This window comes from Chenopodium album, chromosome 24 (assembly GCF_948465745.1).
Source record: "Chenopodium album chromosome 24, dcCheAlbu1.1, whole genome shotgun sequence".
NCBI lineage: Eukaryota > Viridiplantae > Streptophyta > Magnoliopsida > Caryophyllales > Amaranthaceae > Chenopodium > Chenopodium album.
Window position 1 is genome coordinate 8,836,982 of NC_137857.1, and position 71,720 is coordinate 8,908,701.

At 35.8% G+C, this 71,720-nt stretch overlaps 5 protein-coding genes across 5 annotated transcripts in view; 3 read left to right on the forward strand and 2 right to left on the reverse strand.

The window, feature by feature from the left end:
* The first annotated feature begins 2,462 nt into the window (after positions 1-2,462).
* Positions 2,463-16,992, forward strand: LOC145612743 (diacylglycerol O-acyltransferase 1-like). Its single transcript, XM_081668041.1, has 16 exons — positions 2,463-3,183; positions 6,812-6,892; positions 7,002-7,075; positions 7,188-7,263; positions 7,511-7,578; positions 8,217-8,340; positions 8,693-8,779; positions 9,958-10,059; positions 10,168-10,304; positions 12,073-12,154; positions 12,279-12,299; positions 14,463-14,525; positions 14,799-14,846; positions 15,849-15,911; positions 16,060-16,113; positions 16,476-16,992. The coding sequence occupies exons 1-16, from the start codon at positions 2,791-2,793 to the stop codon at positions 16,578-16,580; spliced, it is 1,578 nt and encodes a 525-aa protein (XP_081524167.1). The 5' UTR covers positions 2,463-2,790; the 3' UTR covers positions 16,581-16,992.
* Positions 16,993-20,607: 3,615 nt separating this feature from the next.
* Positions 20,608-21,015, forward strand: LOC145610518 (uncharacterized). The gene has a single exon (XM_081665840.1). The coding sequence runs from the start codon at positions 20,608-20,610 to the stop codon at positions 21,013-21,015; it is 408 nt and encodes a 135-aa protein (XP_081521966.1).
* A 4,894-nt stretch (positions 21,016-25,909) lies between these two features.
* On the reverse strand, positions 25,910-35,738 carry LOC145612087 (casein kinase 1-like protein 2). Its single transcript, XM_081667455.1, has 14 exons — positions 35,386-35,738; positions 35,255-35,295; positions 31,540-31,609; positions 31,278-31,426; positions 31,098-31,193; positions 30,578-30,648; positions 28,602-28,663; positions 28,442-28,505; positions 28,281-28,365; positions 28,064-28,190; positions 27,828-27,910; positions 27,650-27,716; positions 27,323-27,468; positions 25,910-26,544 (listed from the first exon to the last, which is right to left on the reverse strand). The coding sequence occupies exons 1-14, from the start codon at positions 35,459-35,461 to the stop codon at positions 26,254-26,256; spliced, it is 1,428 nt and encodes a 475-aa protein (XP_081523581.1). The 5' UTR covers positions 35,462-35,738; the 3' UTR covers positions 25,910-26,253.
* Positions 35,739-38,949: 3,211 nt separating this feature from the next.
* Positions 38,950-43,364, reverse strand: LOC145611425 (IQ domain-containing protein IQM1-like). The gene is made up of 9 exons (XM_081666757.1): positions 42,897-43,364; positions 41,399-41,943; positions 41,184-41,298; positions 41,019-41,084; positions 40,614-40,702; positions 40,405-40,492; positions 40,060-40,290; positions 39,871-39,972; positions 38,950-39,661 (listed from the first exon to the last, which is right to left on the reverse strand). Exons 2-9 carry the CDS (start codon positions 41,899-41,901, stop codon positions 39,266-39,268), a joined length of 1,590 nt encoding a protein of 529 aa, XP_081522883.1. The 5' UTR covers positions 41,902-41,943; positions 42,897-43,364; the 3' UTR covers positions 38,950-39,265.
* Positions 43,365-69,663: 26,299 nt separating this feature from the next.
* The window catches only part of LOC145610519 (uncharacterized), a 2,194-nt gene continuing 137 nt past the window's right edge, over positions 69,664-71,720 (forward strand). Inside the window, exons 1-4 of the mRNA XM_081665842.1 lie at positions 69,664-69,700; positions 70,067-70,259; positions 70,577-70,620; positions 71,184-71,720. The exon at positions 71,184-71,720 is cut by the window's right edge and continues 137 nt beyond it. Coding sequence (XP_081521968.1) covers positions 69,664-69,700; positions 70,067-70,259; positions 70,577-70,620; positions 71,184-71,653 — 744 coding nt within the window. The 3' untranslated portion in view covers positions 71,654-71,720. The remainder of the gene's footprint in view (positions 69,701-70,066; positions 70,260-70,576; positions 70,621-71,183) is intronic.

The window sequence follows — 71,720 nt, forward strand, 5'->3', positions numbered from 1 at the left end:
CATTTGGTCAAATCAAATGTTTTTGTCACACTCTTTATATGGTTTGACTGATATTTTAAAGTATTGATTAGAACTTTATAATAAATTCTAAAATTTTGGTAAAGCTATTAAATAAGTTTGAAAAGACTTGTCAATTGTCACTATACCTATTTTATAATGTCAAATCTATCATTTTTTGTTTTACTATACCTACAGAGTGTTTTGTCACTTGTTAAGAAACACACGCAATGTGTGCATGTAAATTGTAAGAAATCTATTAGGCTCTATTCTCTTCTTAATTCCAACAAAATAAAAAAAATAAAAAAAAAAGAATTAAAAAATAATTGATAAGTACTATTTATATTATGTTAAAAAATAAAATAGAATAAAAAAAGTTTAAGAAGTAATTTGAAATTTTGAAATTTATCACTCAAAATCCTTCTCTTTATTTATTATTGCATTGGTCTTGTAAAAACAAATGTAGGTGTAATGTCATTCCCTCTATTTTATTTAATTATTATGCCATTGTCAACTTGTTAGGCCATATGAATATTTGGCGTATAAAAGTTTTAAAAATTAAAAAAAAAAAAAAAAAAGTGTAGAATGAATTTAATATTTTCTCCGTCTTAATAATAATTACAATTTACTTTTGATTTATGTATTTGAGTTTGTTATTTACTTTCTCTGTCTCAAATTAGTCTAACCAGTTAAATCATTAAAAGATTTTATGCAAAATAATCAACTTTTTTATTTTATTGTGCATTTAAGGCCTGTTCACATTTACTGAACTGAGCTGAACAGTTGAACTGATTGGAGCTGAATTGAACTGAACTGAACATTTTATAAGAGAAGAAATTAGAAGCTGAACTGAACTGAAATTAAGCTAAAGTGAACAGGCCCCGAGTAAGAAGATCGTTTACATTATAGTTAGTGGAAAGTCGAACATTGTTTTTCAAGGGATGTGAGTAAAATCATTTTACTCTAATGCTTTTAGTGTAAGTAAATTTCAAATCCCAAAATAAGAGAGATAAATACATTTATAAAATATTGATTATTTCACTTTTATAGACTTAGTTGCAACTAATTTAGTATCAATTTACTATAAAGTGATGCAACTAATATAGAATGTTTTTATTAAAAAAAATGGTGCAACTAAACTTAGACATATGGTGACGAAAAAATTAAAGCATATGGATCAATCTAAAAAATACTCGCATATAGAAAACTTTATTCAGGGCCTGTTCTCTTACGTTGAAATTCAGTTCAGTTCAGTTCAGTTCAGCTGAGTTCAGTTCAGTTCAGTTCAGCTCCTAATTTCCTTCTCTTATAAAATATTTATTTCAGTTCAGTTCAGTTCAGTTCAGTTCAGTTCAGTTCAGCTGAGTTCAGTTCAGTTCAGTTCAGCTCCTAATTTCCTTCTCTTATAAAATATTCATTTCAGTTCAGTTCAGTTCAGTTCAGCTGAGTTCAGTTCAGTTCAGTTCAGCTGAGTTCAGTCAATGAGAACATGCCCTCAATAGGAGTATAAATTACAATATTTGAAAAATCACCAATTAAACTACTCCCATATTTTTTTAAGTGTTACACTTGTTTGACATATAGTTTTAGCTAATTTAATTGACTTAAATAATATACTCCCTCCGTCCTTGAAAGAACGACCCATTTGGGTTGATTACGTGGGTATTAAGAAAGTTAAATGAAAAGAAATAAAAGTATATTGAAAATATATATTTACATTTGGTTTGTAAAAAAATAGAGAGAGAAAGTAATAAAATTACATGGAAAATCAAATTTTTATATGGGAAGCTAATTTTGCACAAATATTGTTGCAAATTGGTGGGTAATACAAATGGGTCATTATTTTTGGGACAAAAATTAGGCCAAATGGGTCGTTCTTTCGAGGACGAAGGTAGTAATAGTTTATTGACAAGTTATGAATGTGAGAGGGAATTAAAAAAAAAATAGTAGTGAGTTTGAGTGGGACCAAGTAATAAAAGAAATATAATACGGAGTATTAAAATGTATTTTGTAGCTTTTTGCCCAAAAAAAAAAGTGTAACACTTAAAAAACACGACCACATTAAATAAGTGTAAGCCCCTAATTATTTCACTTTAAAAAATTAAGTATTTAGTTAAAACAATATTAAATTAAAATTTTTATTTTAGTAAAAATAAGTTTAGTAAAGATATATATTACCTCCATTTTATATTATTTGCAACGATTTGACATAAAGTTGAGAGAAAAAATGTCTAATCATTGCAAATAATATGTAACGTAGGTAGTATAACACGCAAAAAACAATTTCAGTTTAATAAAAAAAAACTTGGAGGAACGGACAGAATCCTCATTCTCCGGCACTAGAAAACAACCGGAAAAAAAAAAAAAAAAAAAAAGCAAAGCCTTATATGTCCACGGTGCACCGACCCATACGTGGGAAGAGCTTATGTTATTTAAATTCATATAATTTTGCAATTTCTGTCAGACTCAAACTCGTGTTTCAATTTCAAGACCCCCTTTTCATTTCACCATTTTCTCTCTCCTACCATTTGCAAACAAAACAATAAGTATCCAAAGACGATCAATATTCGAAAACTGCCCAATCTAGAAGAATCTCGATTCAATTTCCACTACAAATTCCACTTTAATTACAATCATTATTAACGAATTTTCATACTATAAATAAATTATCACAACTTTCCTCTTCAATTTCATCTCATTTTTTTTAGCTTTATCTCAAGAATTTGATTCTATTTTTGCATGATAATAATCTGAAGAAATTTCTGGAAATCGAGTTTTTTTTTTTTTTTTGTTATGGCGATTTCAGAATCGCCGGAGATTATTGGTGCGACGGCGATGACGACGGCGATGGCGGCGGATTATGGAGATTCTGTTCGCCGGCGAGCTAGTGCAGCTGGTGGTGCGAGTGTTAAAGCTTCTAGTTCTTCTTCAATGGCGGAAGAATCGGAGGATTTGAAGAAAGTCGCTAATGGCGAAGCTGGTGACAGAATTGTTGATGGCGCTGAGAATAATGATAGTGAAAGGAATAATTCTGAGAATGTTAATGGTGAAGGTGAAGCTAAGGTTGTTAATGGCGGTGGAGCTCAGGATTTTGAAACTGCGATTCGATATTCGTATCGGCCGTCTTCTCCTGCTCATCGGAAGGTTAAGGAGAGTCCTCTTAGCTCCGACGCCATTTTTAGACAGGTTTGCTTTTTTATTTTATTTTATTTATTTTTTATTTTTATTTTAATTCATGAATGTTGCTATATTTGTTAAAATTTTATTTGTTGCTATAGCTTATAATGAAGTACGGAGTACATTTTTTGCATACATTTATTGTGAAATTTTATTTGTTTATAATTTTATATTGTGAAATGATTATTGTGAACAAATTTAGTTGAGTTGGATTGAAATTATTATGAAGTGAAGGTAAATATCTTCGATGTTAGATGATTTGAAGTTTTTATTATGGACCTTGACTTGAGTTGTAATGTTATATTCACCGTTTGGTTAATTTAATGTTAAATTCGCGATGAGGAGGTACAGAAGCATACATTTCGATTTCTGCTGCTTGCTTTCGGTAATGGTTGGTGTCAATGTCATCTACTTGGTTGACAAAGCTTAAAGTTTCAGATAACTAATTATTTTAGACGGTTGCTGTTGTTGAAGAGTAGTGAAATTGGTGTAAAGTATAAATGTACTTTGTACCTTGTTTAAGAAGCTAACCAATTTGAATTGGCAATATTAAATACTGGAATAGATATTGCGAGATGGAAAAAATAGTAGGAAAAAGGTATTGGGGGGAGGGGGGAGATTGTGCCGGGACGACTAAGCTGTGAAGGATAAGGGGAATTTTCATGAGAACATGTTGATGGGTTTTTAAGAAGTTTTAAACTAATTAAGAGTGTTTTTTACGTATACAAACATTTAGTCTTTCACATTTGGTTCCTTATGCAAGGTAGTAGAAACTTAGCTGTTAAGGTTGCGTCCAAAAAAAAAACTTAGGTGTTAAGGTTGTGTAGTTTGACTGATTTCTAGGGGTTATACATGAGATAATGAGATAATTAACTATCGGATTTTTGTAAAGATTGTTTGAGGCATATTATCCTCTATTAACTTTGATGTTGACCCGCATGAGAGGTGTTGTGATGTATTCAATTTGATGTATTCAATTTATATGAGAAAGGCTTGCCTTTTCCTCGGTCTGATAGCACAAAGATAATTTCATAACACGTTTAGAAGATATGAATGATAAATAGGCCACTGTAACTTGATTTTTTAAATTATACAAAGTACCTCTTTTTATATCTTAGTGCTGGAAAGAAAACCTTGGTTAGACCCCTACTCTCCTAGGCTCATAGGCCTATTGTTACTCATCCTCATGATAATAGAATGTAACTTCAGACAATTAGAATCAAATTATAGAGATAAGAAGGGTGATTGTATTCATGATTGTCCATAAAGTCAGCTGCCCAATTATCTTTCGCTTGCAGTGAGAAACAGAGAAACCCATTGAAGGTCCATTCTATAATCATCCATGACTTTTCTGATATTCCAGACATGCCAATTGTGAAGAATACTTACAATTACATACAGTTTATCACCCTCAATTACTAATTTTTAGAAATTGGCTGCAGTTAACTCCCCATGAGGCCATGACCAGTTTCTTATTCTGCCAGTGTCTCTGGAATGTAAATTTATCTAATTGTTTCTGATTTTCAGCTTGCGCACTTGTAAGGGTAAGCTGAGACCCCTTTATTTTGGAAAATCTAATCTGGTAGATTTTTTTTGAAGGTAGATACTATTCATGGGGATGTCAGTCTGACTGACTATGTTTCTCAATTATTTTAGAATTACAGTGATTTGAGTAATATGTACTCTTTTTCTTTTTCTCTGTAAACTGTAAAGTGCCTCGACCATTTTTTTTTTTTTTTTTGCTCTATGATGTTGAACACATTTTCTAAATCAAGTCAATGATATCATTCATATACTCTTTGTAAGAAAAAGAAACCTATGACTTTGACAGTGAAATATAGGCATACATGAAGATTGAGGTTTTATTAATACTGGCCAGTACAGAACACAGTCCAACACATTTTTGGTGGTCAATATTCTCAGCTAAATGATTCAGAAGGGAAATAATTGATTGTGAAGGTGATCTTAGTATTTTTGACCTCTTTCTTTCCCGTTTTATTAACAGATCCAGGTTTTGTTTGCCCAATACTTTTGTTTTTCTTTCTCCTTATTGGACCTAGATTCCTTTTATGTCCAATGGTATCTATACAGAGATTGGTCCCGCAACTCCAGTTTTGGTGAATAGATGGTGTATTAGATTGTCTATTAATCTTTGTCTGTATAACAGTATAAGGTTGCCTTTTCCAGAAAGCAGACATCTGTTCTGCATCTGCAGCTTCCCTAGAATACCAAGAACCTATACATATGGTTGGGCATAGGTGGTCTCATTTCATTCTGTGCAAATGCAATTTAAAGGTTGTTTTTTTTAAAAAAACCTTCCCAGTACGTCTTCCAATTTAATGTAGTAACATTTGATGTTGAAAATTGGAACAACTGGAATCATCTGGTATGGATATAGTTGAGGGGAAGAGGATCAATGTAGTCTAGTACCACCTGTAGTTGCCAGTCAATTGGTTTTCCCTTTGTTTACCATCATTAGTTCATATAAAATATGGATACTACTATGTCAATAATAGATGTTTTATGGATGAAGGTGTATATGTTGTTTTTTTGCAAATGGACAATGTGCTGAATATTTATCAAGTTGCTCATTTTAATTCATTTGCAAAGAACTCTATTTGATTTGTTTGTTTTGATCTGAAAGATGATCCATGAAAATAAGGAAAATAAAAGGAGCCCTTTTTCAGTCTTTTCCTCCAATTGGACTGCGTGGTCAGCTCTCCTGCTCATTTACCCTTGTTGCTGACAGTCTTCTGTAGCCTTGCCTTATTCTATGATCTTGGCAGTTACATATTACATTATTATTCTTGGAAAAATGTTATGCACATGATGAGAGTGTTAAATGTTGTTAGATGAAGTTCCTTGCTCAGTTGTTGAGAATTAGTGGGTTAATCAGGTTGTATTGGGTTAAAGGATAAACATTTATTTGTCAATTTCCTCCCTACACTATGTCCTGACCCCAAACCTCACTGTCAACATTGAATTACCTGTGTAGTAACTGCCTGACTGGTATTGGTTTCTTTTAGTAAAAGATCAATTCCATAGCTAGAGCCACACTTTTTCCGTGTTGGTTGTCTGTACCCTGAGTTTGTTTCCCCAAGTAAAATGTAGGTGTTAGATTTTAATAAAGATGTCAATTTGCTCATGAACAACTATCACTGGATTGATTAATCTAGTAGATGCTAGAGATTGAGGGCCCTTGGATTAGGTCATATTGGGCAACATTTTCTTGCAACTATCTGTGCTAAGCAACATCTTGTAATGAACTGATATTACTCGGTGTAATAACAGTACAACGAAGGAGAAAAACTCAGAAATTTGATTAACAAATTAATAGTTTTACAAACGATAGTAGTAGGTTTAGCCTACAAAGCTCCAATAGTGACTTTAGGTCACAACTCTCCTAAGAAACTACTCCAAAATTCTGCCTCCCTTTCTTCTACTCCTCTCTACCTATTTATACTAAAGGCAATTAACCTAGCAAACTAACATTACTAAAATACCCATACTACATTTGATGACTACTAACATACTTAAACTACCCATAATACCCTCCCCTAAGTTAGTTCATTACACATCTTCTTGCTATTGTCTATTTTTGTTGTGTTATCTTGACCAATCAAATCATTTGCTGCAGAGTCACGCTGGTCTCTTCAATCTTTGTGTAGTAGTACTTGTTGCTGTGAACAGCCGTCTTATTATAGAAAATCTCATGAAGGTTAGTACCATCTAATTTCATTTGTTTTTGTTTATCCCTTTTGTTGAATAGCCAGGCTTCATTTCAGTTCTGCAGGTTTCATTGTTGTCTAACATGAAAATGTTTGCAGTATGGATTGCTGATACGAGCTGGTTTCTGGTTCAGCTCAAAGTCCTTTAGGGATTGGCCTATATTTATGTGCTGGTAATTATTGTTTAGTATGGATACCTTTTACTGACAAGTCATCTATTGTAACTGATCCTGAATTTGCTTATGTGCTTACTTTTGCTGTTTTTTTTATTTTTTTATTTTGCAGTCTTTCACTCCCAATTTTTCCATTCACTGCTTTCTTGGTAGAGAAGTTGGCACAAAGAAGGCGTATTTCTGATCCGGTAAGCTATCAAAATGCAATATAATGTTGTCCTCAGTTGCTAATATGTGATTTGGGTCTCCTTTTGAAGTATTCCTCCGTATTTCTTACCTTGTTGCTGGAAGCCGTTCCATTGGATCTCGTCATTATAATTTGCAAGATATTTTAGCTAAAACATAAATGCTCTCTGTGTACTATCTTTCTATTAGCTGATCTTGTCTCAAACTTTGCATATTTTTTGTGTATTAATCATCTGATTGATTGTGTAGGTTGTTGTCCTGCTTCATATACTGATTTCCACAATTACCATCTTATATCCAGTTTTTGTAATACTCAGGTTGGTTTCCTGAAACCTCTATGTATTATCCGATCTGCCCCAATTAAATGTGTTCACTTATCATGACACATAGTTTCAGGGAAAAAGTTGGTGTTTGGTATTAAATATTTTTGTTATAAAATGGTAGAATGTGATGAGACAGTGGGGTCTTTATTTTAGTAAAGAAAGAGATGGTGTGAACCCCTAGCTTTTAGTAGTGGTAGGCTGGTAGCTGACTAGAGAGAGCCTAAAATGTGCCATTGCTAATTTTAGGAAAGTGAGCAAACTAAATTCAGATGGATAGAGTATATTATTGTTTCGCATCATATCAATGTTGTCAGACTTTTTTGTTAGTAAAAAAAAGAACCCGCAAAAACATATGCTCACTGGACTCACTGGCAAAGCGCAAAATGTTTTTTTTTTGTTTTTTCTTTTCCCATCTCTGTAGTCATTGTCATTAGTAGTCAGTTTTGATAATTATGAGTGGCATGCAGGTTACATGCAATGATGTTCTCAACTATCATTTTACCTGTTGTCTCGTGTGTGGCTCATCTACTAGTTCACTATATCTAATACTGGCTCTTTGCATTCTTCAGATTCATTCCACAAAATGGTTCAAGTTAACTTATCAATAATCATAACACCTCCTATTTTTGCAGATGTGATTCTGCTGTTCTTTCTGGTGTCATATTGATGCTTTTTGCTTGCACCATGTGGTTAAAGTTGGTATCATATGCACATACAAACTATGATATGAGAGCAATTGCCAAAGCATCTATTAAGGTAACTGAAATGGTTTCATATTTTATCTTCTTTTATCGCTCAATTTTCTCATCCTTGTTGTGTAACTCCGAAATAGCATTCTGCTACAGCTCTACTCCTACCATTGCTGCTTTACAACCTTATATAAGAGTTCCTAGCTCAACTTCTACCATAGATTCATAGCTTACTTTTTAATTTGGACAAAAGATTATATATCCTTTGTATCATTAGCTGTTGGGGGACTTACAATTCTTATAGATAGCTTACTTAATTCCTGCTTTTCAAGACGATTTTTCTTCTAAAATAATTATATCCTGTTGTGACGTACTCTAGTATTTATGCTTTCCCTTATTGATTTTTAGTTTGGTTTCAGGAGGATGAACTACTAATGGAACTCCCGTATGATGTCAGTATCGAAAGTCTGGTGTACTTCATGGTTGCTCCAACACTATGTTACCAGGTACTTAGAAATTTAACCCACTTTGATATTAGATCATGCTTGTGGTTTTTAATGCTTTCCTGTTTCCACCTCTGCTGGAATTTCGGCACATCTATATCTTGAAGATTTCATCCATCTTTTGCTTCTTAACCTTTCCATGGTCATCACTTTGAGTGTTTTTGTAACTTCTGTGTGTACTGAAGCATTATTTGAGTGAAGTGGTCATGGTGAGCAGGAAAGCAGTTGACTATGGACTGTCATTTTGAAGTGAACAAGTGTGACTTGCTCATTAAAGTTATGAGTTATCATATGTGATTTTCTTCAGATTAGTCATTCAGTTAGAAAATGCTTTTTTCCACCTTCATTCTCTATGTGCATTATCAATGAAGTTAATTATTGGAAAATTAAAAGATCTTGCTGAATTTTGGGCTGCTTATATACAATGAAGCAGCATATTATGGGTTTTGCACTGTTGACTATGGTCATTCGGAAACAGCTCCTTTGTTATTGCAGGGTCATGTATACATGTAGCCTCCATTTCCCCGCTCGTGGTGGGATCAATTCTAAAAGCACTGGGAAAGTTTTGTTGCAGATGTTAAATTTTGGGGAATCAGTTTTCCAATTCTATTGAGTTCGGCTGGGAAAGGACTCATAAAATTTTGATATTATTACTATTAGCTTTGATTAAAATGCTTATCGACCCATATTTTGGATAGGTGATGTTTACGGGAGATACAATTGAGACATACTTTATCGCAATTTGAATGTTCCTAGTTCGATTTTAGCTATCAGATTTCCTCACATCTAAAAAGTTATCCAAGTGTTTCTGGGTGTTACTATGAAATTATGAATTATTATGGTATTCTGTGAACCATGAGTGCATACTTTTGAAACTGTGTCTTTAATTGTAGATAGTAGATTGTGTGTGATGATTTTTCATCAGCCTGTAAAAGTGCAACTTGACTGCTTATTAATGCCTAAAGTTTGTATGTTGTGCATATTCTGTACCGTTAACCTACTCCAATATTGCCCACTCCCATTCATTAGTTCTTTGTTGCTTTAAATTGTTTTTATGAATTAAGGGTACCAATAGGAGCTTGCATATCTCACAAAATTTTTTCAGTGCCTATAAGGATTGTGTTCACTTAACCATCAAAAAATGCGCTCATGCCTTTTGGACTCTATGTTCTATTTTGCAGACAAGCTATCCTAGGACCGCATCCATTCGCAAAGGATGGGTGGCTCGACAAGTATTAAAATTGGTGATATTTACTGGAGTTATGGGGTTCATCATTGAACAAGTGTGTTCCTTTTATCTATTAATTTCTTCTTTTTCCCCTGCTTTCCTATCTCAGACATTATCCTGACATAACTTTTTTTTTTGTTTTTTGTTGTTGCTATTTTTGTAGTATATCAATCCAATTGTACAAAATTCACAGCATCCTCTGAAAGCAAACTTATTGTATGCCATTGAAAGGATTTTGAAGCTCTCAGTGCCAAATTTGTACGTGTGGCTGTGCATGTTCTATTGCTTTTTCCACCTCTGGTGAGTTGATTGCTACATCTCAATCTGTTTACATGCTCTCCAAGTTATTTTCTATTTATCTGCTGTAATTTTCCTCCCCTCCACCCCCCCCCCCTCTCTCTCTCTCTCTCTCTCTCTCTCTCTCTCTCTCTCTCTGGCGTTGACTTGATTCCATACACCAGAATGTCATTCAATTCTGAAAAAATCCTGTTCCCTCTTTGATGTACATATGTACTCAGCCATTTTTCTCAAAAGAATCGTTTTCTTATTTAATCAATTTAATTTTCGCTGAACTCGTCCAAATACCTTGACTTCATGTCCTATTGGATTTGGCTTCTGTTGCAAAGTATGTTTTATAACTGAGGCTCTGGTCACCGCCACTGAGCCACAGAAAGGGCTGTGCTTCTTTGTTGTGGTGTTGTGTAAAGGATTGTATTTGAAACATCATGAGTTTATATCACCTGTATTAGCCACATCAATCTTTTACTGCCCCATATTGGTCTTTTATTAGCCTTATCATCTCTGCATCAGTTTGGTTGATTAGAAAACAGAAACCTAGGGCTTGTTCGTGACCGTTTTTTTGTTTTGAGTTTTCTATTTTTTTAAAACAAAAAACCAAAAACAGGAAATTAGAAGAAGTTGTTTCTACTTTTCTTTGTAAATTTTCAAAATTATTATGATTTTGATAAGTTCTACCAATTTTTGATTCTTTATATATTTATATGACATATGTCTTATGATTTGAAAAACAAAAAACTAAAAAACAGGGATAACGAACGGATCCTTAGTATCTGATACTGAAAATCATGTTTTTGTTGTAATTTTGCACCAGAGGAGCATGGAAGTGTGTTTCAATTATTAAATTATTTGACTTCATGTTCATTGTTGTAAATTAATTCGTTTGATAGATACATCAAGCATTCATGTGAAGTTAGCTTGAACTACATGATATCTATGTAATTTTCTCTTTATCGTTCTTTCCAGATCTGATGAAATAAGGTGTATTAAGACGGTATTTTGTACATACCCAGTACTTAATTATGTTGAATATATTAACCATTAACCATTTCTAAATTTTTTGATCGCCTAAAAGGGGCAAAAGAAACAACTAATTGTTATTTCAACAACTGCTGAAGCGATAGATGGAGTTGCCATGAAACAATTAATTTAGACTACTTTGGAATGGCATATACGTCCCACGTTCTGTATCAACTAAAGACTGAGTTTCCAGCAAGTCACAATTTTATAGGATCTTATAAATGATGGCTAGTCCAATTTGCAGATGGAAGAATTAGGAATAACTTCTTGTGGCTAATCAGAGCTTTTTCCTTGATGATAACCATTTACTATTTCTTGAAGCTCAATCTCTCCACCGGATGAACCATAAAACCAAGAGAACCCGTGAACCAGAATAGAAGAGCTTCCCCCACCCATGAGCTGTTTGAACTTGTTGATAATGGATTTGACTATGTATAACTGCTTTCCAATGGAATGAAGTTATTGTGTGCTAGAACTGCTTTCTTCAAGAAAAAGGAGGTCTATGTTAATTAGACCCTTCATTTCACCTCGTTGCCAATTTGGGTACTTGGTGCTTCAATATAAGTTTGAATACATAAGACTTGATGTTGACCCAACCAATTAATTACATGAAACACCGAATTCTGCCACTTTGACACATAGTATAAGTAATTTATTGTATACCTTGGCCACAATCAAAATTATCTAGATACTTGCCATTTTACCATATTACTATATGTTTTTTTAATACATGGATGTCTTTCACTTTCAGGTTAAACATATTGGCTGAGCTTCTTAAATTTGGTGACCGTGAGTTTTACAAGAATTGGTGGAATGCAAGAACATTTGAAGAGGTAGACTTCATTTATGAGATAAAACTTTGAGCTCTTACATTTCAATAGTGTATACATTGTTGCTGATGATTTTGTTCCCCTTGTTTCTGTACTATTTGCTCGTGAAATGGATGACTTCCATCAGTATTGGAGGATGTGGAATATGGTATGTTTCCTGTAAACTCATGCCTGTTTTATTCTCATTTATAGGGCATTAGTGGCTAAGTCATTTACCTTGATGTATATTAAAATTCAATTTAGTTTAGGTTATGATCATATATTAGGTTGTCTAGGAAGAGTCAATTTGGGAAGATTGAGTTCAGTAACGTATATTGTAGAAGAAACAACGCAGCGATAAATGTAGAGGAGAGTGACTATAAGTCCTATAACTTCAGATAAAAGAAGTAATCTTTATCCATTGACATTATCTCACCACCCATAGTATTTAGGTTTCAATATTTTCTCTACCTAACTACCTCTTCTAACTTTTTCCTAACTTCTGAGTGACAATTGCTGGGTTTATTTATTTATTTATTTTGGTGATGTTGGGGGGGGGGGGGGGGGGGGAGATAGATATTAAGGAGAGATCGTTTTGGATTTTGCATAATCTTATAACTTGATTTTGGCTAATACTTAATTTCAAGGAAGAGTGATACCCATTTGGCTACGAGAAATCCAAATATCTGAACCAAATATTTTAGTTGACACGTTATACCTTTTCTTCCTAGAAAAAGGAAGTTGTCATTGGTAGATTCGGCATCTCGCTCACCTCTAAATTTCATTTGACAAGTTTCTTTTATTGCATTTTCCACTACACAAATTCAACCTTTATATCATTAATTATCAACTAAAGTTGATGATTTGAAAATACACATTGAGACGTATCTATCAAGATCCCACATGGCTATGGTTTTTCTTATCTATAGACCACAAAAGTTAGTCACAGTAGAATTTGTGGTAGTGTCCAAACTTTTTAATATGAGTTAGAGAATTAGATGGTAGAGTTTGAATGGGAGCTAACTATAAGGTTTTAGTTGATAAAGTGGTTAGACCCTAACTCAAATTGGTTAAAGGGTGAAAACCTCCTAAGTACAAGATGATGGAATAAATTTGCAATTAAGAAAAAAGTTAATATTCTACTTGCCTTAGAAAAATTTAAAGATGAAACTATTGTGAAGATTATGAACACTAAAGGTAAAGAAAAAAAGGTGTTCAGGTTGCTAAATTTATGGTTTACAAGGATTGTTTATGATAAGCTAGATTCAAGGGTTGGTGAAAAATTGATCATTAGGATAGCTAGGAGACAAGTAATGACCAAGGATCTTTGCATTGTGAAATGCGTGAAGGGTAAAATACAAAGGACTCTTGTTAAGAAAAAAAATAGATGCGAGTAATATTTTGATAAGTTATTTCGGTGGAGGTTAAGTAGGTGTTACAAGAGACGTCTCATTTTAGGCTCAAGAATTCAATTGGGGGTGCATGAGAAGGATTTTACAAGTTGAGTTACATAAGGTATGACAAAAATGGTATTAAGGAAAGCAGTTGGGACAAGTATTATTTTTATTGAGGTTTGGATGCCAAGGGAAAGCCGCTAGGGTTTCAAGGGTAGGGGAGGGACGGCCTACGGTTTTAAGGGGAGGAGGATAGTTTTCTAGGGTTTTGCGTGGGCGGGAAGGTTTTCAGGGCAAGGGAAGGGAGATATTTTCGGGGGGGGGGGGGGAGGGGGGAGGGGAGGGTGCGACAGGTTCCGGAGAGAAGAGGGAGAGGTGCGACGGGTTTCGGCGAGGTGGTTGGGCGGTGGGGGTAACTGTGCACGGTAGTTCCTGTGTGGGTATGGTGGTGAAGTGTTGGCTTAGGAAAGAGAATGGAAAAGGCTAGGGGGGGTGATCAATGTAGAATGATTTTTGGGTGAACTTAAATATAGAAAATGGGTAAAGGGAATGAAAATAGTGACAAACAAACAACAACAAAGGGAATGAAGCATGTTCATTCCTTTACCCTTTGATTATTAACCCCAACCAAATGGCCCCTTAGTGAATAATAATAGGGAAGTTTGACTACTTTGACACAGTGTCAATCATATACTACTTATTGGTGTTTTTATCATTTGCAGTTCTCAAAATCTTTAAATAATTGAGTTTGGACTTTGGACTTTGTGTAATACTCTAAAGTCTATAATAATTAAGATCTAACCATTGCTGTTGTGTTAAATGTACTTTGTGACTATATTACGTCTTTCTGTTGTGTTAAAGTCTATAATAATCAAATTTTTTTTTTTTTTTTCCTCTTTCTGTTTCTCTTCTCACTATATTACGTCTTCCCTCCACAGCCTGTACATAAATGGATGGTTCGCCATGTTTATTTTCCATGCTTGCGTAATGGAATACCCAAGGTACTGTCACTTATCTTTATATAATTATTTTTCTAGTTAGTATTTGGCCTACTGCCTGCCCCTTTACTATATTTGGCATATTGCTAATACTTGATATATTGCAAGTCCTGCTACCATAAACCAGAATGGCTTTGAGATGGTCTCCTGGTCTCCCTTTATTCTGTCATCCACAGTTGATTAATTGGTAGACAATGAGTTCTTTGGAAGGCAAAGATTAACTTGTATTTTCTCTTTATCATTATGTTGATCTTAACAATTAATCTTTTTGTCCAGGGAGTTGCAGTATTGATTGCCTTCCTCATATCTGCCATATTTCATGAGGTATCTCAGCAATTTACTCTCTAGAGCTCTCTTGCATTAATTATTTTTTTAACACTTATGTCTAAAACCCTATGATTTTTTGTCATTATGAAAAATTTCATTATTGGCATGCTCTTTTTACAATAACTTCAGTTATTAGTTTCTTCTAGATCTTCATCTTTAGAAAATAATAGACTGAATCCTATATAAAGAAAACATTATTTGATTGATCAATAGAGGTATCTACCTCTGTAACTTCAAGTTGGACCTGGGCTTTCAGAACCTCTGTCCAGGAAGTTGTACCCCTGTTGAAGTACTCCTAATCTTAGAAACAGCTATAAAACTTGTATTTGATGAAGTTTCTGATTGTTATTCTGCTTATTGTGATTGGAAAGCAAGAATTGACTCTGAGCAAACTGTTGAAAGGTCAAGGTCAGTCGGAAAAGTTTCCATATGAATATCAGTTGTTGTATGGCCTGCAAGTCTGTCAGATCTACTGAATTTAATGTTTGTTTTCTAGTGCTGGAATCTGATTAAACGAAAGGCAATCGTATTAAATATCAGTATATGATTTTTGCTCATTATCTAGTAGGATACTGATATGTCATTGGCTTTCTGCATATTGAGGTGGTTTTCTGTATGTGTATAATTAGGTTGGTATTTGGAAATGTCATGATGGACATTGTTGAAACATTGAGTTGCAACAAACTAGTGCATCCAATATCAAATTCTAATGCTACAAATTCGGATCGTCCTTCCAAAACTTTTGCCTTCTTTGATGCAATTGAATAGACATATACCTGGTATCTAGGGTGCTGGCTGCTAGATTACATTTTATGTGAAGTTTTAACTTTGAAAACTTTTGTTCTTGATATTACAAAGTAATATTTTGTTTCTCTGTGTGATTTCTGAGCTGCTGTTATTTCAGTTTAAGTGATTGGCTGTTTAATGAATGTGTTTATATATTGGTGGTTTATGTTGATCTTATATTTGGGCGTGACTTAAATCTATTTTGTTTCACAGCTATGCATTGCCGTCCCTTGCCAAATGTTCAAACTTTGGGCTTTTCTTGGTATTATGTTTCAGGTAAATTGGGCTGCCAAGTTTGTATTGCACTTTCCTCTCTGACATTCCTTTTCTTTGAAGGATTACTTTATAGCTCCTTGCCTTAGATACTTTGTGTAGATATATGTACATTGTTTGCTGATAGTGCTAATGTTGTTTTCTAAATCAGGTTCCCTTGGTTTTACTTACAAATTATCTGCAGAGGAAATTCCAGAGTTCAATGGTATGTGAGTATCACTTCACTAGTTTTTGCTGGGAGTTAAACTTTAGAAATGCGTTTAATCCAAATCACAAACAAAAGATTGTTTTAAAAGAAACGAAAGGATAAATAAGATGAGTTCTCTCTTGATTTTTTTTTTCTTTTTCTTTTTAGTACAACTTCCTATAGTTGGTAGCTTCACTTGCCTATATCATCCTCATATTCGTTACCCCACTTTCTCAATTAAGTTTGCTATTCAATGCGCAGCAGCTAGAACCTTCTGTTACTTGTCTTTAAATTGATATTTTCTCGTCCATATGTACAGAATGATTTCTTCAGTGCGTCCTAATGTATATTAATTCTACCTTAATTTATGTCTATATCAGGTCGGAAACATGATCTTCTGGTTCATCTTCAGCATATTTGGCCAACCTATGTGCGTTCTCCTTTATTACCATGATCTAATGAATCGCATAGGCAAATCATCATGAAGTTTTTATAGCTTGAGAAAAGGCAAATTAACTGCGTAAAAGCGATAGAGCTAAAGCTACAATGCAGAGATCAGCTGTCGTTCCATTTCAAGATGCCATGTAAATGTTGGTCCTTGCTACTACCTCATGCCAAGGGAGTCATTACATGACTTCATTGTGTGAGCAATTTTGACTTGGAAATTACATGCACCCTTTCGAATATAGTAGTGTAGATGAATTATTGAGTTAGGAGCAGAAACTTTCTGGAAAAAGCTGTACATGTGTGTTTTTGTTTCTGTTTCCTTTTGAGTTTTTGAGCAACATGTTGCTCAAATTTAAAATCTCATCTGAAGATATCATGTATGATTCTGGGTAGCTTCCAGTTATCTTGGGTGCTCACAAGAAAATAAAGTTAAAATATATTCAAGCAAAATTATTTTGTCTGTAATGATTATGTGGTGTAGTCGAAGCTAGGAGCCGAGGAATGTGTTTGCTTCTCTACTTATTCTTAAGCTGATAGAGAAACTTCAGTAATAACTGTTCTCCGGCGGATCAATCTTGGTTTTAGTATATTTGATCTAAGTTTCTTCCTTCTGATGTGGAATGGTTTCATCTTGTTTAGTGGGTGGGATGGTTTCATCTTGTTTAGTGGATGAGTTGTTGCTTTATTCCGAAGGTAAAGTTAGTTTAGTTTGATGACTGATACAGAAGTTTCCGTCTTCTAGAACCTGCAGCAAGGTATTTAACACGAGTAACTCGCAACTCTAGATGTCGAGTTAAATTTTGGAGGTAACTAGCTTTGATATTGGCAGTTTCCCCTTCTTCAATTATGTTGAGGCCCCTTCATGTTTGGAAGTTGATTGAAGTACCGACATCGGTAGATCAAATCTACTACGAAGTTCTCTGTAGTAGTTATGTGGTTCTCCTTGCGTTGCATGTGGCTTTGAATTTCTGTAATTCCCATAAGAGTACAATTAAGTTGAATAGTTTGTGTCCAGATTGTTTCAGTCTTATGGTTGGTACTGGAGTGAGTGTGGCATAAGTAACAGTGACAAAGATATTTAGTATGAACAATGTCATATGCTAAGATTCTTAAAGGTGCAAGATCATGCACACACATAAAAAGAAATTTAGTAATTAGCAAAAAATTGTACTGTATTATCCTTGAGTTTGTTAGGAATAACCTTATGTAGGGATTTTTTAGCTTTTAAAAACCCCTAATTACTACTCATTTTCTCACAAGTGGCTATAACAATACTCGTATTTTCTACTACCTCCGTTTTTATTTAGTTGACACGTTTTGACTTTAGCACTATTCACACACCTCCCTTTGACCGTGTATTGTGCTTTATACGTAATGAAATATATAGTCATGTGGGATCTTGTTAGATTCGTCACGTTATATACTTTCAAAATATCAACTTTTCATAATTTTTGCTTATCGATAATTAAAGATATTAATGATTGAATAAGTACATTGGCAAACGTGACTAAAGAAACGTGTCAACTAAAAAGAAACGGAGGAAGTATTATACATTTGTGCTTGTTTGGTTGCAAGTATAGTAGAAGGAAGAGCAAGGCTCAAATACATGTTATGTTTGGTTGGCATTAAATTGATGACATTGAGGGAATAGCAAATAGCCTTTAATTCATAATTCAGGTGTGCTACTCCTCAAATTGTCAATTGGTTTTACGATGAAACATTGCTTTGGGTTATGGTAGTGGGCTTCTAGCTTCTCTCCCTGGTTTACCCCCATGACCTTTATTTTTTTTTGCCGATTTTTTTCATTTTAAACAGCTTCTCTTTTATGTTTTAATGTTGTATCCTCTTTATCATATATTCATCACTACCCAACCAATGTACCATTCACCACATATCTACCACTCTTGACTTTCTTTCACTATATCAGCTTTAATTTCCTATTACCACTTTAATTTGCAACTTATAAAGCTATAATGCTCTACTTTTCTACCACTTTTCTCCATCTTATTGCAATAAATTTCACCCAAATGCACCTAAATAAAAAGAGAAAAAACCTTTTTATCAAAGAGAAAGAACCTTTTATCAAAGTGTTGCATTAGCAACTTTCGCAAACCCCACAAATAGTACGGATTAACAATTAAAGAGATTGTACATTTGTAGTTTTGTACCCCAAAATAAATCTACTAGTAACAATTAAAGAGAAACAAGTGAGCTAACCAACTATGAAGAAAAAAAAATGCCACAAATATTATTATGGGAAATTTTTCATTCTAAAATCATGGGAAATCTGAGCCCAAAGAAATACTAATGGCGTTTATTTAAATGATTTGTTGATTGGTTAATGCTTTTTTTTTTTTTTTTTGGACAGAATGTTATTTTTCTTAATATTTGTCATCGTTGCTTGTTACGACTAGTTTATTGTTGGCCAAATTTGATTAATTCATATTACAAACATTGAGTTAAACGCCAAAGGGTATAGAGTCTTAGACGCTACAATAATTAACAATGATCAATGAAGACGGAAATAAGGGAATTAAGATATGATTCCAAATTGGTGATTATTGTATGGTCAATTTCTTTTCTTGTTTTCATACTTTGTATTTTGGGTTTAAAAGATAAAAAGCGGCAAATTGAGCTTTGACTTTCAATAAAACGAAGACTATTATCTTAATATGGGCTGCCCTATCCAACTCGTTTCCACCGTTAGATTAACCGTCTACCCCATCTCCTCCCCTCCTCCATTCATCTCTGCACCCCATTATTGAAAATTTAATTTACTTTTTTCCATTCTTTATTTTTAATTTGTTTATTTTTAAAATTAGGATAATGCTATTGTAGCCTTAAGGGTTATATATAAGCATTAAGGGCTTGTTCTCATTGACTGAACTCAGCTGAACTGAACTGAACAGAACTCAGCTGAACTGAACTGAACTGAACTCAGCTGAACTGAACTGAACTGAAATGAATATTTTATAAGAGGAGGAAATTAGGAGCTGAACTAAACTGAACTGAACTGAGCTGAGCTGAACTGAACTCAGTTGAACTGAACTGAACTGAATTTCAACGTAAGAGAACAGGCCCTAAATCTTTTGAATTGTAATTCGTATAAAATTAGAAAATCATGACAACAACACGCGTAAATCAGTGTAATTAGTGTTTATATTTTTTTTATTTCTCAATTTTATACCACAAAAATTGCAACAAAGGTAGTTCAATTTTCTAGTGTATATTTTATGTTTATGGGTATGTTCTGTTTACCTTATTTTTATTGATATAAGGTGTAATAAATTCAGATAAGTTCAGTTAAGTTCTGATGAAGTTTGATAAGTTCTGATAAAGACTACTCAATTACAAATTATAACTAAAATAAGTTTTAGTAAGGTGTTCAGATAAGTTCATACTTCCTCCGTTCTTTTTTACTTGACCCGCTTTGACTTTTACACTACTCGTCATCCCTCCTTTGACCGTCTTTTGTGAATAATGTGTAAGGAAAAACATATTGATGTGGGATCTTTTTGAATTTGTCTTGATAAGTACTATCACAATATATAACTTTCGTAATTTTTACTTATGGAGAATTAAAGTTATTTGTTGTTAAAGTTTTGCATTGACAAGCGTGATAAAAGAAACAGGTCAAGTAAAAAAGAAAAGATGAAGTATAAGTTAAGATTAGTGAAAATCAGGTGAATATAATACACCATGTATGTGGCTTAAAAAATTATTATCAATTCTAATTTTTTTTTTTTTTTTGTTTTATTATTACTTCGTATTATAAACCCATCAAAATTAAATTCCCACTACAAACTCCAATGCTCCGAAACCCCGCAACAAATTGCTGAAACACAAAGAAAAAGAAAAATTAAAACCTCCCAAATTAAAATTATCAAATTAAAAACACACTTTTCCACTTGATTTTCCAAGAAGAATCCAAGGTAAAAACATATCAAACTTCAAAACCCTCAATTTTCTCCCATTTTTCTTCCCTTTTTCTTTCATCCCAACTCAAAAAAATCTCAAAAAACAGTGGGAAAATTTCCAGAAACTTTGGAAAAGAAAAAAAAAAAGATGGGTGAATATTACAGATCCAAGTCATATGCAGATGGAAGAATGGAAATAGAGTTTTATTATGGTGAAAATACTGAAAAACCCACAAATAATACATCAACAATTTCATCAAATAATAATGGTGTTAATACTTATAATAATAATGGTGGATTACATGAAATGAGGTGTTACAGTGCATCTTATGTAACAACAACACAGCAGCAGCAGAATCCAAAGGAGTTGAAGAAGGGTAAAAGTGTAAATGCATCATCAAAAGCTGGTTGGTGTTTTAGTGACCCAGAAATGGCAAGGAAGAAAAGGGTTGCTAGTTATAAAGCTTATAGTGTTGAAGGTAAAATTAAGAAATCTTTTTCGAAGAGTTTTAGATGGATTAAAGATAGGTACTCTAATATGCTTCAGGGTTGGTAATTTCTTCCCTTTTTTTAATGATTAATTACTATTTTTAGTATATTTATAATTTATTCTCTGAAAAAGAAAGTTGGAAAAAAAAAAAAGTAAATTGTGTAATTTTGTAATTGTTTTTTTAGTGTTGAGCTTGTTTGTATCTTTTGGAAGTGTTGTAGATTACAGTATTTTGCTAATTTATCAGATGATCAACTTTAAGATTTATGGGTTTAAGCTCTAAATGATCATTGTTTTCTTGTTTAATATACTACTTGTAATTATTTTTAATTTATTGAGATGGGTTTTTGTTTTTTATGGATTATTAGTAGTAAGATCTGGTTACTGTGGTGGATCTTTGTTTTGTCTGCTGCTGAATTAGATTCAAGAGTTGTTTTTTACCTTTTGTTTTGCATGTTTAAAGCTTCAATTGCCAAATTAAGTGTGAATGAAATTCATTTTGTTTTCATTGTTTATGTTTATGTAACATGAATCTTTCACTTCTGTCAAAAAAAAAAAAAAAAAAAAAAAAAAAAAAAAAAAAAAAAAACACACACACACACACACACACACATGAATCTTTCACTAGTGTCAAACTGTCAAATTTGTGTGCCTATCATTTCCATTGATGTTGGTATGATCACTTTCCAAAAAAATTACTGTATGATTTGAGAATATTTGGCAGGTTTCAGACTGTGTTTGTTAGTATTTTGAAGGGATTCAGACTGTGTTTGTAATTGTGCACTTGTTTTATTGTACAATTATTTTACTTTAAGTACCCGTGTTTGATACTCAACATTCGACACTAGTTTGACATGTTAGGATGTTAATTCACTTACATTTAGAACGGAAACATCGACATCTTTGCTAAGTTAGCAGAGTTCTAAACTCGGTCAAGGACCGTGTTGTTGAATGCAGCCATGGTATGCAACAAAGAATAGACATTTTCATGGTGAATACCGCCATAATACTGGATAGGGTCTGCAACTATCAAATTACATTTTACTTATCCTCCAAAATTAGAATATGTTTCTGATTTTGTTTGAAAGGGAAAGCACAAGGTTGGCATAACTTAAACTCTTTATTCTTTTCAATGTGTCCAATTTTTCTTGTGGATGCTATTCTTAGGAACAATGAATCCAATCCTCAAAGCAATACCTTTTTGGTTCAATTTTGATGCTCAAGTAACCTAGAAACAAGAAAACTTCTCTATTATGATGCTGTTTTGAGATTGTAGTATAATTTTTTCGAGTTGACATATTGGGGAAATGGTCACATTCGTGTTTGGTCTCAAGTCAATTTTAGGCTATGGTCAAACTTCATCAAAGTATAACTCCGTAATTCGTAATTAATGTAATTAAGTACATGACCTATGAGTTGTATTCCGTTATTTGTGGTTAAGTTAGAGATTGCTGAACTCTAATTTAATTCTTATTTAATGACTTTCTAACTCTACTGCCTTGAATGGTCTTACAAATGGTGCATACTGCAAAGTTTACTTTCTCTACTTAAAAATATCATTATTGAAAGCCCGTTAATTAAGAAGACTAATGTGTTACTCACATGTACCAAAGAATCATAAGCTTCTTGTGCTTGCAAATTGCAAGGGAATTATATGCTAATAAAACATCTAGAGGATTGCTAAAATGGTGGCGTTGACAATTTGCTTGATTATTAGAGCACCTTAGTTTTGTTTAATACTTATACCATGTTTTATTTGTGTGGAATTCCTATTTGTGTAGACAAAGTCGCAAAAGAAAAATGATGTTTATGCGATTTGATTCTAAATTTTGAATATTATACCATTTTTAATAGTTTGTCATATTCAAAACTAGATATTTATTTTATTATATAGAGAGAGTCGCAAAAGAACAATGATGTACGGTATAAGAGATTTGATTAAAAATCTTGGTACTATTTTTAAAAGTTTGCCATATTCAATATAATTCGCCATATTTAAAATTAAAACTTTATTTTCCCACCAAAACAAGTTCTTAAAAATAATCTAAAAGGAAAGTTTTATAGTCCAACTTGACAAATTGTGATAGATTCGCTATATTTTTTTGGTGTTTAGAGAGCCATAAGGGCAAATGATGAGAATCGATTTCAAGATCTCTTGGAATCGGGAGGGGAGCTCTAACCACTTGAGATATCCTTCACTCTCTTATAGATTCGCTATATAATTGCTTTTTTCAGAAATTTGCGGTATGATCTAGGAATATTTTAACTTTCAGTGGGAAAGCTTGATTAAAATATATGCACATTGAAAAAGACTAGACAATCACAATTCAAAGCCCACGACTTGAGTGCATAAATCTCGTTGATCTCATCATCATCTTTAGACACCACGATGACTATGGGTCAAACTACACCAACCATCTTACTACGAGTAGTATTTTTGTAAATATAATTTGACTTCGGATTTTATGCGTTAATCAAGTATCGCAACATTTTCAATTTATGAAAGGGTCATGTTGTCAACATTTTCTTGTATTAACATGATCTCTTTTAGTTTCTCTCATCAAATTAAATTGTCTTTTTATCTCTTTGAATTTCTCTTATCATCACATGAACTCTTAAAATATCATGCATCTCCTACATGTAACATGTTAAATTAATAAATTAACCGAGAAATAGTAGTCATACACTAGTACTCCGTATGAATAGGCATACAACAAAAGAAAGAAGATGGTACAATCTAGTGACAACAAGATTATGGGAGTGAGTTGTAAGTTAGTAGTAATAGATATTATTTGCAGATCGAGTGCTAAAAAATCTTCCGACATGGATGTCCCTTATACAGCGAAAACTTACAAATGGAGATAAACAAATAATGTAGCATTATAATCTACACACTTCATACTCCGTATTATACGAAGTATTATTTATATATACGAGTAATATACTAAAATATACAAAGGGTTGATAATTCTCAAAATGATCAAACAAGTGTATTCGGTGTTAATATATGAAGTATTTCAATACTATGTTAGTGGACGGATCCATCTAAAGTTAATACTAATGTAACACACAGTACATATAATTCGTCCATTTTGTAAAAATAGCAATGATTTGACTTATACAGTACAGACGTACAGTATTAACATATTAAGATTATTAACTATGATCGCATCTTTTAACTTATACAGATAATAATTAAGTATTGTTATGTACTCCGTAAAATGTAGGGGTGTCCATTCGGTTTTTGGTTTGGATTTAGCCTAAATCCAATCCGATCCGAAATAAATTTCGGTTTTTAATTTTCAAATCTAATACGATCCGAATTACTTACCGAATCCAATCCGATCCAATCTGAATTATAATTCGGTTATTTAGATCCAATCCGAAAATCAAAATTAAAATACGTTGCTAATTTTTTTGGGTCTAATGCGATTATAAAAATAAAATTGCAATAATAAAATTTCAATTCTTGAAATTATAGTAGTATGATTTATACAAGTATTGAAAACATATGTTTACATGATTAATCTAATATATATATATAAAGGGGAGTTTTTTCCCGAGTTTTTAGAGAGCCACGTAGGATTTTTATTTTTAAAAAATTATTAGAGCGCCACATAGGATTAATATTTTTAAAATGCTACAATAGGATTATGCCACCTAAGATTAGTTAACGTGCCACGTACGATTATAATTTATAGTTATATCCAATAAATAATTCAAGTGCCACATAAGCATAATTGACCAATGAGATTTTAATGGTTACATTAATTAAATACGAAATATTATCTTTTGAGATTAGAAATTTTATCTAATATTTTAAAACAAATACGGAGAAAATGATATATTACGTACAACTAATAAAATAACAAATGTAATCACATAAATATGAAAAAAAAAAATTTAAAAAATAGATCGACCCGTGCATCGCACGGGCTTCATCTAGTATTATTATAATCATAAACATAGTTTAACATGATTAATATTAACAATATTTTTTTTTTTTTTGTAAAATAACACTTTCATAATTCGGTTATTTCGATTTTTTGGATCCGAACAAGGTCGATCGATCCGATCCGAAAATTCGAATTTTCAAAAATTTCAATCTGATCCAATCCGATTTAAAGTTTGGATCCAATCCGAATTGATAATTCGGTTTGGATTGGATTGGATTTCGGTTTTTATCCGAATAATGGACACCCCTAGTAAAATGTTATAGAAATTAGAATTGATCTCAATGCATATATACAAAATATAACTAATTGATAATTAAAACTACTAATGCTTAAATTGAACATTAAAAATTATGAATCTATCACGGACTTTTATATATGGTTATCCCTCACCATTTTAGAAAAATAAAAATAAAACACTTGATTAGCAAATGGTTAAGCAGTACTTGCAAATATCTGTAAGAGTTGTCTACAAAAATTTTACTACATTGACTTACTTCTTAATACATAGTTTGATCATTAATATCACTATTAATCTATTGATAAAAGTTATGAAAAGTTGTTAAGTTAATGCTATCACGCAATGTAAGGGCGTTATACTAGTACTTCATATATGCCATTGTTCGAGTAACCTCTTAAAAGGAGCAGAAAATATTAGTAATCAATCTCTCTCCCATTCGCAAGTTGTTTCCTTCCCAGACCCATTTTTTCTTTTAAAAATACACATCCAAACTAATCAAAAGCTTCACATGTTTGAGCATACTTCCATTTAACAGAGCACACCACATAAATGCAAAGATTGCGAAAGCTTAGCTGCAGCAACCAAATTAAAGTTTCGAAACCTTGCGATATTCAACATTCATGTGATGTTCCCAGAATTACCCAGCAACCAAATTAAAGTTTCAAAACCTTGCGATATTCAAGAGAAACCTTGGCAAAGAAAAGTAGTCTAACATATACACAGCTTAACCTAGTAAAGATGAAAAAATGCCTAGGCTCATTAGATGTAAACCAATATAACCTGCAATATGAAACAATAATACAATGTAGTAGTTTTACAATCATGTCCAGTGTACCACCGGCAAATCCCATAAAGGGTACGAGTAAATCTGTCAGCAAATAGACACAGATGTACACACAAATAGAGAAGAGCCTGTATAGAAGCATTACCTCCCTTCACAGCATGAGTTCTCTTGGCTTCCATTCTGGACATAAATGGCTCCAACTCCGAGTCTTCCTTCAGCGATGCCCAGTCACTTAAAACTACAGGGATCCATCACTAGTGTAATCACACAATTATATCATTTTTTATTATTATCGTTACATGAATGTGGTGTGAGCAAGAGTGTATTTAATGGACCCTTTCGTCATCAAAATTCAGACTCTCAATGCCTTTGAGTGTTGACTCGTAGTTTTTAATGCTGGTAATCCTACCAGAGGCTTGCTGCTTTGCATCTGAGGATCCAACGGGTGAACTTCTTTGGCCACTTGAAAACCTCTGCACTGGGCCTGGGCTTGCCTCTGCTGTACGAGAACGGGAAGGATCAGAGTCATTCCCTCCTGTAATTGCTTCACGACTACTGGGAACAACAGCTCGCTTTAACAAACCACTAGACCTCCCAGTTGGGTTTGAGCTTGACAGCTGAAAATACAAGTTAAAATTATTTTCAAAGGATCAATAATTAAATCTCAAATGCTTATAAACCACAGGAAGTCTCAACATAATACAAAATAAAAATTTTCACTTATGGACAGCTTGGTAGATAAGGAGGTATGGACAATGAATTAAAGCATGACATAAAATGATTATTTCCAAAATGTCAAAGGTATGCATCTCCACAGCCAAGTACATGTTTTCAATGTATTGACCTGCATCATCACTAATTTTCATTCGCCAGATGGTAAATAGAGGTAATAAAATTCAATAAAGAAAACCATCTTTCAAGGAGTGCACTACCACATAGGGCATGTCACAAAGAAAACACACAAGCTCATTAACAATTCCTTCAATCATATTCTTGTAATAACAAGCTTTGGATACATAGGTTACAGGTAGACTGATAAAAGGTACATCAATAGTTTAGCTAACAAATCATCAAACTAAGGAAGGAAAGCTAAACACCTTCTATCTCAAGTTACGCTGGGCACTACAAAGAAAATCTATCATTTATCAACATAGGTTAAAAGAAGAATTTAAGAGATGTTGAGATAAAGCTTTCAACAAAGGTTGGTTTAGATCTGTTCCACCACCCTGGGCATTAGAAGATTTTAAAATAGAGCGTAAATAATTAGATATCAAAAGCCAACTGTACTATTGCAAACTGTAAACTCCAGACACATTAAGATTAAGAATCTGTTGTATCCACTCGTGTTATCTATTGCCCTTATATATACCACCCAAATTAGCCCTTGGAACATACCATAGGATCTTTGCTTACAGCTGGATCATTTGCAAGTGGACTCTTCTGCTTCAATAAACTTCCAGAATTCGTAAGTACCCCGGACATTATTCTCCGTCGAGAACTATCTCCAGTAGATAGGCCACCTGCTCGGCCTTCTTCTTCACCTGAAAAGGTCATATATAAATTATTTCCTGATAGTTCATCCGAAATGATACGTCATAGAGTAATGGGATACACGCAATCTTTTGCTAAACTACTTATATACCCCCAACCCCCGTTCGTATATATCTAACCCAAAACTTATTGGAAGTATTGATTATAAAAATTAAAAAATAAAAAACCAACCTAAATTTCTTTCGGCGTTAGCTATTGGAGGAACAGGCACACCTGCACTAGGTCCAGCACCAGCACCCTAGCATGCATAGCAACAAAATCAGGGAAATACATAAATGAGAAAAATAGAGGAGCAGAGTGGTGGCCAGCCACGAGAAGAGCCTCGTACGCACAGCTCACTAACACTTACCGGGATGCGAGCAGGAGGAGTGGCTAATTGCGATTGCTGATATTTCAGAATAGTCCAGTCAAACACGTAATCGAATTGAAATCCTACATTGATATCACATATTTTAAAGAATGGAAAATAGGTAAATAGACAATGGCAAATTAGAAAATTAAATCAGAAAGAATGATGGACCAGAGAGGGTAAGGCAAATTAACAGGAGGTTCTATAATAATGAAACACAGAAATTAACTGCACACCTTCACGAATGAAGAGGTCTCGGAAAATTCTTTTCAGGTATGCATAGTCTGGTTTATCATCAAATCGCAATGAGCGACAGTAATGGAAGTATGATGCAAATTCGGTTGGATAACCACGACAAAGGGCCTAACAAACAAGTAATAGTTTCAGAAAGCAGTATGAGAAAAGAGGCACATAATAAAATAAGTGTCTGCCTTAAAAAACCAAAGGTCCTACCTCAATAGATGTGGAGACCTTTTTCTCACTAATTCTCTCGTACTTCTGTTTCTTAGTCCCAGCCTTTAGTCCTTGCCAAGGAAGACTGTATGACAGACCTTATAACATGAGCCCTCTGATCAATCTGAACATAACATGCAGTAAGGGGTTTCGACAATTACCTGCCTCTTAGGAAGTACATCAGCACATATCCAAGCGATTCTAAATCATCCCTCCTGCTTTGCTCTAAATAATACCAAATCAGGTTAAAAAAAATGATTTAGAACTGACAAGAAATCAAAATGCAGCGTGCTTCTTATATCACAACACAAAGAAACCTACCTATTCCGAGGTGTGTGTTCATACTTGCATACCTTGCAGTTCCTGTCAAGTTCTTATTGTCTCTACAATTTCCAAAGAAAGACATGAGAAACATTTGAGAATCTTGCCTTTTAAATACTCATAATTTTTTGAGTAGCCACTAGCAGAGTAGCAGTCTTTCCAAATGACCTATTTGACCTGCACTTAATCATTAAGATTTTATTGCATTTCATGATACATTGTCAATAGTGAATTTCACAGGTACTGTCTTTTCACACTCGCTCTCTCTTTGTCAAAGAATGTTCACCTTGAAACTTGTGTCATTAAAATGCAATACAAATTCACAAATAGACAACCTCTTTGGGATAAAGCAAAAAATTATTACTCCCTTTGTCCCACTCTAAAATGCCAAATTTGATTAAAAGTGATGTTTTAGGAGCTGGCTAGAAATTTCAAAATTATCCTTAATATGTACAATTGTTGAAAGCAAGCACACACATCATAAAGACCTATACATCAAATCCAAAACATAGTAAGAGTATTATAAAAGTCATAATTTAAGTTACTAGACATGAGTTTTGACATTGTTTTGGGATGATTTGAAATAAAATGTGGCCTACTAAAGTGGGAAGGAGGGAGTATTTAACGCCATGCAAATAAACACACTTCTAATACAGGTAGTGACCAAAACAGCTTCAACAAGTGCACTGATAAGTTTGAATAGTCCAGACTCTAAAGCTTTATCAGGAGCAAGAGTTGCAGAGTCTTTACTACTATCTCTCTTTGCTTTCTTTATCTCTCCCTCTTCCTCTCTATTTTTGCATCTTCTTTTCTTGTCCAGGGGTGATTTATGGACACCATGTGTGGTTTATCCCACAACTAGAAAGTTAGTGTCTAAGGATAAGGTCGCAGCAGAAGACAGACCAGTAAGAACAAGTAACATTTAGTAGCTCCGTCGAAGTACAAATAAAGCAACCGAAGGGGGGGGGGGGGGAGGGGGGATCAAAGCCGATCCAGACATGAAGTAGATACAAAGATCAGCAAATTCCCAATAAAAGAGAAATGCCCATATAGATCAACATATCCATGTTTTTATGCTGAACTGCATAGCTTAGGAGAGAATTAATAGTGATACTCATAAGGCTAATGGTAATTCTGACGCCTTCCCAAAAAACTCAGGACTCGTCTAAGCAACGGAAAAATATTAGGGAATGAACCAAATTAACAATGCCCAAGATCCAGAACATAATTTTGGAAACCGAATGAGAAGTGATGTTTGAAAAGGCACTTCTAAAAAAGGATAACATAATTTCATAATAAACAAAAGCAATGATGTAGCCCTGCCTCGCATAGGTTCAAAGCCATTTCAACTTTGAACACAAAACCAACAAAATATATTACAACATCCAATTCTTTAATTCAAAATCCAATTATTTTGGTGCAAATTTCCTTCCAAATTTTGGAGCGCAACCAGCATCTAGGGGGTTTATACATTAAATATCCGAATTTTAAAAATGAATTATATATGCTCTTTATTATTTTAATAACTCTGAAAACGATTCATTTAAATAAAATGAGAATCTGACAGAGGTGAGAGGAATCATGAATAGGAAAAATTGTAACCATGATCTATGGAAGGGTAGTGCGTGATTTACGCAATTTATCCAACACTGAACCACGAGTTTCAATCAACTAATTCTATTCACAAGATTGTTTACATCGGTTGTATTTTATTCACCACCACCCCCCCCCCCCAAAAAAAAAAAAAAATCCCTTTTTTGTCTTACATACCAGTTTTTTGTGGATCAGGTGGTTTAATTAAACACACAATGGATCTGTCCCTGAACAAAAGCGTTAATCTCAACAAGCTAAAAATTGAAATAAAGATATCAATGGTTAAACACTGCTTTTGCAAAAATGATTCATTCAGGTTCCGTGTAATTAAGTACGTAAACACCAGCATCATTCAACTATCATGTCCAGAAGTATTATCTAACCTGTAAGGGATATGCTGATGAGTAGTTGTATCTCTGTACTTCTTTGCTAAGCCAAAGTCAATAACGTATACCTGGAAACAAAATTACAGCTATTTAAAATATAGAAATTTCAGGAAAGAGTTATCTCTTCCAGTTCTACAAGAGCCTTTCAACTGAATTTTTTTTGGTGGTGGTAGTGCAGATGGTCAGTTTTCAGCTTTCCTCCCCTCCCAGTCCTCAAAATAAATTCACGCCACAATTTTATGGATGTCAGGTGTCTCAAAACAAACTTCACTGTTCTTATTTTGGCTTTCTCATATGAAAATATCAATAAACCCCAGGTTCACTGCCACCCTGTACCCCACCCTGAAAAACTTGTCACATAGGAATCAAAGTTAAAAACAATCAATTAAACAAAAGGTCACCAATGATTTCCTTAAACACGAGTGACTCTTATTGATGGACAGTAATATAAGCTACCTGAAATCAATTTGCCAATTAAAAGCTCTAAATGAAGAAATATAGAATTCAGAACAGACACCTGATTTGCTCGCCTACCCAAGCCCATGAGGAAGTTGTCAGGCTTAATATCACGATGCAAGAAGGACTTTGAGTGAACAAACTCGATCCGGTTAATCTGAAAGATGAAGCTGACATTAATATGGAAACAATAAAATATAATGATTGCAAGTCTTATCAAAGTCGTGCCAGATAGAAATACCATTTGATCTGCAAGCATAAGAACTGTCTTCAACGAAAATTTCCTGCTGCAGAAATTAAATAGATCTTCAAGGCTAGGCCCAAGTAAATCCATAACAAGAACATTGTAATCACCCTCTACACCAGACCATCTCACATTCATAATCCCAGCTGCAAAAGAACCATTACCAGGATTAAGATATCATAAAAATAATAACACCCAGGCAAAAAAGGAACTAAATGAATTTCATTATATCACATATAAAATGCTGTAAATCCATTACTTCCTCCCTGCAGAATCCTGTATAGCTTTGACTCATAGAGCAATTGTGGATGTTTTGTCTTAACATTTTCCTAAAACAACAAAAATCCTGTTAGATGCATCAATAAGATGGATCATGGACCCTCTTAAAATATGAATACATAACTTCACAGCATGCCACGATCAAGCTAAGTTACAATAAAAGAAGATAAACTGATAAATGGAGGATAAAGTGATAAACATCGGACATGGCCACATGGGCATAAATAAATATGCTAACTCACTTTGGTTGGTTCAAAGTGGAAAATGATATCTTATATATGCCCACTGACTAACATATTTCTCTTCTTTCAGTTTGCAAAAGGTTCCAAGGCTCCATCCCTATAGAGACATAAGCCCCAACTCATCCCAGAAACTATCGCTGGGCCCCATCACAATCACTGGCACACTCTCCAAATAATATCTCCTTTTTCTCTCTTTTTTTTTTTTTTTAAGGGTGGCCGGGAACGGAGAGAAAGGATCATCTTGGGAGTTGAGGTTTGATGTGTAGTCCTAAACGAGAATTGGAGCCTGATGGGGTTGTCTAAAAAAATACTGCTTTGTGGAATGTTGCTGGAGGTTTACTCTTGAATATTAAGGGGGTACACTGTAATGTTATAAATGTTCAAAGTGTTGTCTGGTAGACTCACAATTTACCTTGGAAATTTATCTCACAAAAGGCCTATCTAATTACTCCATTGATGAGGTTTATATTGGGATTAGAAAACAATTGTCATGTTGTGGTCCCCTAAATATTATACCAATTGCAAATTTCATCTAAATAGTAAATGTACCGCTTAAAGTGAGAGCTTTTTTTGAAAGCTAGCTTAGGAAAGGATCAACACAATTGATATGCTTCAAAAGTGTGAATCAAAGTTGGCCACCTCACCAAATCTAAGATTGAAATATTATTATTATTTATGATTTTTGACATTATTGTTATTATATGCTGATAATTTCTGGTAGCTCTGTGGACTATATAATATACTGTAATACTGTATAATCGGTCATCGGTCCATTAATGAAAGTGATAGAGTTGTGACTTTTGTAGTTGTGTTGGCATGCATGAAACTAATACATTCCTACAGTTCAAATCAATTGTAACACACACGTAAATTAAAGCATTCTTTCCTCTTAACATATATCATCTTTTGCAATCCAAATCCAAAATGAACAAACACAAAACACAACTCTTACCAACTATCCTATTGTCTTCTAATCCTTTTTATATTATTATTATTATTATTAGTATTTAATAAGACACAAATCTTAACTAATCTTAAAATAAACCCGTGCGTCGGCTTCACACCTAGTGTATAGCTAACAGTGAGTTTTGTTCACATGTTTCCTTCACTGTGAACTGGAACTATCTTTGAAAAAGACTCTTTGACCATTCAGGTGCGGTTATATAAGTTGCTTTGGTTATGCAGTGATGGCACTCAAATGGCGTGTTTTGGTTAGGTATTAATCTTGCTTAATTATAATACAAAGTGACTTTGCTAGCTTCTTTATGAGCTAAGGCAGCTAGAGCTTTCCAAAAGTATTCTCTAAGGGAGAATGGGAGATACTATGGAATTAGGCTAATCTGTACTCCCTCCATTTCATAACAATTGCAACACTTTCCTTTTACATCCGTTTCATAAAAATTGCAACACATCTTTATTTGGTAATGACCCACTTGTATTTCACTATGTTTTCTTTCCTACCAACCTCACTTACACTACTTTTTTTTTATTATTATTTCTCTCTCCTACTAAGAACTAAATATAGTCCTACTAATTATACTTTATATCATTTAACTCTTTTTTTTTTGGTCTCCACCCTATAATTTTCCTAAAAATTTGTAACACCTAGTGTTGCGATTATAACAAAACAGAGGGAGTAGTTTTTTATTAGTTACTTTGTGAGGACACCTTGTCCTACTAAATAACCCTTTTGAAATCATATAATATATTTTATTTATTTATTTTTTAAAAAAAGATAATATCACACAAGAAAAAACCCACTTATTAGCATATGAAAAGCATTTTAATAATTAATTAGCCTAATGTACCCATAAGAGCTAAAATTCAAATAGCAAGAAAGTATGCTAGTAAATCTCCTGGTGAATCCATCAATAGTGTAGAGGCATCCAACCACACAAAACCCTATTCACAAGCTTAAACTCTTGGAAGATTGTTCCCTTCACACACAAAAAATATATCATAACCAAGCTTAACCTCAAGGCAAGTTGTTCCCTTTACGTGGAAAAATATTTTAAATCCAAGTAGCTCAACATTAAGTGCCTGTAAAACATAGAAAAGCCCAGCAATGGGTGTTTTGGCATTTTTTGAAAAGCCGGGGAATGGATATGAAACACCACAAAACACCAGGTAACTCTTGTAACATTCCATGTTCTTGAAAACTAGGAGACATTGTCTAGCACAATATTTCTTAATTTGCAGAAGACTCCAATATATGTTTTGTGCCCTGAAAAACCTCAAAAGAAAAGGAGACTCCAATACATGTTTTGTGATCCATTACCCCGCAAGAGATAAAGACAATTTTTTTAATGTTTTGTATGAGAAGATAAAATTCTAGATAGGCTCTTGATACTTTCATTCTTATTTACTTTATAATTCATCTTTGTGGTACTATGAGATTGGATCAGCAATCCCAAAACTGGAAATAGTATGTGTGACAGTGTGAGAAGCACCAGCACCAACTCTTTTAAAATTCAAACCCATTTCAGTGATAGCAAGGCATAAACTAAAAAGTGGATGTCCTTATTCATATCATCCCTTTTAGTTGTTATACTCTTCCTTCACAAATTTCTTCTACCAGATTCTGCCTCCAAATGCTTTCCGAGGAACCAAAGCCCAAAGACTAAGGTTTCAAATATTGATTTTTGCTGATTATATATCAAACTCTAAAATGTAAAGGAAAAGAATAACACCCTACACTTATACATTGAAATCCACACTGTATCCAGTCTATACCCTATGCAGGACAAGTAAAAAAAGTATGCATGACACATAACTCTACTTGCAAAGCAAATCAAGTTACAATCAGAAACTCCAAGTGCAACATGAGAAGTTTGGTATGTCGTAAGTGGTAACAATCCACTCTGGGGATGTATTCAAAATCATTCTTCGAAAAGCACAGAGGGTCATACCAAACATTTCCCACCAGAAAATGGGAGAATTTCAACAACTTTGAGAGGATCATGATTCTAAGGAAAGCAATGCTAATTAACATCATGCATAAATACCCAAAGTAGGACACACTCGATTACTTAAAATCGTCAATATTTAAACAACAGATTCATACATATGTAACTAAATTAAAAGCTATCAAACTTCAACCAAAATCCACCATACACAATTCTCTCAAATTACAAAACAATTCAAAGTTAAACATTTTAAATTAGCATCATTTCCATTAACACCAACGCAAACACAAGTTTACCAAATAAGCAACTTACAAATAATTCCATTTCCCAACTCCAAAATCAATCATAATCCCAAAACATTTACACAATCATGTAAAAAAAAAGTTTCTAAACCCAATTCAATTCTAAATACTTTTTCCCTGTAATCCCAAAATTACTTCCAATTAAATTAAGCATCAGCTTCAAAATAAGAATCATATACAAATTAATAAAGGCAGTAAAACAATCAAACAAAATTCAATAAAACAAAATATAATGAACAACTTACAAGCTTAATTGCCACTTCTTCATTAGTTTGAATATTAGTCCCTGAAATCAACAAACAAAACGTCAAAAAAAAAATCAAAATTGAAAATTAAATTGCAAAAAAAAAGAAGTGAAGATTAAGAAGAAGCAAACCGAGATAGATCTCTCCAAAAGAACCACTTCCGATCTTACGACCAAGACGAAACTTATTCCCAACACGAGGCTCCATTAAAATCAACAGAAAAGCAACGAACAAACCCTAATTCAACTCAAAACCAACAAAAAAAATGGGGGAAAATTGGGGGAAATTGAAGAATAAGAAAAGGAGGATAAAGAGGAAGAAATCAACGAAATTGGGAATAGAAATTGAGAAGATGAAAAACCCTAAGATTGAAGAGAGAAAAGAATAAGAACATAGTAGTAGAATGTATTGTATGTGAAGAACGAACAATCAATCAATCAACTACTTTGAGGAAGGAGAAAGGAAGAGAGAGAAAAAAATGTATTAGTATTTGTAATTAGTAATTGTATTAGTAGAATAAGAATAATAGTGATGTACTTAAAGTTGATAAATATTTGGATTAGGGTTAGATTAATGATAGTTTTGGGATTAGGAAAGGGTGGGGTGGGTGGTCAAGTGATATAGATTATTGAAAATTGTTTGTCTTTCTCTCTAGTCTTAAGCATTTAGTGTGGTGTGGTGTGGTGTGGTGTGGTGTGGTGTGGATAAAATGAAGCAAAATGAATAGTGTGTGCATTTGTGCAATATGTGGTTTTGTCGGAGCTAGTCGTTGTATCTTAATATGATGTATCTTAAAATGGCATATTTGTAAATTAGAGGAATTATAAGAATTTTTTTTTTTTTTGAATTTTTTTTTTTGTACTGCGTTTTCTTCTTCTTCCTGCCCCATCCTCATCTTCTTCATGCCTCCTCCATAGAAGTGGGTTGTGAATAACCACTATCACCGAGCCGTCGATTAAACGAAAACCCTAACTATAAAGGGAGAAAAGAAGAGCAAGGTTAACCCTTACGAGGAAAGTTTAGGTCGTCCTCCATTGAAGCCTCTTGAGGCTCTTCCATTTCTCCATTAAAGTTCTTTCATTTTCGGTTGAAGTTCTTCAATGTTCCGTTGAAGCCTTACTTCTGTTATGTTATAGCTTGAAAATACATATTTTTTTGATAATATTACAAAATTAACCCAAATTCTGCACTAAAAATGACAAATTTGCCCCTTTAAGATACATATCATGTATCTCATGCTGAGATACTTGTATTTTCTTGTATTCTCATCCACCGTGGTTGCGGTTTTTTGTTTGTATATCAGAATGAACCACAACGACTTTGTTAGGAAATCGGGATCCTACCTTGAATCGGTAAGTGGGGTAGAATCGAATCGGTAAAATCGAATCGTAGAATCGTACGATTCTACAAAATTGTAAAATTAGGCTTCAAAATGTAACAAATGACTACATACATAATTTATAGCAATGAGAATGATAATAATATATATTGTTGATAACATAATGTCAACAATAAAAACATAAAATAGTTTTAGAAGTGATTTCGTACGCGCATAACTCAAACAATAAACTATAAACTATAAAGTCGGATTATTGGTACACAATCTTAACCGTGAGAGTACACGACAATTGTTGTTAAATTATGAAAAAAATTACGTTGTTGACTCGTAAAGTTGTTTCCCCTAGACCCCTAATAAAAAAATCCAATGATAATAAAAAACTAAGTGTCAAGTTACTTCTTCTAACGAGATAGCTAAAGAATGACAATTACAACAAACTCATGTTATAAAAGTGTTTTTTATATGCTCAAAGTTGAGTGCATAAGACTCGTGAATACATTCTTATGCCCACAAAATATAAATGGTTAGATAGAATCTTAAATTTTTTTAAAATTGATGTTTCATATATAAGACTTATTATGATTTAGATTGAATAATATATAAGTCATTGACTAAAGTTAGACTCAGCTATGACACCCTTACACTCTTTACTCTATAACATAAAATATATAATAGATATGGGCACAAAACCAATTCCATTAGAAAGTAGACTTCAAGAGCTTTCCAATGATATATTATAAGCCTAATTCCGACTTCGTAATCAAAAGTTATGGGTTTCGGAAAATCAGGCTTTTTGCAGGAGTAGAATCGGTAAAATCGGTATAGAATCGTAGAATCGGTACCGATTCCACCGATTCTAACCGATTCTACCGATTCTATGAGCGATTCTACAGCATAACGATTCCATCGACGATTTAGATCGTTTAGGTGGATTGGGATCGTAGAATCGTATGATTCTACGATGCGAATCGCGATTTTAATAACATTGGGTAGGAGAATAGGATGGATTTGAATTTTTTACCGGCCCTAGTCTTAACCAATAGGTCATTATATAATGGTGGTGACATGGTGTTTTAGAAAGCTTAAGGAGAAACCTATTTTTGCATGCCGACAAATAACAATGCCTTTTTTTATAACATTAAACAAACACAGCAAGAAAAAAGTTTACGGTACAGAAATTGTAAAAAATAAATATAGTAAGACGGCATTGATTCTTTAACCGGTGCGAGCAATGAATCGGTTCTCTATCAAGCTTCAAAATATCGCAATGCTCGAAATTACCCCCAACCGACGTATTACTGGTGAGTCCATGTAACTCTATACTATCTGGATAGGTTTGATTAAGTAAAGAAACTAGTACCACATAATGCGGAGTAATAAATTGATGCTCCTCCGCTTGAAAGGAACTTATCTCGAAAAGGTTTTTCTCCTTCGAAACACAAAGTTTTTTCGATCTCCTTTGAGAGACAAGGTTTTTGATACTCCTTTATTTGGAAGACAAGGTGTTTTTTTGCGCTTGGAACAATCTAAGACTCCAAGATTATGTGGGGATACGATTGATGTTGATTGCTATTACGAAATTATCAAATTCTTTTACTCTGAAAATTACAAAGCGACGATGGATCCACTTAAAAAGTTAAGAGACAACGAATTGAGAATGTATTGAATTGTTGTATTTACTAAGGTGTCTAACATGCACGATGCGCGCGCCATAGCAAGCCATTTTGGAGCTTTTTGAGTTGTTGGCAACATGATGTAGAAAAATATGTAAAACAAATACTTTTAAGGGTACATATAAATGTCCGCAAACTATTCTTAAGAATTTTAGAGGGCAAACAAGTAATAAACATTTTAGAGAGTATAATTGTCCAAATATTATTCATAATGGATTAAGAGTTAAATCATTAAATCACACAATGAAAAGCTTAGAGGCAATAACATTATATCAATTGGGACAAATAGCTAAACAAACATTTTAAGGATATACTTGTCCTCACACTATTCATAAATTTTATTTCGTACTTTTAAAAAGGTAGTTCTTGTTTAACTTTGTTAAATTTATTTTATTTGTCGCTAGTTGTTAATGATAGATGTGGTATAGCTTTAATCAATGAAAATTAAAGTCTATTAGGACTTCTTTAATAAATAAATAATTACAAATTAAAGACAAAAGGAGTATCATCCATTGAACATAGGTCCCTTAACATAAAACGATTTGTCAAGTCAATGGTAAAAAATTCAATAATATAGGTTATGTCAACGTGCCATACATAAATATTGAATTCTGACTAGTTGATGACTCACATGTAATTTGTTCAACCCAATAAGCATTGCATGAACCGGCAAAAACAACCAATTGATGTTTCCAAGTACATTTTTAAAGATTAAAATGATCACTTTCATTAATTCTTTGATTTCATACATATACATATCAAGAGTAAGATCATGTTTACATTTTGTCATTTTGACCATCTTTACATCATGATTTAGGATCTAAAATTTGTTATTTAAACAAAAATTGAGGTTGGAAAAAAGGGGGAAAAAACCAATTGAAAAAATGAAGAAATAAGTTAGTTCTACAACAAAACACACTAAGTGGGCACCAGAAGTGCCTATCTTCAGGATTTACACCCCATTATAGTTATGCACAGGGCTGAACAATGTTCGGTAACTTAGGCCGTGGCCATCTGTGTTCTTGGACTTGGTAAGCCCATGTATGCAAGCCTTGGAGAGACGCGAACCTTTGGACTAGGCCTTGGAGAAGGAATTGGACCATATGATCTAGTTGTAACGCGTGGTGAGAGGTTGACTTGTTCGAGTGCCTGGGATTGTAAGTCCAAGGGGTAGTCCCTAACACAGCCAATTCTAGGTCCATTACCAGTGACCCATTTGCAGGACAAGCGTCTGGCAAAGGAGAATGGTTCTGATTCACGGTTATCTTTGGCTTTGGCCTTGACATCAGCTGGTATAGCTTCTTCATTAGTTGCTTCTGTGACATCTGTTGTCTTCTCAGGAGAACTTTCGTCTTCAGGAATTTTAAACGAACCTTCCTCGTTGTATGCATACTTCTGCAGAAGTTACAGTTGATACAGCACATTGTTAGCATGTTTTAATCAAAACAGAATTTGTAACATACAGTTTGATGCTACTGTTGTGATTTACAATTATTGATTTTACTGATTAAAACCGAGCCTAAGTCATTTGTCAATCCTAGGCATGCTTTGTTTTATGTCATTTATATCATCTTATTGCGTGATTTATGTTTTTGAATTAGTACCTTAACATTGGTGAGATCAACATTGTTATCCTTTAGGAAGCTCATGAGCTCGTTGAAGTTCTCTTCTGTCGGAAGATAGTGACCGCTGTATGGCCATAAAGCCTGAAAACACAGACATACACATCTTAGTCTTTATTCTGTAGATGATCATGTATTGAGTAGACAGTTTTAGTATTAATTAAAATGTACCTCAAGAACCCCTTTGACAGCAATCATTCGTCCAGCAGCAGTCGTAGCAGCACCAGCCAGAAAACTCGAGTGTTGAAACAGACCTTTCTTTTTCTGTCCCACATACAAGGATCTTGATGCACTGAGGACAAATATCCATTTGCAGTCCCCTGCAGTATGAACTAAGTTTCCGCTTTGTTTGTATGTAAGCTTCCCATCTTCTACAATTACTTCGTATGCTTCTCTTTCATTCTGAATTTCACACAACACAATTGTAAAACATCTATACATGACTAGACTGACACCAAAACAATAGACTAAAGCACAATAAAGGAAGAAAAAAACTGAATATATAGGACTAATTACCGGTCCAAGATATTTGATGCATTGCTGCTGCATTTTGGTTCTCGGGCATTTCTCAAGATTAACCTCTTTCCCATCTCCAATATCCAACCTTCATTGTCAAAATCAAGCGAAAGGATTAGCAATAGTCGAAAAGGTCAGTAAAATCTTGTTAATTTTACATTACTCAGTAAAAATATCTGATTATTACAGTGTGTTGCAGGAGTACATACCAGTAAAAGAATGGTTGACTGCTTTCGCTGTGAAACCAAACATCATAATAAATATGCAAGTTGTGACCGTATCTATGGCGTGGATCAATCTGTACGAAATAATAGGACAGAAAATGACTTAGATAATTGATATTTGATAGTTGGTGAGATTATACAACTTTTCAACACTCTATAAAACCAATAATTCGGCGAAATAACTATTTGTTTAACTGTCAAGACAACAAGTTGATCGAACTAAAATAATTATTATAGAAGTGGTTGGTGGCTAAGTGATTGAAATAATTGTAGCATGATTGCATGATTGAGAAATCTTGTTTGTCTTAAATTATTTTTTCTTTCATACTTTGACCCTAATAATGCATCAGATCATGAAAAGCTTAGTTTAAGGTGAGTTTGAGGACTTACAGCTTCGAGCCAATGTCGTAGAGCTAACTTCTGAGCTTTCTCATTTTGAGACAAGCCTTTTCCCACCTATAGGTAAAATTAGCATAACGACGAAAATTTTAGCATAACAGAAGAACTAATTAACAGAACAAAAAATTCTCACATCTGAACTATTACTGATATTACCTTGGCAACTCTTGTTTTCGCCCTTGCCCACTTTGCAACAGCAGTTTCTTGTTTGTTGTTATCGAAAAATGATACAGAGCTTCTCTTAAGCGAAGCAAAATCTAACGCCTTCCACCTACACACAAGTATTCAGACACAACAGATTAACCAATATGCACATAATATCAGCATATATAAAGCTGATCATATAGTATCTGTATGTTTTCGATACTAACCATAACTCTTCAACAACAACAGCACAATCAGCAAGGTTTCTTCGAGTCCTGTAACTCTTGTACACTTTCTGCAGCTTAACTGCAGCAGCATCAAGCTCAGAAACCGGCCTTGGAGAAAACAGTACCGCAGGCTCAGGAAGAGTGATTGCAGGCAGAGGCTTGTGATTTAATCCATTCGAACTCATTCTACGTGGAGCATTACTAGGATCATACTCTTGTACTAGAGAGTTAAAAGAAGGTGACTTCTCAAGCAGTATTTTTTCCGGCTTATGATCTTGTAAACTCGAAAAATTCCTAACACCCATCTCTGAACTTTGATCCACCTCTGCAATTCTTGGTGACTGATTACCCTTCTTAAAGGATTCAATTCTCTTAAAACTCGCCGTCCTCAATGGAAAGCGCCGTGCCCTTGAAGATAGACAGCCATTGCAGACTAGATTGAACAAATTTTGACTCAGAATTTCATGCCAAGCAGAAATCAATATGGAAATTGATAATCCCATTGATTAATATATAGTATTTTCTCTAAGAACAATACTTCTGACCTTGAAAAAAGAAGTAAAATTAGATTAGAATATGCAAATTGAAGTAGGATAACATAGAAAATTTGCAAGAATATTTATTGGTCTCACCTGGTTTGCTACACAAAAATAATTAAGTCACATATTTTAGCCTTTTTGACTTTACTTATTAAACATGATCTTCACTACTTTTTTTGGTACAACTTTGTTTTCCAAATCTCCAATATATTATTCCCTAATTCTTAAATCAGATAATACAGTTTACCCAATAAATTATTTACTAATTAACTAGCGTGAATAATGAGCCAAACAAAATAACACATTTTTATTATTTTTACAAATTGTCAACCTTTTAAACCACGTACTGTACATTTGTACTAGCTCTATACCTAGATACTCTTCATCTTTGCCTTATTTGGTACTCCGTACTTTGTATTTTTTTGTCACTTTTTTTCATGTAAAGTATTTTAATTTTATTTATCACATCAATCATTTTTCTGATTTTCCGTACAAACAAAAAGGAATACTTATACATTGACCAAACAAATACGAGTAATAAAATTTGATATATACTTATAACATTCAAACATGAACAATTATGATCTAATTAATTAACAAAGCAACAGACATAATTAATTATCACATCAAATAATATTTAGATTTTAGAGCAAAATTGTGCAACACCAATCAAGCAAATTAAACAACAATATTGTCAATATAGCAAAGTTAACAACCACCACCAACACCAAATATCAATCTTATCAAGAAGTATTGAACAGGTCAAGACGTACAAATTAAACCCTTTTAATTAAAAGTTGTCTTTTCAAAAGACCAATAAAAGAAATGAAAGACAGCAACAAACTCTACCACGTTTATACCAACATCCGAGATCAATCAATCTCACACACATGAACAGTGTATTAAATCACTAAACTCGAACTTTAAAAACGACATCGACTAAGTAAAGTATTCCGTACCTTGAATATCTCTAGAAGTGATTCACTAAATCGAAACTCTACAACTCTCTTCTTGCTTAGCTTCTCTTCTTGAACTCAAACTTGGTTTAGAACTATGAGTTTATGACCATATTAAAGACTTATATAGTCATATATTTATATACATAGAGTTAAGCTTAATATTAGAAAATTAAATTCCAAAGATTTGGTTGAAAATAAGTCTACTGAATAGAACACGGCAGCAAACTAAGCAACAAAAATACTTTAAGGAAATCTCGTGGTAAGAGGGTAAGTTTGAAGAGAACAAAGACTAGACTAGAAAATTTGGAAAAAAATAATGGAAAATTTTGACGAGTTTTAAGGGTTTAATAATAATATGAAGTTAAATAAAATCATAAAGGGTTCAAACCCACGAGTTAGAAAAAAAATAAAATGGAAGAAATCAAATAATGGTTGGTTTTTTAATGGGGTTGGACTTTAGAGAGAGAAAGATATATGGGTCTTTGAACTTGAAGAATGGGACTATGGGAGTATTTTATAGAAAAATTTAAAAAATGGAGAAAAGAATGGTCAATTATTGTAAGCTAAAGCTAAACCCACGAAGACTCACTATTATTGTTCCACACGGTGGTTCTTTGAAATTTACTAAAGTATAATTTTAATACAAGTATTTTTTTAATGGGTTGTATTATCCGTTTCTCTTAATTTATTCAATAATCTTGGATTGTACTCTTTCTGTTTCAAAATACTGGAGTACTATAGGGTTGTTTAGTTACACAAAGAAAATAGGGGAATTGAAAAATTATTAGAATTTGAAAATGAATGAGTTGTTTAGTTGATAATAAAAAGTGCAAATGATGTAAGGGGAATTGCGGCTTCCCACAACACATGGAAAGTTACTCACCTAACGCCCATGGATAAGTCAAAATTCTCATGATTTACAACTTCCCTCATGTCAACCAAACAACTTTATGCAATTCCCATGAATTTGATATAGGAATTTAATTCTCATAAAATACAAATTATTATGGGAAATAATAGCAACCAAACAACACTAGTCTTCTTTAGTTTAGACAAATGACAATATAATTTTAGGTTTTTTTTTTTTTTAGGGGAATACTTATTATACTATGTTTAACACAATTGTTTTATATATGGGTGGTTAATTACACGGTAATAGGATTACTTCGTTAGTGTTATAGGGGTTTAGTGTTATAGGAAAAACCTCAATCGGTGTTACAGAGGTTACTTGATCAGTAGTACAAAGGTTATTCAGTCAATATTATAGGGGTTACTTTGTTTTTTTTATAACTACTTACACCGAGTGGTCGGCCACTCAACCACATACAAGCTGAGCTGTATAAAAATAAGGGGAAAAAAATGTGTAAAAAAGTACTACGCATAAAATATAGCTAATGTATGTATTTATCCAATAACATTTGATTGTCGATTGTGTATGAAAGTTAATTGACTAGAACATCCCTCTCAATGTTTTTAATTTCTACTTGTACATTTTATACCATAGCCTTATACTCCATACTTCATATCTTTTAACAAGTTACGGAGAATGAGGCCACTAGGAGATCCTCATCGAAGTCATTAGAAATAGGAGTCCATCTTTATGTTGAACACTTCAACATTATCCTTTTGTACGGGTATATAACTATACACATATACTTCATACGTAACACAGAGTATATAATAACTATGTATATTAATTAGCCAACTACTTGTATTGACTACAAGGAATGTAGGGTTATATAAAAGTCAATCACTCTTGTCCTATTTTTATGTTATTCATAGTGTCATCCACTTTGTCTTCTTTTGTTTTGTTCTCGTTAGCTTAATTTAATTAATTAACATAATTAAATATATTTTGAAAGAAATTAAAAAACATTAATAAAAAAAAGTAATGATATATGTAGCCCACCCCTTAGGGCTATATATAAGCCATAAATATACTTTCAAAAATGAAATTAAGTTGGGAATTTATAGCAAAATCAAGCGCAAATCGGTGTAATAAATGTTAATTTATCCTTAATATTTCCTTTTTAACTTCTTATACATAAGGGCTTATCATTTTCCATAAAAAAAAATTCAGCTAATCTGCAATTATATTCTTTCTTACCTTTGTCATTGTCAAATTTGTCACTACAAAATATAATTGCATTACATACCATACGGAATATGGAATGACCAAAGTAGCGATATCCACCAAATTTATAACAAATGTCATTAATATTATTTAAATTAGTTTTCAACCTGATTTATAGTGATTGGTAATTTGGTATACATCTATTAATCTTTACACATTTTGAAAATATAATGCACATACATTTGCATTTCAATATTTCATATATACTTATAAATATTACAAGTAATAGATAACCTAGATATTAACCAAATATAAATATAAATAAGAGATAACCAGATATTCTTGAGTCTTGAGTCTTGACCATTATGAAATAACTCCTAACACCTTATATTGCAACACCTCATAGCATAATCAATATGCTATTGAATATTGATATTACACCGTATTCATTCACTAAATCGTATGTTAATATATATAATAAATCTATAAGAATTACCTACACAAATATAATTTTCAAATTATATTTCATTAATCTACACTAATTTCATTTCACCAAAATACCATTTGCCTCAAAAAAAAAAAAAAAAAAAATACCATTTGCCTCTTATACTGAACCCTTTCATACAATCTACTAGTTGAAAACTATCCTTCAACAAATTGAATGATAATTAAGATATTTGAGATCATTTACAAGTGACAAACACATCGTGGCTATTTGACCATGATATTATATTAAAAAATATATATATAAGAAAATAATAATAATAAATTAATTAAATTAGGGAAATTTTTACGTAGTACTCGTAGAAACCAATTCTATGCTAAACAAGGTCAATGTATGATTGGCATAAAATCTATATCTAATACACAATAAATTCTGATCGAGTTGGTCCAACAACTTCAAATTAATATCTTTAATGGCCATGATCATAACATGCAAAGGACTAAAAATTCTTCCTAGGAATTTTTATTATCTCTTATCTTATTTAGTTTGGAAAACATTGTATTTAATGCCTAGTGTAATTGATTCTTGGTACTTTAACTTGTTTGATAGATATCTTTTTCAATGGTTATTATTAGATATATCCGTGTCTATCTTATTAAAGCTTATTGAGTATTACAATTTTTATAAATTAGAATAGAACGAATAAACTATCATATACTCAAATCGTAATTGATCACAATTGTTTTATTATATCCATAGTTTGTATTACAAACAACATATTTACTGTGAGGATTTTATTTTATTAATTTTTTTTTTTTTTTTTTTTTTTTTTTTTTTTTGTTTTTTTTGGGTGTAAGGGTAAGAAAAAAGAAAACAATAGGAATTCCTTCTCGCGGGGGAATTCCTAATGCATTAGAGGAAATGATAGGGTACAAAGATGATGAAATACAAAGAGTAATATCCATGTTATCACTAACAAGATGACCTACATTTGCGATCCAATCTGCTACTTTGTTTGCTTCTCTGTAAACATGGTTAATATCCTAGTGCTGAAACCTTTGAAGAAGATTGAGGATGTTGACGATGATGTGATCGATTTTCCATGGACTAGACCAGACTCCTTTGACTGCGTTGATTACTAGGAGATTATCCCCTTCGATGACTAAATGTTGAATCTCTTGTTGAAAAACCAGAAGGATGCCTTTTTGAAGAGTTGTAGCTTCTGCAACAAAAACAGTGGTGTTGCCAAGGTTGAAGGTGTGAGCTGCGATAAGGAAACAAGTGTTGTCTCTAATGACGACACCTGCGCTGCTGTTGAGTTGTTTTTGAGTGAACCGTCAAAGTTGAGTTTGAAAGAGTTTGAGGGGGGTGTTTCCCAGATAAACTGCTGGCGCAGAATGGAATGGATGGGTTGGTGGTGGGTACGGGTTTGGGATCTCTGCATAAGTGATCCCGAGATTAAAAAGGTACATGTGAGAGTGCGACATTGCCACTCATTGAACGCAAATTGCGCTCTGAAGAAAGTTCGAGGGATATCTAATGTTTCATTTCGAAAAATTATTGAATTTCGTTCTTTCCATACGCTCCATAATAAGAAGATAAAGTTTTTAAGAGTGGAGTTGTTCTTTCTGAGGTTGTTTAGCGTGGGTAGCAAGCCTCCTTTTGTAAGAGAACTGCTCAACCAACATTTGGTTAAAGGATATTCCCAAATATCTTTAGTTTTTTCACAAGAAACAGGTGTTCGATTGCCTCTGAATTTAAAGTACAAAGGCTACAATTGCTAAAAGGAATAATTTTTCTTTTGTAAAGGATATCTCTAACTCCAATGCTACCATGCATCAATTGCCATAGGAAATTTTAGAGATTAAAAGAGATATCAAGCTTCCAAATCCAACGGTGGGGCCATTTAGGCATGTCGAGTTCGAGATTGTGTGCTATCCAAGTAGCCGACTTCACTGAGAAGTTGCCAGAGGAGGTAGGGCCCCATACTGGTGTATATGTCATTTTTGAACTGGGTAAAGGAATGCCCATGATGCGTGCTACAATATGCGTTGGCAATAAGGAAGTGAGTTTAGGTTTGTTCCACTGATTGTTCGGCAAAATGAAGTCTGCTACTTTTAGGTCAATATCCACTGATTGGTGTCCTTATAAGCTGAGAGTTTTTAGCAGGCTTTTATTGAATTATTGGTAGCCCAATTGTCTATCCAAAAATAAATGTCAGATTCTTTACCAATCTTCCACCGAATGTCTTTTCGTAAAATTTCCTGTTGGGCCAGCACCGATTTCCATATATGAGAATCTTTTGGTTGTTGGTGGTATTCGAAAAGTGAAGAATTATGAAGGTACTTATATTTTATGAATTTGACCCAAAGATTAGAAGGTTCAGAGAGAATCAGAGAATCTTCCACCCTAACTTGGCTAAAAAAAAGCTTTATTTAGAGGCAAAGTTCGTCTTAATCCTAAACCCCCGAGAGCTTTAGGTTTACAATTTTATTCCATACTACTAGAGGACTCTCGTTTTTATCTTTGTCTTGTCTCCAAAAAAAATTTCTATGGAGAGAATCCAATTTTTTGGCTGTACGTGGGGATGATGGAGGAAGAGCACAGGAAAAAAGGGAGTGCTTCTAAATTTCTTTGAATTAGCGTGTGATGACCTGCTTTAGAGAGGTAGCCAGCTTCCCATTATTGTATTCTATTTTGCATGTTCCAATAACTTTTTTGAAATCTCTTTTCAAGGGATAATACGAGCTAAAAAAGACTCCCAAGTAACGTCCAAGCGATGAATTCGATGTCATGTTAAATTGGGCTGCAAGGCTTGGACGTCGCCTATTTTCAATTTGTCAAGAAAAAATAATTGAGGACTTATGAAAATTAACAAGTTTCCCTGACATACTACAAAATTCATCAAGTATCCTTTTTAGGTTATTGTAGGCAGAAGAAGTGGCTTTACAGAGGACAAGACTGTCATCTGCAAAAAGAAGACAAGGGATATTGAAAGACCAAGGTGTAATTTTAAAGCCTATTCCAGATTTGCGATTCTTACTTTTAAAGATAATTTCCTTATAAGAACCTCCAGACACAATATAAAAGGTAAAGTGACTAGGGGTCTCTTTGTCTTAAAACTCTTATGGGCTTAAACCATTCGGTAGTCTCACCGTTTATCTTAAGTGAGTAAGAAAATTTGGTCACGCACTCGTGGTTCCAGTGGATCCACTTGGAGGGAAAGCCAAAGGCTGAAAGGGCTTCCCATAAAAAGTCCTATACAACCATGTCATATGCTTTGTTTATATCTAACTTTAGAGCACATCAACATGTTTCATTTTTCGATTTATGGAAAGTATTCAAGATTTCTTGAACTATAAGGATATTATCATGAATAGAGCGATTAGGAGTAAAAGCATTTTGCAGGGGGCTCACAAGTTCTTTGAAGGATGGGGGACAGGCGAGCAACTATAATGTTTGAGATAGCCTTATAAACCGTATTAACCAGATTAATAGGTCGAAAATGATTTGAGGTTTCAAGGATCTCTGTTTTTGGTATAAAGGTAATGTTGGTATGGTTTAGAGGCGGCAGTAGGCACCCATGGGAGAAAAAGCTCTGAATGGCGATGGTAATATCCTTTTCAATCACTGGCCAATAAGATTGAAAAAACTTAGCCCTAAACCCATCTTGTCCAGGAGCTTTAGTGGGATTCATGTCAAAGAATACTGTTTTAATTTCATTATTAGATAAAGGAGCTAAGAGGTTATCACAATTATACTTTGAGATGATATGATCAATAAAAGAGAGGTTGATATGTCTATTATTTGGAACCTCGGGCTTAAATCTACATTGAAAGGAGTCAAGTAGCAATTTGTGAATCTGTTCACGAGATTCTACCCAATCATTATTTGGGGTTTTCAATCTATAAATTTCAGCAGAAGCTATTCTTTTTCTCATTTTATTGTGGAATAAACGAGTGTTTCTATCACCTTAAGGTAGCCAAGTTTTACGAGAAAACTTTCCCCAATGATTTTGACCAAATAAAAGAAGCTTTTCTCTTTGACGAATCATGCGATTAAGATGATTAACTAGAATAGGATTAAAAGGTTGGACACGCAATGTATTCTCAAGGTTAGTAATTTTTTCTGCATTTAGTAATAACTTATTATTATGGTTTCCATATTTTTTCCGAGCCCAAGTTTTAAGTTTGTGTTAATGCGAATTAACTTTTGTTGAATTCTTAAAAATCTAAATTCTTGTATCGGATGGGCCAAAACCTTTTTACTATATCATGAGATTCTTTTTCAAGTGTCCAATGATTTTGAAAACTCATATAATTATTGGTGTTGATAGATTGATCATTGTTTCGGGGTTTTTTGAGTCCCTTGGGAGAGTTACAACACTAAGACTGGATGCTCGCTTGGATGCCTTTACCTGCAAAACAACGGAGCACCGAATGGTCGGTGGTCCGCCTCCGAAGCTTAAGTTAGTCTAAGTCCGAAGAATAAGGTGCAGAATGTAAAGGGTTATCTGCTCGGATTCCGAGCTCGGGTGTACTGTTCTCTTGAGAGTGACAGTTCTAACAATGATTAGTAATCACTGAGTATATCTCATTGTGTGTGTATATAGGTGTGTATGTCACGTATTGAAGGTCCAGGAGTTTCACGTAGCCGCAAATGAGGAGGTCATCTCCTATTTATAGGCTTCTCGAAAAACGTGCACCCCCTAGGGTTTCGTGCCCTAGGGAATACTCACGCAGCTTTTGCAGACCTCGGGATTTGGGCCTGAAAGCCGCCAATCCCAGGTCCTTTTATCCGTCTGCCACGTGTCGTTCCCTGAGAGGTCCAAGGTGGCGCCCCTTTCAGTGACACGTGGCGGACTCTGATTGGGCCAACTGGCCTAGGGTATTTTTACCCAAATCATTTGCCCCTCACAGGTGACACGCGCTTGCCACGTGTTGTCCGTGACAGGTGTCAGCATCCGACTGGTCGGATTTTGAATAGTTACTGTGGAGGGAAAGTTTTAGGGTTTTTAACCCTTCTATAAATAGAAAGTTTTCACCCCCCGAATCTTTTACACCTTTGCGAATCTTTGGAGAATCTCTGACTTTTGACTTTAAGAATCTCAAAATTCCCTAAGTGTTTCTTAGTTCTCAAGCATCCGACACTCGGCCCGCTGTCCGACAGTTCTCAGCTAACCAAGCGTCTCTTCACCCTTCTTCTAAAGGTAACGCCTGTTTCTTCTTTTATTTCTCATTTTTTCTTTGTTTTCGAAAAAATGGTTTCCCAATCGCATGCGGCACAGTATAGGATAGTGATCAGCCGGTCACCGGGGACGGCTGAATCTAGAACTTGCAGTGCCGACTGCTTGACCAGCGACTGTGCTTTGCGAACTTCTCCGAATCCAACTGGTTTCGCGTCTGTGCAGGACACGATGGCCAGAACAAAAAGAACAGCAAGAAAACCCAACTCCGATGGATCTTTTTTCCCGTCGGATGGTTCAACTCTTTATTCTGACGGCTCAATGAGGGTGCCTCGAAGTGAGGTGTCGGAACACCCTGATAGCCCTTCTTATCTTCCTCCTACCCCTACTTATTACCATTCGCCCTCTTCAAGCGGTACTCCTAGTGATAGGATACTGGAGGAGGCAGATGAAACCTATGCAGCGGGGCCTTCTGAACAGGCGCCGGAAGAGAGTCTAAGGGAGGGCCCTGCTGGCACCAGTCGGCAGTCCCTTAGCTCTGATGACAGTTCTGATGACAAGTCGGCCTCGTCATCTTCTTCAGATAATGCCTCTGCCTCTTCAGGGGAGGCAAGGACCAGAATAGACGCTGCCAGGGAATCCTTGGCAGTTGAGAAGGGGGAATCCTGGGCCGAGCCGAGCGCTTCCAGGCGCTTGGAGAAAGCCCCCTACTATCATCATGTTCCGCAGAGCAGGCGGAACACCATGGCAAACGGCCTTACAAGTTTTAAGCGTAAGGTTGTTCTGGGCCATGGCTTCACTTTGTGCGTCCCCAATAAGGATGACACCATTACTTGGCCGAGCATGGCCAGCTATGAAGACCGAGCATTCGGTTGTTATGAGGCGGCCTTTCAGGCTGGCTTGCGCTTCCCTCTCCACCCGACCGTGGAGAGGATTTTGGATGGATACCAACTTGGTATCTGGCAACTCGTACCCAATTCATGGATCAATATTCTGGGATACGTTGTCGCCTGCGAGATGCTGGAAGTGGAGGCGAGCTTTGAAGCATTCGCCCACATGCATTATCTTAGCAGGGCGCCTGCTAGGGGTGGCGAGGGCTGGTACACCTTGACTACTTGCAAGGGGTACATGATGGCTGTCGGCAAAGAGAACAAGTGGAAAGACTGGAGAACTAAGTTCTACATAGTCAAAACTGCCGACCGCCGCCTGAACCAAAAGTATAACAGGTGGAACAAGGATCCACCTCTCCTAGCAGACAGGAGTGCATTGCCAGCTCTTCCTAGACGAGCAAAGGAGGAGATCATGGACGCGGGTTTGTTCACCGTGTCTGTGAAGACGAATGATGAGGGGGACAAGGAAGTCACCCCTCAATGCTATCTCCCTTTGTACAAATGGTTTGAGGAAGGGACGTTCTTGGCCGCTTGTGGGCTAAGTACTGAGATGCCGAGAGGTAGTTGGCCGTCTGTTTAATATGCCATATTTATTTTGCTTGTCTTCACTTGTTAAATGTGTCTTAACACTTGATTCTTTTTTGCAGACAAAGCAATGGAGAAACTCTCGGCCTCCAGGAAGTCGGTTGTATCTGCTGCCAGATACAGATCAAACGTCCTTAACAGGACGGAAGCCACCACTGCAAGGGTGGGAGAGCAGCAACCAGCCGGTACCCCAGGGGTGAGATTTTGTACTTAGCATTTTTCCGATTAATGCTTATCCTTTGCCGAATGTTTACTGACCTTTGTTTTGTCTTCAATGACACAGGGTACCTCCTCCAAATCCCCGTCCAAACCATCCTACCCTAAGCTCCAAAAGACTAGGGCGGGTGATGTGAGCGCATCCGGCAAGGGCGGCCGGAAGCACGTTGCTCATAAGCCCAAGAGGCCCTCAGACGCCCCTGCTGGTGAGAAGAGGTTTCTGGGGGAAAAGCCCCTCTCTTCATCCGGTAAGGAGAGGCTTTTGGGGAAAAGGCCCGCCTCTTCTACCGGTCAGAAGAGGGTTCTGGGGGAAGAGGAGGTGGATGAGGAAGATGGTAAGGACCATTCGTCCCCTTTTCCTTTCTTCAAGTTATCCATACTTGAGTACTTTTCTAACTTTTTCCTCTTACAGTTCCTGTACAGAGGCCGACTGTAGTTCAAATGGCCAAGTCCATGCTGAGGGCGATTGATCCGGATGATAAAGCATCCGTCAGAGGAGTCGGCACCCTAGACCTTGATGGTATTCTAGGGAACCTTTGTGAGGTAGACTTAGTCTTGAATCACTTTTACATTCGTCTCTTTCTCTTATCCGCCTGGTTCTTAACCATCCGGCTTCTTTTTGCAGGCCATGCTGCGCGTCCAAGGGCTCGGAAAACCCCTCAAGGAGAAGTCCAAAGAGGTAAAAGCTGCTAAGGCTCAGGCCGAGTCCGCCTTGGATAGGGCTCAATTTGATATTGCTCAGAATGAATTTCTGACGCTTGATATGATGTATTCGCAGTCGGAGGCCAATCTGCAGGTGAAGAAGGATCTGGACTCGGCCCGCCTTCAGGTCTCCAACCTCAAGAAGGAGATCAAATCCCTTAAGGCGGAGCTCGAGCCCCTTCAGGATGCCAAGGATGAGGCCGAAAGGGCCCAGAATAGGGTGAGCCGCCTGGAGCATAAACTCACCAACCAGGAGCTCCAGCTGAGGACCAAGTTCGAGTCCCGTGCCGAGCAAGAGAGATCTGAACTGGTCAAACAAATGATCAGGGACAATGAGATCATCATGCGGGACACTTGGGCGGCTGTTCAGCCAGGCTCGGACTATCAGATTTGGAAGTCCAAGTTTGATGAGCTCAGCAAAGCTCTCGACGATCGCCTTCTTGAGGAGATGGAAGAAGCATCCAAGGCTGATGCTGAGGCCGAGGCTGCTGAAGGCTCTGGGTCCGACTCTTCTGAGGAGTCCTCCTCTGGGGAGGAGAAGGGAGATCAGGCGGAGGAGCGAGAGAAAGATGATGAAGAGCAGCCGAAGGACAACAGGCCGGCTGCCAATGAAGAGGCTCTCCCCTGATCACTTAAGCTTTTTATTTTCTGTTTCTGCGGCCGAATGGCCATGTATTTGCTTTTCCGGCCTGTGTGCCGAGTATTTATGTATCTTTACCGACCGAGGGGTCGGGTAATTTGACAATTTCCCTAGCTTTGCCAGGTAACAATTTAACCAATCGTCTGGTGGCGATTGGTCATTTTTAATTTGAACCATTCGGCCATTTGGCTGAAGTTTTTTCATTCTGCCCTTTGAATTGTTTGAAATTTTTGCATGTTTTTTGGCTAAGTATTATAACCTGTATACCATGCGAATGTTCTTGCCCCTGGACGTATGTCGAGTGGTTTCGGTTAATGGGATTGATTGACTTGGAAATTATTGATACTTATAAGAGTATTCATGGTTTCTAAGTCAATCAATCACTATGGTGATTGCCCCAAACCACGCGGCAGACGTCCATCCAGAATTTGGCAAAAATAAGTGTTCATTCGGCCATTGGCTCGAACAGAACTCAAATTTCCAACTTAGCTGTTATGCTAAGGAAAAATCCCCGCCTGTTCTGCCCCATAAGCAAAAACAGGCGCATCCGGCCATTGGCCTCATTGAGATTAAAGTGTTAAGTCTGGGACTTAACTTATTTTCGTTGAAATAATTCGTCCGCCTGTCTTGCCTCATAGGTAAGGATCAGGCGGCATCCGGCTGATAGCCTCAAGTAAGTGCTAAGTAGTTAACTTAACGCATTTTTATAAAAATTTTCCGCCTGTTTTGCCCCTGAGCTAAAACAGGCGCATCCGGCTTTATGCCTCGGTTAGCCTCTACTTATGAAACAGTGACCATTTCCGAACTGTGCTAGAACAGATAGAAAATTTTGGCCTTTTAGATTTCACTTTCGATTAAAACAAACGACTGCGAGTGCTGCCTTAGCATTCGGTTGGGCCGCTTGTATATTCGTAGAGCAATGTGCCACCCAAATGGGAGATGCTTCTCCTCGACGATTTCACCCAAATGGGCGTCGCCGGTTATCTGACTCATGTTGGAGCAGACGGTCATACTCATGTTGGAGCAGACTGTGACCATTCGGTCTCTTTTAATATATATCTGGCCTTAGGCCTCGTAATTGATTAAGTAAATGTTGGTATAAACTTAATAAAATTTCGTAGGAACGACTGTTTAGAACAATCGGCTCCTTCAAAGGGTTTGGGACGTCTGCTGTTGAGACAGACACCTTTCAAACATATTGGCCGTCTGTAGCTGGTACAGACGGTGCTGAAAATAATAAAAGTTTGAAAAAGGGAAACATATTCTCATTAACAAACCTTTGAGATAACACAATTGAAGCATTTACATTCATACTTAGAAGTAGTACTTTTTTAAGTTGTCTACATTCCAAGTTCTGGGCAGCTGCCTGCCGTCTGGTTCTTCCAGGCGGTAGGTGCCGTCTCTTATTTCCTCATAGATTCGGTAGGGGCCTTCCCAATTTGGGGTTAGCTTTCCCTGCTCATTCGCCCTACCGACTGCTTCCATTTTTCGTAGCACAAAGTCCCCCACTTTGAGAGGACGCTTGTGTACTCTTTTGTTGTAAGCCCGAGTCATTCTCAGACGGTATATCTCATGGCGCAAGGCAGCATTGCCCCTGCGCTCTGGTAGTGAGTCCAATGCTAGACGCATGGCCTCCCAATTTGCCTCCTCATCATACAACATGATTCGAAGAGTCGGCTCATAGTGTTCAATGGGCAAGACAGCTTCTGCACCATACACCATAAGGAATGGGGTCTCTCCAGTTGCCCCTTTAGCAGTCGTCCTGATGGACCAGAGGACGTGTGGTAATTCATCCGCCCAAAGGCCACCAGCCCGTTCAATTTTCTTCTTAATTCCGTCTGAGATTAACTTGTTAAAGGCCTCGACCTGGCCGTTTTCTTGAGGCCGGCCGACTGATGCAAAAAAGCTAGAGATCCCTTGGTCTCCCAGCCAAGTCTTGAGTTGAGGCGTCTCAAATTGAGGACCATTGTCAAAAACCATAGACATGGGCACCCCGAAACGAGTGATTATGTTTCTCCAGATGAAGGAAATAACATCTTTTGTTTTAATGTTTTTGACCGCCTCCGTCTCTACCCACTTAGTAAAGTAATCCACAACCACCAATATGTAGCGCTTGCCGCCTGGCGCGGCTGTATATGGTCCCAGAATGTCCATGCCCCATTTAGCGAAGGGTATTGGGCTGTGGATGGCCGACAGGTCTGTAGCCGGACGATGAATGAGCTTGCCAAATTTTTGACATTTGTCACATTTTTTCACCAACTCCATTGCATCCGACTCCAGTGTAGGCCAGAAGTAAAGCCGCCTGGCTTTGGCAACAAGGGATCTGCCCCCTATATGGGAGGCGCAGAATCCTGCATGCAACTCTTCAAGGACTTCCTTACCCTTCTCAGGGGTAACACACTTCAACAGAGGCTTCAGAAAACCAGCCCTGAAGAGTTCTCCTTGTCGCAACTCGAAGTTAGCCGCTCGTTTTTTCAAAACAGCCGCCTCCTGTGGTGAGTCAGGGAGCTTGCCGTCTGTAAGGTAAGTCCGGATGCTGTCCATCCAGGTTGAGCTTCGGTCAAGAACTCCAATGGGGTCTTCTTCAGAGATACTCCTTTTTTCCATGACCTCCCAGAAAACTGACCGAGGCGTTTCACAAGAGGCGGATGATGCTAGTTTGGACAAGGCATCTGCCTGATTGTTAGAAGACCTGGGCACTTGACTTAGTGTAAATTCTTCAAGTGTCCCAACTTCAGCCTTGACCGCCTGCAAATATTTTATCATGGCCGGATGAGTGGCCTCGTACGTTCCATTGACTTGGAGTACGACCAATTGAGAGTCTGAGCAGGCGTCAATTTTCTTTGCCCCTGCTGCCTTACAGTACCGAATGCCAGCAAGCAGGGCTTCATATTCGGCCTCATTATTAGAGACCTGGAACTTGAACCGTAGTGCATATTCAAATTTGTCCCCCTCAGGAGACTGACAGATAATCCCTGCATCACAGCCGTTCGCAGTGGAGCTCCCGTCCACATACACTTTCCAAACCTGACTAGTATAATCCGGAGCATCCGGCCTTGTCATTTCCACAATAAAATCGGCGAATGCTTGCCCCTTTATTGCTTTCCTTGGTTCGTAAGTGATTTCCAATCCTTGCATTTCAATCGCCCATTTGAGCATTCGTCCAGAAGACTCCAAGGTTGTCAGAGGCCGCTTGATCGGCTGGTCAGTATAGACCACTAGCGCATGTGCCAAGAAGTAAGGTTTCAATTTCTTGATGGCCATGTAAAGAGCGAGACCAAATTTTTCAACCATGGGGTACCGAAGCTCAGCGTTCCTGAGAACATGGCTGATGAAATAGACTGGGAGCTGAGTGCCGTCTCTTTCAGCTAAGAGAACAGCGCTGAGGGCATGATCGGAGACGGCCAGATACATGAAGAGCATCTCTTTGGGCAAAGGGCTAACAAGCCTCGGCAAAGAGTGCAAATGAGTTTTTAACTTTTGAAAGGCCGCCTCTGCATCACCACCCCATTCAAAATTAGTCTTCTTCCTGATTGCTTGGAAAAAGTAGAGACACTTATCGCCTGACCGACTGAGGAATCTCCCCAGGGCCGCCAGACAACCTGTAAGCTTTTGAACCTCTTTCACAGTACGGGGCGACTGCATGTCGATGACCGCCTGTATTTTCTCAGGATTGGCCTCTATTCCCCTTTGATCAATCAGGAATCCGAGAAACTTCCCAGACTCAACACCAAAGACACACTTTTTTGGATTTAGCATGACCTTGTGCCGCCTGAGTGTGGCGAATGTTTCTCGGAGATCAGTGAGGTGATCCACTTGTAGTTTGGATTTGACTATCATGTCATCAATGTATGCTTCTACATTCCTCCCAATCTGATTAATGAAGACCGTATTAATCATTCATTGGAAAGTAGCAGGCGCATTCTTCAAACCAAACGGCATCACAGTATAACAGAACAACCCCTGATCAGTGACGAATGCCGTCTTTTCTTGATCTTTTTTCCACAGGGGAATCTGGTGGAAGCCTGAATAGGCGTCCATAAAACTCATCAGGGCATGTCCGGCTGTTGAATCGACCAGACTGTCGATCTTTGGCAATGGATAACTATCCTTCGGAAATGCCTTGTTCAGGTCGGTGTAGTCAACACACATCCGCCAAGTACCATTCGGCTTTTTTACTAACACAACGTTAGCTACCCAATCAGGGAAGTTGCATGGCCGAATGAACTTGGCGTCCAGCAGCTTTTTAACTTCAGCTGCTGCCGCCTGACTTCTCTCTTCGCCGTGATTTCTCTTCTTTTGCCGAATGGGCTTCTTTTTGGGATCCACGGCGAGTTTGTGAACAGCGAGATCCGGGCTTATGCCAGGCATCTCTTCCACTTCAAAGGCAAAGGTGTCTTTGAATTCTTTCAGAAGCTGGTGCAAACTGTCACCTAGCTTAGCAAATGCAACCGTCCCTACCTTAACAGTCCGCTCTGGCCGAGTGTAGAGGGATATCAATGTGTTCACCAGTCGGCTGGGGACGGAGATCATCCGACCGTTCCCCGGTCAGTGATTGCTATTTTTTCTCTTTTTTGACCGCCACCAGTTGATCAATTTTTCTCTTTTTCTCAGCTGGTGAGGCCACTTGGTCTTTGTCATCATCAAGGTCGACTGTTTGTTTGCCTCGGACGGCTGCTGCGGCCGCGGGCTTAACATCCGAGAGATAGCACTCCCGAGCTGTCTTCTGGTCCCCATTAAGGGAGCCGACTGTGCCATCATCCCTCTCATACTTAACGAGCATGAGAGCAGGAATGATGACAGCCTTGCACTCGTTAAGAGTGGGTCGACCAAAGATGAGGTTGTAGGCAGTAAGCTCTTCAACCACGAGGAAACGGATGGTCATATGCCGGCCGTTTCCCTTTTTCCCCAGCCGAATGGGCAAATCTATCCGCCCGACTGGGTGCACGAGTCCCCCCCCCCCCCAAACCCTACAAGGGTGTGAGAAACCTCCATCATGCTGTCAGGCTTGTACTTGAGATTGGACAAGCATTTGAGGCTGATGAGGTCAGAGGAGCTGCCTGTGTCGATCAAGATTCGACCAACCAGTTGGTTGGCCACTTTACATTCAATGACCACAGGGTCATCATGCGGCCGACGGACTTTGCCTCTGTCTTGTTCGGTGATGATGACCTCGGGGAAGGCGGATGTGCCTGCCGCCTCTCCCTCTTCATTAGAATGGATCATCCTTTTCAGATGATCCTTGGTGCCCCGAATGGTCGGGCCACCCCCGGCGAATCCGCCTGCTATGGTATATACCGGATCTTCATCGGTGTCGGTACTAACAGTCGGCTGGGGAGCCTTCTTTTTGGACTGCCCCTGATTCGCCTTTGAAGTCACTTTGGACTTCACATAGGACTTTAGCTGTCCTTTGTCGGCCAGACGGTCAAGCTCTCGCTTGAGGCTGAAACAGTCGTTGGTGTCATGACCGACATCTTCATGGAAGTGGCAATGTTTATTTTTGTTCCGATTTTCAATGGAACCTCTCATTGGAGTCGGCTTCTCAAGAGTCAGTCGGTCCTTGATTTCCATCAAGATGGAGCAGCAGTCCTTGTGGAATTCGTACCTTGGGGCGTACGGTTTCCACTCTTTCTTCTTCTTCTGGGCCGGCTGATCAGAGTTATCAACGGCCCAGACTTGCTTTTTCTTTTTGCTCTCTTCTGGCTTGGGAGCCGACTGAGTAGACCGACTCTCCTTCTGTCGGTCGGACCTCTTAGAGTCTGACTGTTTGTTGGAGGAGCAGAGCTCGGTCGCCTGTATATAGGCTTCCGCCTCTCGCAGCGCTCCCTGCAGAGTGAAAATTTGCTATGAATTAAAATCATAGGAGCAGAGGAGCAGAGCCGGCAAGTTGCCAAACCACTGTTGGGCTATGCCCTTCAGCGTGGCTGGAAAGCAGCGACACCATGCGGCATCATCCAGCCCTTGTAAATACATGATGTGGGTGTATGCTAGCAGGTGGTCTTCGGGGTTGGTGGTCCCATCATAGGTTCCTACCAACACATTTTTAACCTTGGCCGGCTGTTCGGCGTCGGTTATTTCCTTAGAGAAAGCAGAGGGTTGGTCTCCAAGGTGTTGCAGCCTAAGCTGCCAGTCCATGGGCTGATAGCCGCATGCCGCCTGTCCTCCAAAGAAAGCAGGCTGGATGTAAGGTTGAGCAGGCGTTTGGTACAATGGCTGAGCCATGTACTGAGCCGGCTGGATGACATGAGGTCCAACTTGAACCAGGGGGCTGCTTATTGGAGTCTCATGCACAGAATGTGAATACCTCAACGAGGTATGCTGGGAGCTGTCGTGATAAGTCGATGTTGAGGCCGACTCTGAAAGCTCATTCCTCTTCTGCTCGATGTAATGTCGAGCATCAGAGAATGTTTTCTTGTTACCATTCGGCTGAACATACCGAATGGCTTTTCTTGCAACCGTTTCTGGGAAACGGAGTCTTGAAAGGTCAAACTGAGGCCGAGCCGTGTCCTTAGGATGAGGAGTCAGCTGTCGGTCCCTGATTGATTTGTTCTTGCCCATTTGGGCTGACTTCTTGGCCGACTGTTCCTTGGCAGGAGTAGCCGACTTCTTGTTGGTGAGTTGTTTTATCTCACCACGGAGAGTGCTCACAAGCTTCATGAGCTCGTCTCTAGTTACTGGGTCTGACCCTTCCACGTTGGTAGAATCAGACGGCTTCTTTGAATGCCCGGCTGGTTTGCTCGGAGCATTCTGAGAGTGAGGGCGCTCCCACTTTTCCTTGTTGCGGATGCGCCTGGAGATGAGGGACCCATCTCTAGCAGTATAAATTTCGACGTCACCGTCGTCACCTGAATCATGGTCCGTCTGGACCAATACTTCGTCCAGGGACCGATTGGTCTCTGGTGGTTGATTAGTCTCCAGTGGCCGATTGGTTTCTGGAGGCCGATTAGTTATAGAAATGGGTACAGTTTCCAAAGAGGCCATCTAAGAGGTACTCTCCCCCACAGACGGCGCCAATGTTTCGGGGTTTTTTGAGTCCCTTGGGAGAGTTACAACACTAAGACTGGATGCTCGCTTGGATGCCTGTACCTGCAAAACAACGGAGCACCGAATGGTCGGTGGTCCGTCTCCGAAGCTTAAGTTAGTCTAAGTCCGAAGAATAAGGTGCGGAATGTAAAGGGTTATCTGCTCGGATTCCGAGCTCGGGTGTACTGTTCTCTTGAGAGTGACAGTTCTAACAATGATTAGTAATCACTGAGTATATCTCATTGTGTGTGTATATAGGTGTGTATGTCACGTATTGAAGGTCCAGGAGTTTCACGTAGCCGCAAATGAGGAGGTCATCTCCTATTTATAGGCTTCTCGAAAAACGTGCACCCCCTAGGGTTTCGTGCCCTAGGGAATACTCACGCAGCTTTTGCAGACCTCGGGATTTGGGCCTGAAAGCCGCCAATCCCAGGTCCTTTTATCCGTCTGCCACGTGTCGTTCCCTGAGAGGTCCAAGGTGGCACCCCTTTCAGTGACACGTGGCGGACTCTGATTGGGCCAACTGGCCTAGGGTATTTTTACCCAAATCAATCATAATTTTATAAAAGAAAAAAAATTACCATATAAGCGGGGTCAGTTGACCTTATTAAGAAAAATTTGTGAAAAACCTCCTTATAACTTTAATTTTTTATCTGTTTTTTTGCAGAGTAATACCTTATGTCGAATGGAGTTTGACCTTATTTTTAGGTGTTGACTACCCTAGCCCCACCCACGAACTCGGCCCTCTAACCCACGAAGCCAACAAGCACACTTCTCGCCACTTTGAAACCATCCGTTCCTTTCCTTCTCCCATGAAACGACTTTGAACCCTCTTCCCTTGCTCTGGCTGCCGTGTAAGGGTGGAATTAGGGTGGTTAACGCCGTAAAAGGGTGATTTTGTGGATGGGGCTAAGGAGGGTTTATTTACTGTTAAATATAGGCTAAAAGAACGAATTTTATAACCAACCCTAAGAAATCAGACTTTATGGCTGATCTTTGTTCTGACAAACCTTCATGAGTCTATCTTTGTTCCTTCATTCCAGAGAAAACCCCCTAGGAAGATAATCCACTTTCATTAAGTGATTTATTAGATAATCGAAAACAGAGGATATGACTCGCTTAAAGAAAGTCGAAAGAGACACGGATCAATTTCGAGTAAATGGATATACTAAAATAGAACGAAAATTGATGAATTCAACTTATAAAACTCTAAAACAATTCAAAAATTATAAAAACAAAACCCAAAAGACAACAAACGGGACCTTATCAATGAGAAACAAGCTGATGAGAATTTGATTCCACAAAAAATGGAACAAAGGCGGTTGAATTGGGCACGCTTTTATTATGTGTTCTTTTCAATGTCTTCTATAGAACTCACTTCGGTAGTCGTTTTCTTGCTGGATGACGCGAAATCCATTCGAGAGAAGACGCGATTTTGCCAACAATATAGCGAGCGGGTGCAAAAAAATCATTAAGAGGGGTGATTTAATGGATGGAGTTGTAGTAGTCAACACCGAAAAATAGGGTCAAATCCCTTTTTGTTCGGCATAAGGTATAACCTCGTTGTAGGGAATAATTTCAAGCATCCCAAATTTGAACCCCACTGTGATCATGCACTTAAGCATGGTGGCATCCAAAGGGAAAGAAGCAAGAGTAAAAGAGTCGCCAACAAGTTTTAGGAACTTGTAAACCGTTCACAGGGTGAAGGTTACACCCCTTAACTATCCATGAGATCGCTAACTCCAATAGGTCTGGAACCAACACTGGATGTTCGGGGATGAGGGTACAAATCCAATCGAAAAGAGATTGAACCCGCCCTATAATAGGCCTCTACTTTATTCTACTCGTATTCATGTGCGCTTTCTGACTAGCATGCAATCAATAGGTTAACTTTAAACCTGTTTAATCTATGTTGGTTGAATATTAATGCACAAATAAATCTATTATTGGCGTTCACTTGAATTAAAATCATATTAGCCTAAACCAAATTATTAATTATCTTATTAGGCGTGATTTCAAATACAAATTCCCTTTAAACCTGCATAAAAAAGTGTGATCAAGCAATAACAATAATATCATATTAAGCAACATAATAATAACAATCATCATAATCATAATCATGTTAACAATAAAGCATAATATTAATAGCAAGATCCTATGCATGATACTAACAAGATTAATAACAAATCTCTAACATGTCACTAAACAATAAAGATCAAAGCTTTAAACCTAACATGGTATCAACATGATATTAGAAATAGGAAGAAGCATCCTAAACATGATACTATAAAGCGTTAAAAACATCCTAATATGACACTAGGAATATTAATTAAATTTAAGCATGCTTTCTACATCGAAATAATAGATAAGTAATCAAGTTACTTACTTTGATACCTCATGACTCTTTCTTTCACGTCTAGGGCGAAGGCAACTTCGAACTTGGCTAGGTATGTCTAGAACTGATGTATACGGTATGGTGTATTTTGAGAAAAGCTAGTTTAGAAAAGAGAGAGAGAGAGAGAGAGAGAGAGAGAAGAGAGAGAGAGAAGAGAGAGAGAGAGAGAGAGAGAGAGAGAGAGAGAAGAGAGAATTAGAGAATTCTGGATTATTTAAAAACGGAGGTCTAGGACCCTATTTATAAGAAAACAGTCTGGAAACCGATAGAAAAGAGATTGAGTTCCAAACGGAATAAAACACATCCTGTCGCCAGACAACAGGGCCAGCGCCAGGCGACGGCTTTTAGCGCCGGGCGCTGTTTTAGAAAATCACGCGTTTTCCATGCGGAATCCACTTCTTAATATGATTAAATCGTAAAATTCGTGTTTACGGTTAAAATCGTATTTTCATAAAAACAATTATTTTATTCCAAGTAAAACTCTTGAAAACATAATTATCAATCCTAATTCCATTAGGATTTAAGAGAACCTTATAGATAATTCTAGAAGACTATAATCAATCCTAATAGCTTTAGGAATGATAATTAATAATAGGCCAACCTCTAGATCATTGGGTCGCATGTAAGAACAATATCGGGCCCAATTTAGTATCTTGGCCATAACTTCTCATTATTCATCGGAATTAGGCTTATAATATATCGTTGGAAAGCTCTTTTCGAGCCCAATCTAATTACACTATTATTGGACCCTTATCATGAACCAAATTATAGTGGACTGACTATTTTCATAAATAGAGCCGGTTTTTGAAAACAGAAAGAAGGATTTTTATTAAAAACAACCGCAACACTAAACTTTTCACACATTCACTTTATTCGATTATCATTCGACGTGAAATGTATTCATCAATGGGTTTGGTTTTGGGGAGACACAATTGGGTGTCTACATTCGCAAAAAAAAAAAAAAAAAAAAAAGGTTAAGGTATGATCTTACAAAAAACAAAAATACTCGCATGAGGTTTTTGACAAAAACGTTGTTTTTTAAAGAGATTTTTGACAAAATTTCCTAATGAGAATAGAGAAAACACAATAATACATAATCAAATATAACATATAAATCGTGTATAATATCGTGTTATCACTTGTCTCGAAACACCACACCCAACCATGATATTCTTATTCTTAATCAAGGATCTCAAGGATCACATAAAAAGAACTCGTTGTTTACTATCTCAATCCCAAGATCAATACAAGAGGGCAAGACATAGCCATACTGATCTTGGAGTTGACATAATAAACGCCGAGTTCCGCATTCTTCACCTTGTATCTATAACAATGAGACAATGCTGACAAATTGTTTTTAGGTAGAATTTTTGTTTTTATTTAGATATATTTTAATTAAAGATAGAATTTTATTTGAATGACAACTAGTTGTTGTATAATCTATCTACTTCGTGAACAAATCGTTCTTAGATAAAAAAAAAAAAAAAAAAAAAAAAAAAAAGCTCAATTGATAGATTATGCATATCAGCATATGCATCAAGGGAGGTTTGTATCTAGAAATATATTAGACACACAAACTTTTAAATAAAACGGATGTTCAGTAAATTACTGAACATCCGTTATAAAGTGACAATAAAATGCGCAAAAGTTACACTAAAACGCACAAAAGTTACCCTGACATATATAAGAGTTATTTATGCTTCATTGATAAATTTGACAAAAGTGACACTAAATTTGACAAAAGTGAACCCGATGTACAGTAAATTACTGAAAACCGGGTGTATACAAGTATAGAAGAATCTAGAGAGTGGGAACAACTATAAATATGTTGTATGTGCAAGGGTTAGAAGGGGAGCTCATAATGGTTGATAGAAACCAAAATCATCTTATACATTTTAGAGGCCTTGTTCTAATCTTAAAAATTGGCTCTAATAATAATAATAAAAATTAAAAAAAATAGAAATTACTATATTTAAATTATTGTTATTATAGGTTTCAAAAACCCCTTCAAAAAAAAATTATAGGTTTCAAAAAAAAAAGTTATTATATGTACCAAAAACTTAATAATTAAATGCTTTAAGTTTTACCATTGATCTCAACCTTAAAATAAAAAAATAGAAATAAATAAATGCACACTCCGTATTGTATACAATTAGTTCGCTTGCTTGTTGAATTGGAGTGGTGACTTTTCTTTTTCCAAACAATCCAAAAGTATTGAGAAATTTTCAATTCATGGTAATTCAAGGATTGATAAATAAGATATTAGATTTCATAAAAAAAAAATAAGGAAATGAGAAAATGATTTTTAGCATGGTAGCAACTTGATTGAAAAAAAATTAGGTGAGAGTATTTGTTTATTGGCAATTTTGGTTATATAAAGGAAATAAATAACAAGCTGACAAACACATTCTGAATAATTTCAACGAAAATTACATCATATATTTATAAGATAATTTAATAATGCAGCTTTGAAGGTGAAATCAAATGTGGTTTTTTACCCACAAAAGATGATACGTTTTTTTTATAAGAATTTGGCTTCTGATTTTGAGGCCCTCATCTATCCAGGGCCCTGTGTTGAGGACCAGAATGCATAGGGCCTTAGCCGGCTCTGATAGAAACTAGTTCTATAAAGAGAGTGAAATACATGAGCTCTCACAAACATGTTTGTACAATTTATGATAAAATTTATGAAATAATAAAATTGATATATGATATTCGAGTTCACTAAAAATTTGCATGCGCCCAAATTCTATCACAAAGTTCTTGTTGAGTTTGGATTTTGTATTCTTTTTTAAATGGTCAGAAAAAGAAATAATAGGAAATTAGATTAAGTAACCTTTTGATTTTATTAATTATGCTTATGCAGAAGTAGATCCAAAATCCTTTTGCTTTTATATCTTTCGTGTTTTTTTTTATTTTTTTTTTGTGTGTGAAAATCACATTATTATTATTATTATTATTATTATTATTATTATTATTATTATTATTATTATTATTATTATTATTATTATTATTTTTAAATATAAGAATACACCTTAAACCAAATTATTTTGCGAGATAATACCTTAGGCCGGTTTCAGGGCATCAATCCTGTTTTCCGACATTAGATACCCCACGTGCCTCTCACGTGTTCACTCAATACCTCCCCTTTTAATTTTTACCCCTTTCCCCTCCAATTACACTTTCTCCTCTATTCTTCCCCCTCCTTCCTCCCCACCTCCACCAAAATCACCAACCCTATCCCGCTTACCCACCACCTGAATATACCTCAGTTAACTTACATATGTGTCTAGCCTCTAACGCCCTCCCTAACCCGATGCCACCCATAGCAGCCCGAAATCATGTGGTGGCAATTTTGGGCTAGGTCGACATTTGATAAGGTCTAGTTGCACTTGCACTTGGACCATGATAGGATATGTGTGATAGATTTAGTAGCCTTTGCCAATCAATGGTTTTTTTTTTTTTTTTTTTTTTTTTTGTTTTTTTGTGTGCGCGCGTGCGTGCGTGTGTGTTTAGAGAGCCATAAATGGTGAGGGTGAAAATCGATTCCAAGATCTCTTGGGACCGAGAAGGAATCTCTAACCACTTGAGCTATCCCTCATTCTCGCTAATCAATGGGCTATAGACCTTATAGTTCGTCATACCATACATATTTTTATTTATTTTTTTTTTTTTTTTTTTTTTTTTTTTTTTGGTAAAAATACCATACATGGACTTTAAATATGATCATTTCAAATCTTACATGGGCTTTAAATATGATCATATGTAACAATGTAAGTTAATCCAAATTTAAGCTACTTTTTTTATAAGCCTCATAAACCAAGTATTTAATCCATAAAACAATTTGGCAATTTTAGACATTTGGACTACTTAAATTTAAGGCTTTTAAGCCTCATAAACCAAGTATTGATCCATAAAACAACACAAGAAGTAGTTGACATTAAACAAAGAGATCAAGTTTTAAAAAAGCTGGTACTTAACAATCATATATGATATCAAAGATCATGCACCCAATTATATACACTAACATTAATTAAACAGTCTATTCTACCAAATTTAATCAAATAAAAAACCATATATTATAAATTTTTTGTCTAACTTGTACAACTTAACATTGGACCGTGCCATCACGCCTTCTGTACGTAACTACAAAATATTGCTTTCACCTCTAAACTCAATTGATAAGCCACCATTTGGCAATTTTTGTGGGACCCTCTCCAATCTGGCAGGAGAAAGATTCATAACATTATCAAATAATCATATAAATTAAACTTAGTGCTTAACAAGTTAACATTATCATATTACACAATATAGTTCAACTTATGCAAGTAATTAATAAACTTTGAAGAATCTCTCTAATTAAATTTGTTTATTTCTTCTCTTTAATTAACAAGTTTTTGGTTTTGAGAAGGCCTGTTCTTTTGCTCTTCTGTTTGCTCTCTGCATTTGTGTATTTGCGGAAGTAGCAGAATTGCATAAGCAGGAGAAAGGCCTAGCTTAATTACTTCACAAGAAGTAATTAATAGAGATTATTCAGAACAATCACTTGCTTGTTATTAGTTAATCTCCATATCTATTAGTCGTAATGGCGGATTTATCCAAAGGTATGTGTATTTAAGTTTCGTAATTCCTTTTATGAGTTTCTTATTGCTAAGCTAGCTGATATTCACATAATGTTAATTGACAACATGTTGAAGGTAAGATTAAGCTAGAGGTTTTTTTTATGTTAAGTTTATGTTGTGTAGAATGCCCAGAACGATCTTCCTTGCTGGTGTGTGTATGTAGGCAATACTCAACAAACAACAAGCCTAGCTACAATGTGCATGCACCTCACATGTCGTTGCATATATATATGAAACAAAAGAAACATAATATTATTGGGATAGATGTTTAGACCCTTACAATATCATAAGTTGTTTCCTTGTATGCTCTTACATTTTCGAGTTTTCTAAAATTACATCATGTGATTAATTTTTAATTAGATGTGATATAGAATGCCCATAAGGCTACAGCAAACCTCGTTCTTGGTATGTGCATGCCTATATATAAGAAGTCGCATGTACCACATACGTTAGTAGCATATATGAAAAACAAGCATCTATTTGCTATAAAACTTGTAAAAGTTATTCGGGTGTTGTTTATCATTTTTTTTTTGTGTTCCACCCGTTTTACTCTTTGGGTTAATTCGGATTTAAGGATCAGTTTTGGGTGGTTAGGTTCTAGTCTCCTCCCAATTGTTGATCATTTTTTCATTAATTCTATATAGGATTGGATTCAGAAATATCATAGCTAGTAAAGACTAAATAGCCATAATTAATAATGTTTTTCAATGTGAATTATTGATTAATAATAATGAATTAATGGTTGTTTATTTGTGTTATGGTTTGAAATAATTATGAATAGGTAACGATGACAAAAGCGTTACGAAGACAAATAGCTTCAAGATCTTTGGGAAAAGCCCATCACGTTCCTTGTCTTCCAAGAAAAGTACAAATCCATTAATTAAGATGTTCACCCGCAGCAAGAAGTTTGGTATTCCCCTATCTTTTACTTGTATTATCTCTTTTTATTTCTTCTAATTTTAATATTAGGCATTTTTCCTCTTCAACTTGCAAAGATAATTAATTAATGTGTCTATCAGTCAATTAATAAAATGTGTATGGGTTTAATTAGTTTGATTTAATCAACCTTTATTTTAATATAAGTTCCCAATCTATAAGAAAGTTATATTTATCATCACGCTACGTTATATAAAGTACAACGTGTATAACTGTATAATATCGTAACTAAATTATTTTACTTTTTGTGAAAGAACATGGTAATTAATTTTAAACAATTGATGATTTACTTATTCTATTCTTCTAACATAGTAACAATCTAATAAAGACAAATTAAAACAAATCTATTTCATAGTAGAAAACTATGATAGTTATATTAATAACATATTTCACTTGAATTATATTATGTGTAAATAGAATTTGTTAGTAGAAATATTCTATATGCCGTGTGGCAATCAAGCTATTCTTCTTACATAAGAAAAAAAAGGCCATAAATTTCTGATCTGATCTATATCATAGAACTAATAGAAAAGGTAATGATAAAATTCTGATTATCATACCTAGTTTAAATTTAAAGTGAATTATATTCTATTTATAAACACAAACTTTCATATGTGAGCCAGATTTTTTTTTATTTTTTTTTATTTTTAAGAGAATAATCAAGGTTACTCAGTCAGTTAGAGGTTACTCACTTGGTCAGGATTACTCACTCATTCAGGGGTTACTCGGTCAGTCAGGAGTTACTTAGTCAGGGAATACTCGGTCGGTTAGGGTTACTCAATCAGGGGTTACTCGGTCGGTCAGGAGTTACTCGGTCGATCGGGGGTCGGCCAACCCACACAAAAATTTCACATCTATAAATTGACATCTAATCTTTTTTCTTTGTTTTTTTTTTTGTTTTTTTTTTTTTTTTTAAGAAAACATCTCATCTTCTTACTTACCTTTGATTAATTCAACCATAAACCGATTTAGCTATATAATTTGTCATCCATAAACGTATTTTGTACTCAATCATCATCTTCTACTTGCATACCTTAATACTTTTCAACAAAAAATGAATATTCTTGCACTGAGAATATCTTCTTGTTTACGTACTCTAATTTGATAAGTCAACGAGCTCAATTGTACCATAACATGCATGCATATATAAGCATAAAATCCATTGTGGTCGGCATATATATAACATAAAATCATAATTGTTTGATTATTATTGTATCGTTCCATCAGACTTAAGCTAGAACCCTATTCTCCCTCCAGATCTCTCCAATTACTTATGTTTTTTAAAGAAAATGTTACTCTAACCCTAACATTTTTTTTTTTTTTTTTTTAGTTTGGCCTCTTAATAAAAAATTTCTAGTCCCACCACTGACTCTTAAGTCTTAACAATAGATTACATATAGAGGCCGGTACATAGAGAATATAAAGTCGAATATCTGATCATGGTTGCTTGTGTGTAGATAAGAAAGCTGATGAATCGGAGTATGCTGATGAGAGCAACCCAAGTAACACTATTGAAGCTGATACTGAGGTGATCGGAGAAACTGCTCCGGCAACAACTCTCCTAGAAAAACTTATAGAAGATGCTCCAAAAGTTATTGAAGAAGTGGTTAGTACTTATGCTAATAAGACAGAGAATCTGGCTACAGAGTTGTAAGTTATATTACCTTTTCTATACTGCCTATCTAATTTGTAAATCATTGGATCATTTTTTTTTATTAAGGGAACATAGTATTTTTATGTAACGATTTTAAACAAAATTAAATTCTAGAACATCTTTATGGAACAAATAAAGGGATCGGATTAGGGTTAATCATTGCCCAGATGAAATATCCCCGTATGTACTCATAGATAGACAATTTGTCTTCTGATTAATACTACTCTCTAGCTTTTTGTAAATGAACAAAAAAAAATAAAAATAAAGAGTAAGGTTAATACTCAATAAGATTGTTTTGGTGATAATATTGCAGGACAAAGGATATTCCAGTTGCCGAACCCAAAGACTCTACTCCAGGTAATTTTTAATTATAATTAAGCATGCAATAATGTACTTCTTTAGTGTCAAATTTTATCATTCTAATATATATACTAGTTAATGACCAATGCACGTACTTTCTTACAATTTGCGTAACACATAATTCTGACAATTGATATCCTTATTTTAAAATTAGTTTACGCCATTGAAAAATAACACGATTTTGACAATTAATATCCTTATTTTAAAATTAGGTTATGAAATTAAAAAACATAATATACCCATGATAGTTAGATTATTACAAATTCTTGTATGTGTGTGGCAAGTCATCATGGCCGGGTTACTTCATTAGTGTTACAGGGGTTACTCAGGTAGTGCTGTAGGGGTTACTTTGTAAGTGTCTTCATCAGTGTTATAAGGGTTAGTGTTTTATTTAAGGGTTACTCGGTCAATATTATAAGGATTAGTCGGCCAGTGTTATAGAGGTTACTTTGTTCTTTTACATACTGCCACATGATGTTTTGTCGCACACAAAAGTTGGTGTTAAATTATTATTCCCTACATATTACTAAAGCTGTTAACGTTTATGGACGTGATTGCAGCAACTGAAGAGAAGAAGAAGCCAGAGTTCTTTAGCAAAATAAAGAATGGAGCTGAAAAGGCCAAGGAAGAGCTACAAAGTAAAGCCAAGGAAGAGCTCAAGAAGGTAGAAGGCGGTCTTACGGAAGCATACAAAGCATTCACATCAACATACAAGGCCACACCAATTGAGCAACAACCTAAAGATGACAAGAAACTCGAAGCAAAAGATATCAAAACCGATGAAGCAAACGTGCCTGTGCCATTGTCGAGTCCAACTCCAACAGGGCTAGATCATCAAGATGATAATGTTGTGGCTGCTACTAGGGCGGCTGAGCCAACAAAAACGGAGGCAACGACGACGGAGGCAGCTAGTCAACCAGGAGATAACCCTGAGAATAAGCAAGAGATAAATTGTTTCACCTATTTGGCAGAAGAGCTACAAAAGGTGTGTGCAACATGGAACAACAACAACAAGAAGAAAGAAGACTAGTGTTTTATATTTTAATTTTTTTTTGCATGGATATATGTAAATGTATCCAATGGTGTATAATTGGTTT

What these genes read in the sequence shown, in the direction of transcription:
- LOC145612743 (XM_081668041.1), top strand. Translation starts at nt 2,791, where the DNA reads ATGGCGATTTCAGAATCGCCGGAGATTATTGGTGCGACGGCGATGACG. An exon ending in TATTGCTTTTTCCACCTCTG is followed by an intron (nt 10,305 to 12,072) that starts GTGAGTTGATTG and finishes TTTCACTTTCAG; the next exon opens with GTTAAACATATTGGCTGAGC. An exon ending in TTCTTGGTATTATGTTTCAG is followed by an intron (nt 15,912 to 16,059) that starts GTAAATTGGGCT and finishes TTTCTAAATCAG; the next exon opens with GTTCCCTTGGTTTTACTTAC.
- LOC145610518 (XM_081665840.1), top strand. Translation starts at nt 20,608, where the DNA reads ATGGGTGAATATTACAGATCCAAGTCATATGCAGATGGAAGAATGGAA.
- LOC145612087 (XM_081667455.1), bottom strand. Translation starts at nt 35,461, where the DNA reads ATGGAGCCTCGTGTTGGGAATAAGTTTCGTCTTGGTCGTAAGATCGGA. An exon ending in TTATGCTTGCAGATCAAATG is followed by an intron (nt 31,194 to 31,277) that starts GTATTTCTATCT and finishes TTCATCTTTCAG; the next exon opens with ATTAACCGGATCGAGTTTGT. An exon ending in CTGTAAGCAAAGATCCTATG is followed by an intron (nt 26,545 to 27,322) that starts GTATGTTCCAAG and finishes TTGTATTTTCAG; the next exon opens with CTGTCAAGCTCAAACCCAAC.
- LOC145611425 (XM_081666757.1), bottom strand. Translation starts at nt 41,901, where the DNA reads ATGGGATTATCAATTTCCATATTGATTTCTGCTTGGCATGAAATTCTG. An exon ending in GTTGTTGTTGAAGAGTTATG is followed by an intron (nt 41,299 to 41,398) that starts GTTAGTATCGAA and finishes ACTTGTGTGTAG; the next exon opens with GTGGAAGGCGTTAGATTTTG. An exon ending in CTGTCAAAGGGGTTCTTGAG is followed by an intron (nt 39,973 to 40,059) that starts GTACATTTTAAT and finishes CTGTGTTTTCAG; the next exon opens with GCTTTATGGCCATACAGCGG.